General features: G+C 50.9%; 1 protein-coding gene across 1 annotated transcript; it reads right to left on the bottom strand.

The window, feature by feature from the left end:
• Nucleotides 1–20,084: 20,084 nt before the first annotated feature.
• Nucleotides 20,085–66,693, bottom strand: VWA5B1 (von Willebrand factor A domain containing 5B1). Its single transcript, XM_066375278.1, has 22 exons — nucleotides 66,593–66,693; nucleotides 65,450–65,614; nucleotides 63,467–63,619; nucleotides 61,939–62,209; nucleotides 59,616–59,761; nucleotides 58,618–58,749; nucleotides 57,879–58,003; nucleotides 53,955–54,131; nucleotides 49,162–49,272; nucleotides 46,883–47,085; nucleotides 46,362–46,476; nucleotides 44,451–44,636; nucleotides 43,033–43,216; nucleotides 42,085–42,275; nucleotides 38,056–38,257; nucleotides 37,276–37,599; nucleotides 34,158–34,295; nucleotides 31,635–31,748; nucleotides 29,003–29,077; nucleotides 28,325–28,394; nucleotides 27,236–27,353; nucleotides 20,085–25,834 (listed from the first exon to the last, which is right to left on the bottom strand). Exons 2-22 carry the CDS (start codon nucleotides 65,586–65,588, stop codon nucleotides 25,328–25,330), a joined length of 3,681 nt encoding a protein of 1,226 aa, XP_066231375.1. The 5' UTR covers nucleotides 65,589–65,614; nucleotides 66,593–66,693; the 3' UTR covers nucleotides 20,085–25,327.
• Between the last annotated feature and the right edge of the window lie 3,761 nt (nucleotides 66,694–70,454).

Genomic DNA, 70,454 nt, shown 5'->3' with positions numbered 1-70,454 from the left:
TTTCATGGAGCTTACTTTCCCTTTGGGAGACAGAGACAAAGACTGCAATGGGGGAGTTATGGAGCACACTGGAGGGGGCCGAGTGCCTCGGAGGAACAGAAAGGGGGTGATGGGGATGAAGAGGTTTTCTTTCGGGTGGGGTGAGAGAAGGTCACAGTTTTAATGGGATGGCCATGGTTATCCTCATGGAGGATGGGAAGCTCGAACAAAGACTTGAAGGAGGTGATGGGCTAAATTATCATGATAATGGGGAGAGAATGTAGCAGGAACAGGAAAGGTGCAAAAACCCTAAGGTGGGGACAGGCTTCCCTGGCCTGAGCTCAGTGAGGAGGCCAGGATGGCTGGAGCCAGTGGGCTGGGGGGAGAGAGAAGTGGGGGGAGACACAGTCAAAGGGGATGGGTGGAGTTAGATTGCTAGAGCCTGGTGGGCCATTTTGAGGATGTTGGCCTTTTCTCTGAATGGAACACTTGAACAGAGGACTTATCTGACTTGTATTTTTATATCTATACTCTGTCGATAGAGAAACAGTGGAGGTGGGGTTGGGGTGGGGTGTAAGGTATTTTCTGCATAGGAAGAAAGAAGGATGTAGCCACCAAATGTGGACAAGCAAAAGCTTAATTTAGAGCGCTCCTGGGCGAGCGAGATTCACTGGTCCACAAGGCAGGGGCCAGGGAAGTCGTGCAGCTTCTCCTGTGGTGGGGCGGGTGGGGGGGGAAAGGGGGTAATTTATAGCGTTGGTAGGGTGGTGGTGGATGGTGAAATTTCATTGGCTGACAGACCGTTGTTCTTTTTCAAAATGCTCCTGGGCCATTTCTTTTGGTGGTCATGGGTATGGGTGGGTGGTTCCTCATGTGACCTTCCCTCATTGCCAACCGACCTCACATTCTGACCTTTTATGTTAGATAGGGGTGCCGCTATTCATATGGCTACTTCCTGCTGGTTAGGGGCTTCGTGGGTAAGGGAGGTTGGAAGGTGGTGGCTCTGAGGAGAGTTGCATATATGGGTGTAGGAGCATCTGGTTGACCATGATACGAGAAACCTCATGGATGCAGCCCTGTGAGAATCTAAGAAAAAGAGGAGCAAACATGAGTAATATGCTGATAATTAGAAGAGGACCTAGGAGAAGGGCAGCCCAGGTGAGGATGGGTGACTGTGAGGAGCCACTGAGCCATTTCACCCGCAGGTGTTGTAAAGTACCAAAAGCTACAGAATTAATATTAATATTTTAGGAGGCTTGGAGAACATTTTATTAATTTGGGTTAAGGTGTGCAGAGAAATTGTGAGAAATAGTCTCTGTGCTGTGTGATTGGCATAACCAGGATGGCCCTTGGCATTGTATTGTAAATGCAAGGGGAGGAAAACATGGATTCCCAGACATTCCACCAATGCCTGTGGGGAAAAGGGTGAATGGCTAGCCAGGTACAGGGAGAGAAAAGCCAAAATAAACCTTTTCTTATAGCAATGAGCCATTTGCAGGCATTTGTCCCCACGGAAACTACCTCTCCTATGTAAATGCGTGTGTGACTCTGGACAGAGAGATAGCAGATAAACACTAGATAATATAGGAAAGCCTTTAATATGTAAAGAGACATCTTTCTACCATTGTGTTGACTTGTAAATTTTGTTTTCTCCAAAATGATGTGTGGTTTGTAAATTGAATGTGGTCCTATCATGTTAAAGGACATATGACTATAACCAATAGCGGTAAGGGGCTCCTAATTGCAATTTTTGCTTCTGTACTTCCCACTTACAAAACTATAAAAACTAAGTAGAACAAAGGGCCGGCGCGCTCTCCGTCAGATTTCTGTCGGAGTTCCCGACGCTTGGCCAAGATAGACAATAAAGCTTTAATGTGTAAACGATGGACCTTGTTCCTGTCTTCCATATTTCGGGTCCCTCCGAATTTGGATTAACAACTGCCACCAGGAGTTAAGCGGGTTGTAGGAAGAGAGATTCTTGCGCAATTTCTCTCGCAGACGGTTGAGGACATTGATGTTTTCTTCCACCAGGCTGGTCTCATTGATATAGTAACAGCATTGCTCCCTGCTTTAATTCACTCTGGCGGCAGGTTCCTGGTGGAAGGGACAGGAGCAACAGGAGGATCTGCAGGGCCCAACCTTTTGGTGAGTCAAAGACAGGTGGGACCCAGTGGTTCCGACTGCTAGTGGTCCTGTACGGGGGTAAGCTTGAGATGGGTAATTATGGGTTTAAGGCCCTGTTGATGATTCATCAAAATGGGGAATTGGGGGGTCTAGATGGGAATTGGGAAAGATTCTTCAAGCAGATGTGAACGGGTGGGTGGTGGGTTGCTACCTCTGGGGTTGAGGTGTCCCAAATTTGGGGGTTGACAACGTCTGGTGGAATAGGAGGTGTGATCAAGTTAGAGTGATCTGTAGTAGTGGGAGAGCCTTCAGCCAGGAGTGGTAGGAGTAAGTGGGAAGATGTTATCAGCTGGATAGTGGCTCCAAGACTGTAGAATGTCCCGACCCAGGAGGGGTACAGGGCATGATGGCATAATTTAGAAGGAGTGTGAAAAGGGGAATCCGTCCAAACTGCATGTCAGGAGTGGTGTGCTAAGAGGAAAAGAAGGGGTCCCATCCACTCCCATAACTGAGACCTGTGAGGGAACGAGAGGTCCAGAGTGTGATGGTAAAACAGAGAAGGTAGCCCCTGTGTCCACAAGAAATGAGATGGACTTTCCCACTACCTGCAGCATTACCCTGCACTAGGTGAGGGTGATGGGGGTCTTTGAGTCCGGGCCGCGTCAGTCGTCCATGAGGCTGAGAAGTTTGAACAATGGGCCTGCCTGGCTGGCTTGGCCTCCCAATTGGGTGGCTTGTCCACTGTGTGGGACACCGAGAAAGAGCCTCTTACCCAAAGGGGACAGTCACTCTGCCAGTGACCAGGCTGCTTGCAGTCAGGGCAGGGCTTAGTGGGTGGCCTCGGGCAGGGGCACTGTTGGGCCCAGTGATCCTCTTTGCCACATTTAAAGCAAGCTCCTGGTGGGGTTCCTCTTTGCCACCCGGACTTGGGTCAGGTACCTCCTATGCCTTGCCCCTGTTGATCTGCCGGCCTCAGGGCTGCCGCAAGAGCCTGGGTTTGGAGCGTTACCTTTTGCTGCAGGCAGGCCTGGTGAGAAGCCTCGGCCTTTTCCTCCAGACCATTAAAAACTTTAAATGCCATGTTCATCAGGTCTCGGATAGGGGTTTGGGGGCCCTCTTCCACCTTTCTAAGTTTCTTCCGAATGTCCAGGGCTGATTGGGAAATAAAGTGAGTAGCTAATACAGTGGCCCCGGCATCGGAGGCAGGGTCTAGACGGATATGGAGGACCATAGTGTCTGTGAAGCGGTTTAAGAAGAGGGCCAGATTTTCCTCAGGTCCTTGAGTGATTTTCCTTAATTTATCATAGTTAACTACCTTTTGTGTCGCGTTCTGCATGCCAGCTATGAGGCATTCAACCATTTGGTCTTGTTACCTCCTACCTATATGTCTTGTCTGATAATCCCAGTTGGGGTTCGTGTTGGGGACCGCCTATACCCCAACTGGCATTTGGTTGTTTGTGAGGTGAACCTGATTGGCATGAATCCGTGCCGCCATCTGGATCCGGTCCCGTTCGTCAGGGGTAAGGGTAGAAGACATGATAACATAGAGATCATGCCAAATGAGGTCACATGCCTGAGTGAGATATTGGAATTCCTTCATATGGGTGGTAGGATTAGAAGAGTAGGAGCCTAAACGCTTTTCGATTGCAGACAGATCAGAGAGGGAAAAAGGAATATGAACTCGAACAATTGCTTCCATTCTGGCCACCTGGCGGAGAGGGTAGAGAAGGTTGTCTCCCTCTTGTGGCTCAGAGCAAGATCTGGTGCGAGCACTGACAGGGGAGGAGAGAGAGAGAGACTGGTATCTGCAGGCAGATGAGAAACAGGATCTGGCAAAGGGAGAGGAGGACCCTGATAGCATGGAGGGGGTCGTGTAGGAGGGGGAGGAAGGATCAGGAGCGGAGGGTTTAGCTGAGGTTTCTCTGGCTGAAAGGACCTGTGCCGCAGAGCAGGCGGCACAGAGATTAGGACGGGAGCGCAAATACCAGAAACCCTGAATATAAGGGATCTCCAACAATTTCCCAGTTCTCTGGCAATAGTTCTGTAAATCGGTGAGGGTGTTAAAGTCGGAAGTCCCTTTAGGAGGCCACCTGGTCGGGTTATCCAGTGGGTATTGTGGCTAGGTCACAGTGGAGAAGAAGATCAGTTTCTTCTTCTTTAGGGAGGGATCTCTGTTTGAGAAATTCCAGATAAGGCATCCTAAGGGTGTTTTTGAGTCAGGTTTAGATTCCTGTGCTGCCATGGCTGCCCTCAGCCTTGGTGTGAACAGAGATGAGAATTGGCATCCCGCAACTCCATCTCTGGCCACCAGACATTCAGGCAGAGTGGGAGTGTCTGGGACATCTCCACGGGCACACACGCACTTAGAAAGGATAGGAGGTTCCTGATGCAGCTGCGATTATGGACAGGGAGTCTCAGAGTTGGAAAGAATTGAGGGGAGGCCGGAGGCAGGGGACTTAACCGTACCACGTGCCGAAGTGGGTGGGAGGTCGGAGGTCCTGGTCTTCCTCGGAAGGGAAGGGGAGAGGAGCGGCCCTTGCAAGCTCAAGCTCCTCCCGGGTTTCGGCACCAAATGTAAGGTATTTTCCACTGAGGAAGAAAGAAGGACATAGCCACCAAGTGTGGACAAGCAAAAGCTTTATTTAGAGAACTCCTAGGCAAGGTTCACTGGTCCGCAAGACAGGGGCCAGGGAAGTCGCACAGCTTCTCCCGCCCAGGGCGGGGGCTAATTTATAGCGTTGGTAGTGTGGTGGTGGGTGGCAAAATTTTATTGGCTGACAGAGTTGTTCTTTTTCAAAATGCTCCTGGGCCATTTCTTTTGGTGGGCATGGGTGTGGCCGTTTCTTTTGGCGGGCATGGGTGTGGGTAGTTCATCATGTGACCTTCCCCCATTGCCAACCGACCTCACATGGGGGAGCCCAATGAGGAGGAGCTGCCCAGCAATCCAGGTGACAAATGATGGCGGCTTAGGTTAATGTGGCAGCTGTGAAGCTGGGAGGAATGGAAGGGTTCCAGAAACATTTTCAGGGTAGAGACAGGATGTATGGCCAGTAGCCATGGCCACCATCACAGTCGCCTGGCCCGTGCAGGTTCGCATTAGATTTGGACAGACGGTAATGAAACAACAGAGCCAAGAACTGGTGGGCCATTAGCTTTAATCCTAGCTTGCACCCGGCGGGCAAGTAATACACACAGTGGGAAAACACTTCCCTTTCCATTCAGGGCTCCCAAAGCCACTGACTTATCCGAATTTCCTAGAATCAAAGGTTTCTAGCTCACAGCCTTATTCACCTCTGTTCCCCATCTCCTTCTCCCTGCACAAACTCTGCACAAACTGGCTTCTCCTTTAGCGCTCCGCCATCTTGGCTGCTTCTCCTATGCCAGCGGTTCTCAACCTGTGGGTCGCGACCCTGGCGGGGGTTGAATGACCAAAACACAGGGGTCGCCTAAAGCCATTGGAAAATACATATTTCTGATGGCTTTAGCCGCTGAGGAGCCACGCTACCGTCTGCAGCAGTGCTATTCAGCTTGAACGCATGCCGTTATGGACGTGCGTTCCAAACTGAATGCCTGCAGTCATGCGCAGATGTGATTGTATCATTCGTCAGGGGCCTAAGGGGTGGGGGAAGCGGCAGGTGTGGTGGGGGACGCTCCACAGTCCATAGCAGCACGGCTGCTGGTCCATAGCAGCGCATTTCGTGTGTCCGGCGCTTGCTGACGTCATCAGTGGGCGGGCGCAGCAAGAAGGTCAGAAGCCTAGGAGGTGGAGAGGCAAGAGGCGGAGAGCCAAGAGAGCCTGCATGACAGCCTGCTGGTGTAAAAAAGGTTAATAATGTAAAAACAGTACACACACCATACACACAATACTGTGTAAGTGTAAGGTGCTTTGTGTGTAATCATTACACAGTACACAAAGCAGCTTACACTTACACAAAGCACCATACATTTACACAGTGTGAACTACATTGGTCTTATACTAGAAGAGACCACTATAAAATGTAGTTTACACTGTTCCCCAATGTATAATTATCTCCCATATCTCCCACTATTTTCCCATATTCTGAATGAGGAAACTGCTGAAATCAGCGGTTTCTGGCATTGAATCCACCTCCTATTGATTTCATTGGGAGTGCTGCGGATTTTGTGGAAGAGAGCTCCTGAGAAATCTCAGGTTACCACACAATCCACCTCAGCCTCCTTTTGATTTCAATAAGAGGCGGGGAAATGACAGTTTCCGACACATTTCTTCCTCTCCTATTCAAGTCAATGGGAGGCCGCAGCAGATTCCGCTCAAATATAGAGCATGTTGCTTAATTTTTTTCACACTAGAACTTTTCCTAGAGCAGAAAAATTCCAAAGGTGGAATCCAATAGACTTCTATAGGAGGCAGATCTTTTACACTGCAGAATCCGCACAGCAGATTCCTCAGTGTGAGGCCTCTTTCAGTCTATTGGAGGTGGCGGATTCCTTAGCCCCAATACACTAGGTAAGGAGGTCCATTAGTAATAAATATTTCTCAATATATAATTAAATATTGTTTTTGTGATTAATCAAATTATGTTTGATTTGTAGCAATGAGAATACATAATGCATATCAGGTATTTGCATTCCGAATCATAACTGTAGCAAAATTACAGTTATGAAGTAGCCACCAAAATTATTTTTTGGTTTGGGGTCAACATGAGGAACTGTATTACAGGGTCACGGCATTAGAAAGGTTGGGAACCACTGTCCTATGCAATGCTAATTTCAAGAACTGAGAGAGAGAGTTAGCTCCCCCCCCCCCCCCACTCTGCCCCATTTTATAGTGTAGAAATCAAAACCTTTAAGCCAATATACAAACAAGGAAGTCTCTGATACAAAGCCACTTATCTGAGGCATAAATGGGATTCCTCATGAGAGTGCACCACCCCACATCATGCAACAGTCAAGGGTGTGGGGAAAAGCTTAGTGTTGAGAAGATCTTAGTATTAAAAGGGTGGGAAAGGCTTAGTGTTAAAACTAAACCTTAGGCCTGACCAGGCGGTGGCGCAGTGGATAGAGCATTGGACTGGGATGCGGAAGACCCAGGTTCGAGACCCCGAGTCACCAGCTTGAGCATGGGCTCATCTGGTTTGAGCAAAAAAAATTCACCAGCTTGGATTCAAGGTCGCTAGCTCAAGCAAGGGGTTACTCGGTCTGCTGAAGGCCCACGGTCAAGGCACATATGAGAAAGCAATCAATGAACAACTAAGTTGTTGCAATGCGCAACGAAGAACTAATGATTGATGCTTCTCATTTCTCCATTCCTGTCTGTCTGTCCCAGTCTGTCCCTCACTCTGACTCTCTCTCTGGTTTAATAATAAAACTAAACCTTAGGCTATAACGGCTCTGCCTGCTTACAGTCTGTCCTCCACACCCAATGCAAACTATAAGCGAGCAAACATACATATCATATTTGCAAACTTATTTGACGGACACAGGATCTTTCTGGTGGGTAGATAGGAAGTATGAGAGGAAGGCAGCAAGAAGGACTGTAGGGTTTCTGGCTTGAATAATTGGAGGGAGGCAGCTGCTGACCCTTTCTGAACTGCGAAGATTGGGTAAAGCAGGCTTCGGTGGGGGATGGGGGGCTAGGTGTTTAGTTAGGGCTCCTTAAGGTGGTCTCAGACCTCCAAGAAAGGTGTTAGTTGTTGGTCAAATAAGTTTGTAAATATGATATCTATATTTGCTCACTTATAGTTTGTATTGGGTCTGGGGGACAGGCTGTAAGCAGGTCGGGTCATTATAGCCTAAGGCTTAGTTTTAAGACTAAGCTTTTCCCCACACCCTTGACTGTTGCATGATGTGGGATGGTGCACTCTCATGAGGAATCCCATTATGGCTCAGATAAGTGACTTTGTATCAGAGACTTCCTTGTTTGTATATTGGATCAAAGGTTTTGATTTCTATACTCTAAAGTGGGGCAGACTGGGAACTTGCTTTCTCTTGGTTCCTGAGATTAGCATTAGAGAAGAGAGCATATAAAGGCCACATAGAGGAGAGGAGAAGCAGCCAAGATGGCAGAATGCTGAAAGAGAAGCCAGTTTGTGCAGAGGAGTTTGTGCAGAGAGAAGGAGATGGGGAACAGAGGTGAATAAGGCTAATGAGCTAGAAACCTTTGATTCTAGGAAACTTGAATAAGTCAGTAGCTTTGTGAGCACTGAATGAGTGGGTTTTGGAGCCCAGTGTGTGTTTTTACTTGCCCGCTGGGTGCAAGCTAGGATTAAAAATGATAGCCCATCAGTTCTTGGCTCCATTGTTTCATTACCATCTGTCTGAATCTAATGCGAACCTGCATGGGCCAGGCGGCTGTGATGGTGGCTCTGATGGTGGCTGATGTAAAGCTACTGGCTTTACATTAGTCCATGCCCAGAGGAGACAGGTCTGGCTGGAGTGTGCATATGCCAGTCCTCTAGACATGGATGACATTTAAAGCATCCAGATTGGACGTGCTCATCCAGTGGGTGAGGATAGGTGAGAAGAGGCCCAGGGTCTGGGCTGGGGGGTGGGGGAGGGCAGGAGGAGAAGCCTGCAGGAAGACTGAGAAGGCAGTCAGGGAGGCGGGAGAACCGAGGGCAATGGCTTGCACCTGTTCCCCTCTGCCCCCTTCCTCCTGTCCTGGCTCCCCTCTGATGGTTTATTCCCTCCCCTCCTCCTTTCCACCTCTCTTTTTCATCCTTTCCCTCTGGCTTCCGTTTCTTTTTTTTTCTGTGTATCTCCCTCCCTTTGTGTTGGGCAGATAAAATGTATTATGCTCACTTTGTTAAAGATAACACGAGGAGGCCATCGCCCAGGTGATATTAATGTGTGTTGGGGTGGGCTAAAGGTAGGCAGAACCCTTGTAGCCTGGGGGCTTGGTTTTGGGATTAAGCCTTTCCTACCCTTTTTGATGTAGGGTGGTACAATCCTATCATGCCTCAGAGGGTGACTTTGTATTAGACTTCCCTGTTTTGTATATTGGATTAAGGGTTTGGATTTCTACACTATAAAATGGGGACGGAATGAGAGTTTGTGCTCTTGGTTCCTGAGGTTAGCATGAGAGAGCGGAGAGAGTAGAGCCAACAGCGGAAGGAGGCCACATGGAGGAGGCCAGGAAAAGCAGCCAAGATGGCGGAGTGCTGAGTGAGATGCCAGTGTGTGTAGAGTTTGTATTTGGGATAAGGAAGGAGATGGGGAACAGAGGAGCATAAGTCTGGTGAGCTAGAAACCTTTGATTCTAGGAAACTCGGATAAGTCAGTGGCTTTGTGAGCACTGAATGTGACTGGGTTTTGGAGCCCAGTGTGTATTTTTACTTGCCCGCCAGGTGCAAGCTAGGATTAAAGACTATGGCCCATCAGTTTTTGGCTCCGCTGTTTCTTTACCGACTGTCCGAATCCAATGCGAACCTGCATGGGCTGGGCTGCTCTGATGGTGGCCCTGGCCTTGGCTTCTGGCTTTACACTTTGTGATAAGGTGCCAAGGAATTACAAAAATTGTTAGCAACGCCATTTTAAAGAGGAAAAGTCAGGCGTCTTACTCCCTCCTTTCTTTAGAGAATGCAGGAGCTTCCTGGCTTACAAGGACAACTGGGTCATCTAGGCATAGTTTTTGGGTTTTTTTGTTTGTTTGTTTTCAGGGACAGAGAGAGAGAGTCAGAGAGAGGAATAGACAGGAACAGACAGACAGGAATGGAGAGAGATGAGAAGCATCAATCATCAGTTTTTCATTGTGACACCTTAGTTGTTCATTGATTGCTTTCTCATATGTGCCTTGACCACGGGCCTTCAGCAGACCAAGTGACCCCTTGCTCGAGCCAGCGAGCTTGGGTCCAAGCTGGTGAGCTTTTGCTCAAAACAGATGAGCCCACACTCAAGCTGGCAACCTCAGGGTCTTGAACCTGGGTCCTCGGCATTCCAGTCTGACGCTCTACCCACTGCGCCACCGCCTGGTCTGGCTCATCTAGTCATAGTTTAACTATAGTTCTCTGGAAGGACTGAGGCTACTACTTGCAAGTTAACAAAGAAAATAAAACTCATCTGGAAACTTCCTCTTCCCCTTCCTTAAGATCCTTTAGGAGAAAAAAAAAAATAGATCCTTTAGGAGACAATGTTTACATATCTTAATTAAAATTCCTACACTGATGGTAACTCTTCCTCTCCTCCAGGAGTCCTGAGAGTGATTTATACCTCTAGACAAAGGGATCACAAGACTACTCCCCTTGCTTGGAAAACCTGCATTCTGTAATATTTTATATGCTTTCTAACAATCATCCCTCTTGAAACCCTTTATATGTATAAAAACTTGTAAACTAAACAAGCAGGGACTAATAAGCTAGCCCCAACATTTTTAGCAAACACTTTTAGGTATTTTCATTTAGCCTCTCTCCTTATCCTAAGCTAACCATTTCCTTGTGGCAACAGGGATGGGGGGTAGACACTAGAAGATTTGGGAATGTCTTTGTCAGGTATGTAAAACAATTATCATTACTGTGTTATCTTGTAGTCTTGATGTGTAAGAAAGCTTTTTTTCTTTTAATAGATCCTATAGATAGATGTTGTAAGCTTGTTAGTAATTGATTATTGTACCATGCTCCCTCCTTACCCACCCCAACCAGTACTTGATTTTGTATAAAAGAAGGTCTAGAACTGTAAGAGGGTCTACACGATTTGGGATTGTGCTCCATGTAGCTAGCCGGCTAATGAACAAACTCCTGTAAAGCCAGTATCCATGGCCACCATCACAGCCACCTGGCCCATGCAGGTTCGCATTTGATTCAGACAGATGATAATGAAACAATGGAGCCAAGAACTGGTGGGCCATTAGCTTTAATCCTAGCTTGCACCCGGCGGGCAAGAAATACACACAGTGGGAAAACACTTCCCTTTCCATTCAGGGCTCCCAAAGCCACTGACTTACCCGAGTTTCCTGGAATCAAAGGTTTCTAGCTCACCAGCCTTATTCACCTCTGTTCCCCATCTCCTTCTCTCTGCACAAACTCTGCTTACATTGGCTTCTCCTTCAGCACTCTGCCATCTTGGCTGCTTCTCCTCTCCTCCATCTGGCCTTTCTCTGCTCTCCTCCAGCATGGGTTCCTCTGCCCCATTTTATAGTGTAGAAATCAAAACCTTTAAGCCAATATACAAACAAGAAAGTCTCTGATACAAAGTCACTTATCTGAGGCATAATGGGATTCCTCATGAGAGTGCACCACCCCACATCATTCAACAGTCAAGGGTGTGGGGAAAAGCTTAGTGTTGAAAAGATCTTAGTATTAAAAGGATGAGAAAGGCTTAGTCTTAAAAACTAAACCTTAGGCTATAACGACCCTGCCTGCTTACAGCCTGCCCCCCACACCCAATGTAAACTATAAGCGAGCAAACATACATATCATATTTACAAACTTATTTGACCAACGACTCCTCAAAAATTCGTTTGGATTTGATGTCTCTATGTAACCCAGGGATTTAATTGCAGTACTTAATTGCAGCCCAGTACCCTGGGCTCCTTCTCTGGGCTCCCCCCCCCCCCATCTCAGCCCCTGGGGTGTGGGGAATCTCCCGGTGGCTGCCAGCACCTGCCAGTCTCCTGGCATCTACAACTAGCTTGGCCCCTGCTGCCACTCTTGCCCACACAATGCGCTCTAATATTTATTTACATCCGTTTCAGACTATTATTTATTAAGGTATCACTGCCAACTGTGCGCCAGCTAATTGCTCTTAAATACCCACTCCTGGTTCCCACTGCGCCGCTTTAGTCTGGGGGTGGGGTGGGGGGTGGGGAGAGACCGAAGAGGAACGAGTGCATGCGGCCTGACAGTGGAGGCATGGGGTGGGGGGAGTGTGCGGTGGAGGCGCAGAGGGTGCTGGGAGCGCACAGTTGTCGAGGTGGGGCTGCAGGGAGCGTGGGATGGGGGTCGCCAAGCTAAGTGCTGGAAAGGCGTATCAAGAGCTTAGTTTGGAGTCTTGGAGGCGGAGTGAGTCCCCCATTGCGAGGGGCAGTGCTAAGAAGCCTGGGGGAGGGGAGGTGTCTCGGAACAGAGGGGAACCTGAGCTGGAGGAGTGATGCCTGGAGCGCAATTTGGAATCTCGGTTAGAGGCGGGGCTACCCGACGGAGAGGTCAGTGCAGGGGGACCAAGGTGAGGGTCTTTGAGCAGGTGAGGGACTCCAAGCGCAAAACGGGCGGGACTAAGGTTTGGACCCACCACGCTGGGGCCTCGAGCGCATCTCGAGGGCTGTAGGCAGACAGACGGAACCGCCTGGCCCTGGGAGGGGCCTGTCACCTCTCCCCAGCGGCGTAAAGGTGCTCGCCTGCTCTCCCGAAGTCAGCAGCAGCCCAGCAGCCGCTGGAGCCAGAGGGAGCGGTTTAATTGGCAGGATATAGGGTTAGGACAGATGTGGATTCGCTGGGTTTAGAGGCAGGGAGGCAAGGGAGGCAAAGAAAGGTGCTGGTCTGAATGGAGAGAGGAGCAAGGAGACCGACAGAGACCTCGGCTAGGTGCCCCTGGAGAGAGAATACAAGGGCAGGGGTGGGGAACATTGGGAGAGAGAAGCAGATTTGGAGGGACAGCTGTCCAATACAATACAGCTGGGCAAAAACAGGGGGAGGGAGGCTGGAGAGTTCGTTGGGAGAGGGGTCCTGCCAAGAGGGCTCTGCCCACTGCCAGGTCAGGGGCACTGCCCACTCCCCGCGGGGCACTAGCACAGCCCCATCCTGGGCAGCAGTCTTGGTTTCCAGAGGGATTAACTTCCCCAAGTTCATCTAATTTTATTACTGGTACTGTGTGTACCAGTGTCTGCCAACTCCCAGGCCTTGTTGGTGTTGCCCTGAAAGTTCTCCCTCAACTGGGAATCACAGCTTAATAAAACCCAAGGAATTCTGCCCTGCCCCTCCCACCCCACAATAAAGACTGATTGACAGCTGGGCGGTGCAGGGGCCTTTTTGGATCCCTCTTCTGAGCTGCCTGGGCCAAGTGCATTGCTAACTGTGAGCACCTCTGAGGTAGGCATGGTGATTTTCCAGATGGGCAAACCCGGGGTTCAGAGAGGTGAAGTGACTCACCCAGCTAGTGACAGGCAGGCGCTGGATGGTGAGGCCAACCCAGAAACTCACACTTTTTCCACTACCCGGGGCCAAACCTCTGATTGATGGTGGCTGTAATTTCATCAGGCCTCTGGCCCCAGGGGACATTGTTGTGGTGGCCTGGGAGCTTTCTGGAACTGAATCCTGCCCATCTGCCTGGTCGGTGGTTGCTGGCGGCTCCAGGCTCGCTGTCGGCGCTGCTCTGCGCATTCATGGGTCCCGAGCTCATTTACCCATCCTGGATCACACGCGGCCGTGCTGGAGTCTGCCGTCCCAATGCTGGGGCCTGGGGCCCAAGGGAAAGCCCCTGTCTCTGGGAGAGCTAGCACCCCTCATGGGGCGGATGGTGGGGTGGGAGCAATCTGAATTCACCCTGGAATGTTCTGGAATCAAGTTGTTAAACTTTCTAGCCTCAGAGCTGGAGGGAACCTTGGCCGTTATCCAGGCCCCCACCCCCATTTAGCACGTGGGGAAAGAAGAGGCCCGGAGAGGGGAAAGGTCTTGCCAGACAGCACACAGTCTGTGCACCTGCGATGACCCGTCTACTGAACGAGTGTTGGGAGGGAGGTGTGGAGGTCTCCCCTGCCCTGTCTTCCCATCTCAGCATCGGGGAATCTTGGTTTCACTACAAAAAGGGGAGGGCAGTGAGCTTGTTTCCGGTTGCCCCAGTCTTCCTTCCGGCTCTTGCTCCTAGTGCACTCTGCTGCCCTAGGACCCAGCTGCCGGCAGACTAAGTATCTAGGGGGTCTCCAAACTTTTTACACAGGGGGCCAGTTCACTGTCCCTCAGACCATTGGAGGGCTGCCAAATACAGTGGTCCTCTCACTGACCACCAATGAAAGAGGTGCCCCTTCTAGAAGTGCAGTGGGGGCTGGATAAATGGCCTCAGGGGGCCGCATTCTGGCCCGCGGGCCGTAGTTTGGGGACGCCTGATTCTAGCTTGTGGGTACTGCCCCTCTGAAGTCCCCTGCCCTAACCCTCACCCACACGCGTGTATGTCCATAGGGACCTTTCTGAAGACATTACCTTCGAGTAGCTCTAACATGGGATCTTCGGACTCAATGAGGGCGGATTTTGGGACCTGTGTGACTTTGGTCCAGGCCCTATGCCTCCCTGGGCCTAGTATCCCTATCTGTCACATAGGGGCGGGGTGGACATTTGGAGGTTTCTAAGCACCCTTTCCAGCCCTGACATCTTGAGGCTGTCCGCAGCACCAGCAGCTGGGACCTGGCTCCCCAGGCCAGGGCCACTGCTGCTTTTCCTCCGCAGGGTGGGAGTCTGAGCAGGTTGGTACTGGGGAAGACAGCGGAGAAAATGCAAACACCTGTGGGCCCCATGGAGCGGCATGTGATGAACAGGGGCCGGCAGGAGGATTTGTCACAGATTCTTCTGTCTTTAGCCCCTGGCTGTCTTCCTGGGGAAGGACACAAAGAGTTGGGCTGTATTTTCCTTCTGGGGATGGTGTGGTGAGGAGGAGACTTAGTGCGTAGGGGGACAGTGAACCAGCTGTCCCACAGCTGAGCATGGCAACGCTGTTCTTTCTCTAACAGGGAAGGAAATGGAAAGCTCAAGAACAAATTCTTTCTGCCTTCTCCTCCTCTCCCTCCTCTCCCCTCCTCTCCCCTGCCCTCCTGCCCTCCCCTGCCCTCTCCTTCTCTACCCTCTGTTTACTTGGTCCAGTTGCCTGGCCTGGGTGCCCATACCCAGTAGATGTCAGGTGAATTCACAGATGGAATGAATGAATGAACGAACAAATGAATGAATGTCTTGAAGTTAAGAGACCTGGCCACCAGTTTCTGGCTGGGGGACCTTGAACAGATTACTCAATACCTCTGACCTTCAGTTTCCTCGTCTGTAACACTGAAATAATACTTCATAGAGTTGTGAGGAACAAGTGAGGTGAATCAATGGAAAGATCTTAGAATCATGTCTGATATTTAGGACTCCCTAAATTGTCACTTCTGCTTATTTGCACTAAAGATAGAATGATTGGGTCACCCTCTAACCTTGCACTTTGGCATACATTTACTGAGTATCCAGATGTTCCAAGCACTGCTGAGGGCCAGTCTCTGCTCTCAGGTTGGTTTGATTTGATGGCCATATAGCCTTTAAATACCACCGAAAGTGCTCCTAACAGCCATTATCGAGAGCACAAAGGGCTGTGGGAGAGGTCCAGTCTGCCCTGCCCTGGGCTGCAGGTCAGGGAAGGCTTCCTGGAGGAGGTGGGCTCCACACTAAACTCTGAAGAAGTTTGTGCTTGGTAAACATCCATCATGGGCAGAGAAAACATAGCAAAGACATGAATGGCTTGCTTGGGGAACAGTCAGAATCCAGTCTTTGTTCCCATATCACTTTGTCGGGTGGTCTTCCCTACTGGGATAAATAGCATCCTCTCATCCTGGTACCCCCTTTCCCTGTGACATTGCTTCAATTTTCTGCCGTATCACCTCCTGTCCTAATATATTATATATGTGCTTGATTTTGTGTTTCTCGTCTATTTCTTTCTACTGGAACATCAGCCCCATGAGTGCAGTGTTATAGGTTTGAGTCTCCTGCCAAATTCATTTGTTGAGGGTTAACTCTTAATACCTCAGAATGTGACCATTTTGGTAAATAAGATCTTTATAGAGATAATCAAATTAAAATGAGGTCATTTTAACCTGATCTGGTGTCCTTATAATCAATGATTGGTATCCTTACAAAAAGATGAAATTTGAAGACAAAGATATTGGGAAAATGCCATGTGAAGATTTCAGTTACGCTGTCATAAGCCAAGGGACCACCTGATGCTGGGTGAGTGGCCTGGCACAGACCCGCCCTCACAGCCCTCAGAAGGAACTGACCCTGCCCACTTCCTAATCTTGGACTTTCAACCTCCACAGCTGTGAGATAGTACGTTTCTGTTTAAGCTCCTGGTCTGCGGTACCTTGTTATGTGGCAGCCCTAGCAAGCTAAGATAGGCACAGGCCTTTCTTTCTTTCTTTCTTTCTTTCTTTCTTTCTTTCTTTCTTTCTTTCTTTCTTTCTTTCTTTCTTTCTTTCTTTCCTTCCTTCCTTCCTTCCTTCCTTCCTTCCTTCCTTCCTTCCTTCCTTCCTTCCTTCCCTCCTTCCTTCCTTCCTTCTTTCTCTTTCTCTTTCTCTCTTTCTCTCTCTCTCTTTCCTTCTACCCTCCCTCCCTCCCTCCCTCCCTCCCTCCCTTCCTTCCTTCCTTCCTTCCTTCCTTCCTTCCTTCCTTCCTTCCTTCCTTCCTTCCTTCCTTCCCTCCTTCCTTCCTTCCTTCTTTCTCTTTCTCTTTCTCTCTTTCTCTCTCTCTCTTTCCTTCTACCCTCCCTCCCTCCCTCCCTCCCTCCCTCCCTCCCTCCCTCCCTCCCTCCCTCCCTCCCTCCCTTCCTTCCTTCCTTCCTTCCTTCCTTCCTTCCTTCCTTCCTTCCTTCCTTCCTTCCTTCCTTCCTTCCCAGTCTAGAACAGGGCCCAGCATTTAGTAGGAAGCACAATGCACAGTTCTTAAATGAATGAACCTTAGCTGTGACATGTAGGAAGTGAAGAAATGAGACCAGAAGCAATGTGAGCAAGATGGCGAAGGGTCTTGAGTGTCAGGGTGAGGGCTTGAACTTTCCCTCCACAGGCAGTGGGGAGCCACAGAAGGTGTTTCAGACGCTTCCTCTGGCTTCATTGCGCAGGTTGGACTCAAAGGGGCCAAGTTGGAGGCAGGGAGAACAGGGCAGGGTTGAAGTATTGTTCAGGTGAGCAGTGATGAGGGCTACCTCTTGGGTGACAGTGCAGATGGAGAGGGCGCGCAGAGGGGAGCAAAGGTGTACAGACGTGGGGGTCCGGTAGCTTCAATCTCTTACAGGTCTCACCTGCTACCTTCATGTTTTCCTTGCCCAAAAATCTGTTGCCTGAACCTTTGATCTTTTGCCTGATTAAATACCATCTTTCCCTTTCCCAGTGTGCAAAGCTCACGAGACTTTGGGGAGCACCTGAGACCTTCCCCTTGGGGGAGTGGGGAAGAGGGCTGTCCCCAAACTGATCACTCTCTGTGGACAGAGTCCTAAAACAGGTGTTAATGGAGCAGCTACCTAGCACAGTGGGATGGAGGAGACAGAGCCCTCTTTGGGAACCCCTGCTCTGATGGAGGTGATAGGATCTCTGCCCTGGGAGAGAGCTCCACATATGATTGGGGGCCCCAGTAAGAAGCTGCTGCTGAGAGGAGGCCGGGGAAGTCTTCCTGGAAGAAGTGGGCTTGCACAAAGTTTAGAGAAGGAGGGGGCACTAATACGATGGAGAGGAGGGGTGGGCAGAGCAGGAAAGGGCCAAGTAGTAGTCACCTTCTCCTTTCCAGTCCCAGATGAGCTAGCCTGGTGTCTGGACACACAGGTGAATACATGCCCAGCACCGCCTTTTGGTGGGCTAACTAGCCATCATGAATCACCCACTTTTAGCAGGGAAAAAAGACTGTTGACAGGGGACAGGAATAGCTTCTAAAACCTCCCTTCATTCCTGCTGCTCTTTCCCCAAATGTCTTAGCAGGTCCTCTGCCTGGAAGGCAAGCATACCCACAGCTCCATCTGCTGGAAAATATCAGAACAGCACTGCAGGCTCTGAGGGCATTTGTGCAAACAGCCCCTGGTTTTTGGTTCTAGGGAAGCCCCAGATGTTGAAGCCAGGATGGAAGGATAGACAGGAATGGGGTTAATGCCTGGGGAAGATCCGTATATGCAGCCTGGAGGATTTTGGAGCTTATGAGTAGTGTAGGGGTAGTTAGTTCTGCTTGGGGTGGCTAAGGGAGCCATCATAGACAACTCTCCACCAGATATCGAGGCTTAGGAGCTGGAGTGACACCATCCTGAGTATCCGGCCCACTCCACCCCTAGTTTAGGAGAGGACACTTCCCAGAAGATTAGCTATGCCTCATTATGTTAATCAGCTTAACAATAACCCACCACCTTCGGACCAACTCTATGCCTCATTATATCATGGAGGACGTGTCCCTTTCTTCCTCCAACCCTGGATCTGGGGTGGCTGGACTTTGGGCGGGTGGTCAGGCAGTCATGGTTGGGAGATTTCCGGAGGTGCTCAGACGGGGATGAGGACAACTGTTTATAGACGCGGGAGAGCTGCGGAGCTGGGCCGGGCTCAGCTTCACACGTCTCCCCATTTCTGGCCAGGATAGAGGTTCACTGAACCAAAGGAGCCCAGGTTTCCTGGGGGCCTGCAGTGGCTAGGAGGGGACTGGCAACCACAGGACAGAGGGTCCAGGAGACCCTGAGACCCAAACCACTGGGCCCACCTCTTCTCTCCTAGAGAGTTCGCAGAAAGAACCCAAGGGCTCTGAGTTTCTGAGCAAGTTTTTCATAGTGTGAGGGGGCTAGGAGACCCTTGTCATCCGATGGGAAGAATCTTACAAAGGTGGAGGTGTGCCTGGCTCACAGAAGTCAGGGAGGTGCTTAAAGGGACTTCATGTTTCCCAACAACCTAGAACTGTGGTGGGGGTCAGAGAAAGGGCTTGTCTATCTCAGTGGAAGCCCATTACCCAGCAAAGATCATCCAGGAGGGCCATGCCTGTGGTCTTTCTTTCTTTCTTTTTTTTTTTTTATTCAGTGAGAGAAGGGGAGGCAGAGACAGACTCCTGCATGCGCCCCGACTGGGATACACCCGGCAAGCTCACTAGGGGGGCGATACTCTGCCTATCTGGGGGTTGTTCCATTGCTCAGGAATGGAGCTCTTCTTAGCGCCTGAGGCAGAGGTCATGGAGCCATCTTCAGCACTTGGGGCCAACTCTGTCCAATTGAGCCAAGGCTTTAAGAAGGGAAGAGAGAGAGAGAAGCAAGAGGGAGAGGAGTGGAGCAGATGAGTGCTTCTCCTGTGTGTCCTAACTGGGAATCGAACCTGAGACATCCACACACTGGGCCAATGCTGTACCACTGAGCCAACTGGCCAGGGCTGTGAACAATATTTCACTGTGACCTTTTCAGCCGCAGCCTGTTGGCTCCCTGAATGATTCCTGTAAGGGGTTGGTAACACATTGCGGCAATGGTTTTGGCCTGTGAGGAATTCCTATTTTAGTCAACTGTTCTCCCTGAAGGGTGCAAAGCGATGATTGATTTTGCAGAAACAAGGTAAGCTGCTAAAGGATTTCCAAATGAGCCTTGTGTGTGATTTTGGGATCAGTGCGTGGTGGTTCCAAGACAAAGTGGTGACTGGTGATGATTTTCACACAAATCTGTTTTGCGATCACTAATGGCTTCTGATAAAATTTGGCAATGTGCAAAGCAGCTCTGCAAAGACATTGCAGCAGGTGCTCTCAGGGCCTCGCCGCGTCCCCTCCGCTCATTTCTCCACTGTGCCCACGGACTGGACACCTGCCAGTACGTGCATGTCTGCCTGGCGGCTTTCTTTAACTGCAGAGGTCAGCTCGGCCGGTGCTTGTGGCAGGCCGGAAGTGCCAGGGAATGAATGGCGCTGGGGTGACCCTCACCCAGTGACTGAGTAGAGCTGGTGCACCCCCATCGCTTCCCAGAGTTCCCAGTGGGATGAAGGTCCACACCCATGTAGTGACCCGCTTTACTGTTGTCATTCCTGTCCCTATTCTACTTCCTCACTCGCCTGTGAGCGTTTCCTGGGGTCACACAAATCCACAATTTGCACTGAAGCCTTATCTCAGGCTCTGCTTCTGGGGGAACTACTGGAACCAACTTGTCCCAATTTCTCCCTGGCTTGCCCTAGTTTTGACACTGGAAAGTCCCTACCTGCCTCAGCCCCAGGTGAACTGGGATAGCCGGTCGCCCTGGGGAATCCCAAACCAAGTCAGAAGTGACCACACCGCAGCAAGCAGGTCATTGGACCACTAGTTGGAATGACAGCTACTAGCTTCGAGAACAAAAGAGCAGACACAAATATAATTTTGTCATATCATCAGGTTCAACAGATTTTATGAGCTAAAAGCCTATAAAAGAACAGTAGCCACCATTTACAAATAAGTTATTCCTTTGAGGATACACACACATCCCCCTGGGGGCATGGTTTGCTAATTATTGGTGGACATTAGACGGTGGATGTCCAGGACTTCCATGATGTCTACCTAACTGGCTACCAGGCAAAAAGGCGATGTGTATTCCAAGAACAAGAAGTGTCACAGGCACCATGGGGACGTTACGGGGGGAGCAGGTGAGGGGACGGGGCAGCGCATTGTAGGCACTTGAGGCTCCAAGGGGGGCAAGCACCAGCCATGCCACTTGAGCCAAAGCCACCTGGGCAAAGAGTGAAACTACACGGCGTGTGTCACCACAGTCGACCACATTGAGACAAGGCGCTTTGCTTTGGGAAGCGGCCGTAAGCTCAAGACCACTGGCTTGTGGCCAAGGAGGTTTGCAGCATGAACAGGAGAAATTCCACTCTGTCAGGTAACTTGGGAGACAGTGCTGTTGAGAGACTAAGGTCACCAGGCTGGGGGCTGGGCAAGCATGGGGGCTCAGGGGGCCCCATCACAGGGGCCAGGGTTGCCGCTGAGCTCCTGATCTGAGGACAGGTCTCTGCTCATCAGATTCTCCAGCTGCAAAATGCTGCCCACACCCTGTCCAGGTTGTTTTAACAGCGGCCCCGTGGAGCGTGCACGGCTCACGACCGCACCCATTCCCTTTTTGTTGATTTCTCTAGTCCCTGCTAGGGTGGGGAGTGGGGAAAGATCTCCCATACGCCAGGCAATGAACACACAGCTCATTCCCGGGGTAGCAGTGCCCCTCTCGCCCCCTTCCCAGTGCACTAAGGATGTGGAATGCACTTGTGTCTGGGGATCACTCGGAGACGCTCCCAAATGCAAATCGTGAGAGGCAGCATTTGGACCTGGCAATGGCAGGCGCTGGAGTGTCCACGGCTTCCGGCCAGGATGGGGTGCAGGACGGCCCGTTGCCAGGGGTGGGCCACACACAGATTGGGGTGACCCCTCTCCCCCTTTCCTCTCAATGGGAGTCCCTGCCAAGGAAGAGAAGGGGAACGGTAGCCAAGAGAGGAAGACACTGCCTTCAAGTAAGGGTAGGGACCAACAGGGGCAAGTCAGGATTGAGAAGAAACTTCCAGAAGCCTTTTCTGACAGCTGTCCCCAGGGAACCGGCTGGAAAGAGGAGGGACCCTTGCTTTCTCAACAGCCGAGGAACAGGTGAAAACCCACCAGCAGCTGGTCTGGAACCACTATCCCGTTCACCAGTCACAGCAGTGGAGGACAGCAGACATCATTCCCTCTGTCCACAGGCAGGGGCAGCCGGGAAGACACAGGTGCCGCCCAAACCAGTGCTGCTGCTTCCCAAGCCCGGTGTCGGTCTGACGACGTGTGGGCCCCGTTCTCCTCGGATCTGGAGCTGGCCTCCTCAGCAGAGGGCCCTCAGAGAGAGGACGCCGCCTTTGTGTGCTGTGGGAAGTTGGGCCCTTGAAGGATTTGTTGTAGGGACGCCCCTGCTCCACCTGGACTAACAGGCCCCCAGCAGAAGCTCCCGCCCCGGTGCCACACTGCCGTCACTCTGGCTGCACAGTACCGCGCACTGCTGTGGTCAGCCTTACTCACCCCATCGCTGTCAGGGAGCTCGGGGGCCGGCCTTTAGTGTGAATGGCGCCTCAACAGTGCTGGTCTGAGGCCACACGCACAGGTGGCGAGACCACACGTTGGTGATCTGGCCGGTGGAATGCCAGGGGATGTGGAAGTACAATAGTTCGTGGAGCAGACGTTCCTCAAATGCTCCTCGTCAGGCTGCACAAGGATCGAACGCCACCTGAGAAGGTCACCAGGCTACCCTGGTGTGCCTGGCACACAGTAGGCTCTCAACAGAAGCTTTTTGAATGTCATGGCCTGAAGAACCCTAAGGGAGGTCTAGACCTGCATTTTCTAGACTGAATAACCTGGGAAGAGCAACCTTCTGAGTCACCTCATTAGAGACAGACAATTACATATAATTGGGACCAGGTCATCCTGACCTAAAGAAACCTGTTTTCCCCAACATACTTGCCTGCAAGGCATTTTCTTATGAATTGCTAGTTCACATATCAATCAAGGAACAGTGTTGGAAATGCTGATCTAGTGTAACCTCAGTCTATGAAAGATGAACCGGGGCCCAGAGAAAGCAAGCAACTTGCCGAAAGTCACACAGCACCCTGGTGGTGGAGTTTGGATCAATTCTTAAGCCCCCTAGCTCTCTGATCACTGTTTTTCCCCACTGAAGGCCAGCTTTGTTGGACAGCATCCTTAGGCATTTGTACTCTCCTGTGTCATTGGCCAGCAAGGTGTGAAGTCCCCTGTGCATGATTGGAAAGTAAGGCCTGGTTTAACAAAGAATCCAGATTAAGCCAAATTAATCTCAGTCACAGGAGCAATGAATGGTTCATCTACTTGAGAACCTTTGGAACCATTTTAGTTTGAATGTGGGCACCAATTACCCAAGATGCTTATCTTTTCTTTAAAGCTGGTCCCTTCCGTCCTCTGTTTGGCAATCCTGGGGGCACATTCCTGAGACTGTTTGCCATTGCAATGCCTCTGAAGCTTTTTGTTTTTAAAAAATGTCTCTTGTTCAGACATCCTTGGGTCACTTGAAATCAAGGAAGATTTGTTCCTCTGCACCTTTGGGTGTTGGGCAAGGCCAGCCAGGGAGTGCGGAGGTCAACAATTTGCTTGTGCATCAAAGTTGTCCAGAGTTCCAGCCGCTGCTACTGGGTCAGGGTCTGAGCTGTTTCTTGCAGAAGCGGGGTGGTGTGCCCACAGCCTTGTTGGGCTTCTTGGATACTACTTCCAGATGTCTTGTTCCACAAGGGGCAGATGCTGGGCCTCCTTGATCCTCACTCTGTTCCCCCCTCCCCCCATTCCCTCTTGTCATTGTCCATACTGAGCCTGGAGACCTAGAATCAAGTTAATTGGGAGGCTGGACAGCCCAGTCCAATCTGGTTGTGTTAGAAGAAGAAAGAGGCCCAGAAAGCACATGTGACTTGTTCAAGGTCCCCAGATAATTAGAGCAAATCCATGGTCACTAATATGAAAACAGCTCAGAGACACAGAATCTGGGAAAGTCATAGTGGGGGGAAACCCCCAGCTCCAGGACACCCAGAGAGGGGATGCCATTTGCTTAAACAAGTTGGAGGTGTTTTAACTGTCAGCCTGACAATCTTTCCATTAATGGTGGACCATAAAGGTTATGCCATGCCCCTCCCTCCTTACTCCAGAGCCAGAGCCCCAGCGCTGCTGGCTGCACAGCTGCAGAAGTGTTACTTGGCAAGTGTGTGTGTGTAGGGAGATGACAAGGCTGTCCTCACACCTGCTCAAGGCCTTGAGCAAGAGAGCCTAGAGACCTTATCCCTGCTGATGATACTGACTTTGAGCCAACACCCCCACTGGTATCCTGTCCCATCTGGGGTGTTGGTGGCCACTCTGTTGGTGACTGCCTGGCGGGCTCCTGCTCAGAGGGTGACAACAGAAACAGTCAGCCAAGCAGCTGAAGGGATTTTATATTAAGTCTCCAGCCCCGTCCCCTCCCTTGGGGGTGGGTCCCCCTTTCTGTGAGACCCTCAGAAGGACTGGTACAGAGGGAGGCCCTGAGGTGATGTCATAGCTCAGGAGGAGGTCAGGGAGGGCTCTGCAGGGGGGTCCTCACGGGGGCAGCGTACACATCCCGTGGGGGCTGCCTTTCCTCCAGACCCGGAGGCTGTGCTGCAGGCCCCTTTTCTTCCTAAACTCCTGCTGAAGACTGGGCATTTCTTGAGTCTTCCAGGCTGAGACTTGTGCTGGGGTCCACAGGTCCTCCACGGGCCAGTTTGATCTATGGGGCCCTCCAGATTTCTTGGAAGGGGGAAGTTAGTGCCAGGGCCGTGGGGCCTGATGGGACCACTGAATGAGACGAAATTAAGGCCTGGAGAGGGGCACGGTTGCGGGCTGTGCAGGTTCAGCATAGGATCCCAAGCCAGTGGGCTGCCTTGGTGAGGTCCAGACCTACCTCCAGGGGAGTGTGTGGGGCACAGGTTACTGGGCAGCAGCCAGGAGGGAATCTGCGTCTGCAACCTAGATGTCACCACACAGCATCATGAGGTGGGCCTGAGAGAGGGAAGTCCCCAGGGCCTCTCTTCCTGAAGCTTCTTCCAAGAGTCTTTCATTTCATTGAATAAATCACATCTCCTGACGTTGCTGCCCCAAACGCACTGCAGCCAAGCATACTTCTCTGTTGCAAAGAAGGCCCCTCTCCCACACAGTGTGACCTGACTAGGCAGCACCCCACTGTCCCAGAATGCAGCTGACATAGGGTGCCTCCCTAGCCCCTCAGCACAAGTCGATAGAGTTTGCATTATGCAACTCCTGAAAATGTGTAAATTATTCAAGATGTCGTCTGATTTCTCCACTGACTTCCTTGACTACATCTATTCTTTTGGGACTATTTTTGCACAGACGGCCGCTTAATTCTAACACCTCAGCTTGCAGGGTGGCTCTCCCTTGTCCTGGTCACCTCCTCTTAGCTAGGAAGTCACAAATAATCTGCAAACCAATACTAAAATATATGAAGGGCTTCCAAGCCACAAGAAAAGGCCCTGGGTGACACTTTTGTAAAGGGTTGGGAAGGGTGGTTCTCTCCTCAGTTTGTAAGCGGGATTTAGGGGTCTTGGGCTGTCACCATGGAGACAAGTGCCTATCCCACAATGCAACAGGCAGAAGTGGTTGTACCACGTGCCTAGCTGCAAAGCATGCAGGTCTGGTTACTCGCAGTTTGGGGATTGGCTCATCCACCCTCTTATTGGAGGGGGGCATTGCCCACGTGACCCTCCCCCAGAGGGAGCCCAGGTTTAAGTTGTATTCCGTCTCTACCCCCAGGGGCAGTAAACTCCACAGCATCCCCCCATTTCCAGGCAGAAGGACCCTGTGAACCTTCTAGATACCTTAGTCCAACTCTCTCCCCTCACCCACTGGTCTTACAGGTTGGGAAACTGAGGTCCAGACCAGGGCCATGGTCTCTCTGGCCTTAAGTTGCACAGCTAGCAAAGTTGGGATTGAATTCAGGCCTCCTGACTGCCAGTCCGGAGCTCTTCCTAGCAACTGATATATTGGCTACAGCTTCAAGTGCTCCCCCTGCCAGGTCGGAACTGGCCCGTCCCCTCCTCCCTGCGCAGCCAGCTTCCTTCCCCCTACACGTAGTTGGGGTTATAGCAGAGCATGTTGAACTCCAGGCTCTCATCCCAGTGCCGCAGCAGCACGAACAGCTGCAGGGCGGTGGCCGTGAGCGCGCCCAGCGAGCGGCCCTCGGGCACCTCCTGCTGCTCCAGCCACAAGCTGGCCTTGGCGGCCACCAGCTCCCACTCCACGAAGTAGGACGCCGAGCTGTGCTCCAGCCACGCCAGCGCCACCACCGTGGCCCACAGCTTCCCTGTGTGTTCTACCCTAGCCGCGAGCTCGTCGCCCAGCTTGTCCTCTGCCACAGGTTCCTCCGAGAAGGTGTCACCGGGCAGGTGCCGCAGTGAGGGGCTGGTGCCGGGCTGGGGACTGGGCGTCTTAGACTCGGCCTGGCGGGCTGTGAGGGACACTCGGTGGCAGGCGAAGGGCGAGGTCCACTTCAGCTTGTCCATAGGGATGTGGATGGCCTCACAGAAGGCTTGGTTAAACAGGAAGGCTCCGGAGGCCAGCTGCAGAGACACCTGTGTGGGGGGAGCCCCTCAGTGGGCCTGTGGAGCCGCAAACGTTTTAGCCCGTGGAGCCCCGGACTGCACAAAGGTCTGGGTCCTCATGGGCCACCATTCATCTCCCCCGGCTCTCCCCTCCTTCCTGGGGGGTCTGCGGGCCGCCCAGCCTGGCTGAGCCCATCCGTCCTTTATCCGACGGGCACTTCAGACTGACCACTCTCCAAGCCCAGCGGAGCACCTTCACTCCCAGCCTGCCTCTCATTCCGGGCAGGTGGGGCTCCTCGGCCGCTGGGACCACCCTCTGCCATCAGGCAGGCTCTGGGCCGCTCACCTCCCTCTTCCACCCTCCACGCCAGTGAGTTTCCAAGTCCCAGCAGGTCTGCTCTCTAACGTCCCTGCATTCCACCCTCAGCCTCCTCGTGTTGTCCCTGCTTCTACTTTCCTCCCCCTCCATCTTTCCTACAGCCTGAGGGGCCTTGGTGGGGCATAGATCTTTGGAGACCATCAGTTCAGTGGCTTCAATTTTTCCTTAGAGTAAGAACTGCAGTCTCTAGCTCCCGCTCCCTCTCTCCGCTCTCTAGGCTGTCGGCCAGCACGCCTCACCCTTCAGGTCTCCGCTTAACCATCCCAGTCTTTAGGAAGCCATGCTTCATTCCCCCTGACCGCAAGCTGGGGCGGGGGTTGGGGGGGGGGGAGGCTCCAGCCGCCTCAGTGCCCCAGCACACCCGACCTCTCCTGTTACAACATCTTGGAGCAGAACAGCCTGGCTCTTGTCTGTGCCCCCACTAGACACTTAGTGCCATGAGCTCAGGACTATGCTTATCTAGTTCAAGGTTGTCTCCCAGGGTCCAGATCTGCAACTACTGCACCTGGCTCAACTAGGCCTTGTTGAATGCACAGGGGCACAGTGCTCCGTTGCCCTGATGTTGGAAAGGCACCATGCACTTGGGCGTGCAGGGACCGGAGCTATGTGGGGAAGCTCAGACCCATGTCCCTCCTTCTAGTATCCTCTGCTCCCTTTGACCCGTTGGCCCCAGATGTGGCAGGGCCACACTCCCTTGTTCCTCAGAGCCACTTGCTAAACCCGGTGCATGTCCCTGGGGTGTGAATTTTACTCACCTGAGATCATTTCAAAGCTTATTTTTATGTTTAGAAAAACAGACATAGATGGTGGAGCAGAATGTAAAATTCCCATAAAGTTTTAAAAAGGTTGCAGATTGCAAAGAGTTGTCACGATGCTGGCGCTGCTTCTAGCAACACTCCTAGACCCCGACGGGAGGGGGCAGACTCATGCAACCCCCTCTGCCCTGCTGACTGTGGGCGGGAAGCTCTAGGCCTTCCCTTCCCCGAGATGGAGCAGGGCAGGGGGCTCACAGGAAGGCCCCTGGGTGGCGTGGCAGGGTCTGGGGTACTCACCAGTGGGATGTAGTCCAAGCTCTGGCTCCCTGGGACTGACTCTGGAGCCCTGGTCAGCGGCTTCTTCAGGAAGCCCTTGGCCGCTTGAGTCAGCAGCCTGGACTTTTTGAGGTTCAGCCTGTGCGGGTGGAGCCAGGGAAAAGTGGCCACAGCCACTCTGGGGGTGACCCTGATCAGCCCTCCCACCCAGCGCTCACTCAGCAACCTCTGCAAGTCAGGCCAGAAGAGACCTGACAGGTGGTTTCTCTCATCTCCTCCTTTGCCAGCTGGGGAAACTGAGGCCCAGTGGGTGCATTTCCCCTGAGTCCCTCAGGGAGTTAGTAGCAGCCTAGACAAGGACCAGGCTAGTGTTCTTTTTATGAGTCTCTTTGGATAGCATGTTTTTTTTTTTTTTTTGTATTTTTCTGAAGCTGGAAACGGGGAGAGACAGTCAGACAAACTCCCGCATGCGCCCGACCAGGATCCACCCGGCACGCCCACCAGGGGCTACACTCTGCCCACCAGGGGGCGATGCTCTGCCCCTCCGAGGCGTCGCTCTGCCGCGACCAGAGCCACTCTAGCGCCTGGGGCAGAGGCCAAGGAGCCATCCCCAGCGCCCGGGCCATCTTTGCTCCAATGGAGCCTTGGCTGCGGGAGGGGAAGAGAGAGACAGAGAGGAAGGAGGGGGAGAGGGGTGGAGAAGCAAATGGGCGCTTCTCCTATGTGCCCTGGCCGGGAATCGAGCCCGGGTCCCCCGCACGCCAGGCCGACGCTCTACCGCTGAGCCAACCGGCCAGAGCCTGGATAGCATGTTTTTGTTCAGCCTAGAGGCCAGGGTGTCTCATGCTGGCCCTCCCGGGGGGTCGCATTTGCAAAGGGACCACATTGTGGGAGATGAACCACACGGGGGTGGGGGAGGAGAGTTTCTCTGCAGTGGGTTACCTAGAAGACAGTGACATCTCTGGATTGGGGGGGGGGGGGTTTGGCATAGTTTGGATTGTTCATTTCCGTCTAAATGTCAGGCTGGGCCTGCCTTTGGCCTTCCAAGCCAGGGATGGCCCCTGCAAAATGTGTGGCAGTAGAGTGGACCCCAATGGAAACCCCACGTACCTGGTTCCAAACAGGGTCTCAGAGGGCTTCAAGGAAGAAAGGGTGCTGGTGGCCAGGCTCAGCAGGGGACCTGCAGAGCCACAGAATGACAGCTGTTGCCTGACAGGACTTTGTCCAACTGCTCGTTGCCCAGCTGGGGAAACGAGGTCCAGAGGGGGCCAGGGATCTGAGATGCACCCCTAGGATCTGAGATGAACATTAGGCTGCAGGGCTTTCTGACCCGGTCAGTATGGGAGGGGTGAAGTATATGGCTCTATGTGTAAGAAACGGGCCTCCAAGTTTCCTTGGCTGGTGACCCCCGTGGGGGTAGTGAGGGCTTTATATCAACAACCCCCCTTGGCCCTGAGTGGGGACATTGATTTCCTTCCTGGCACATTGCTAGAAGATTCTTGGCACAGTAAGGTAGTGGAATGACCTCTCAGCTAGGAGTTGGGAGACCCGATTCTAGGCCTGGCTCTGTTACTGACTTGCTATGTGACCTTGGGCAAGTCACCTTACCTCTCTGAGTCTCAGTTTTCTTGTCTTTAAATTGGGGGTATTCCTATTTATCTTGCACAGGGAGCTTAGAGGAATAAATGACTGACTGAGGACTGTTAGGCTAAGACACTCTCCGGGCCCAAGGCTTAGTCATTGTCACATATATTCATTAAGGAGGGAGCCAGCTGACTGTCCACTTACCTTCCGAAGCAGTGTGCTTCTCACGGCCTGGGGACATGGTCTCTCTGCAGGGCGCAGCGGGGCTCTCCTCCACATCTACAACGGAGGGAAGCCAGTGAGGCCTGGGCTCCCCTGGCTCTCGCTTTCTCACCTTCCACCCCCTCCCCAAAGAGTGATGGCTAAATTCACAGAACCTGGGGATGGGTGGGCTGGGAGAGCAAGGTCAGGGGTTCCATCCCTACCTGGATGGACCTTCATCTTGCAAAGTTAACACCATTGCTCCACCATAAGAGTCAGAATGCCTGGGTCCCGGCCCCAGCTCCCACACTGACTAGCTGTATGGCTCTGGCAAAGTTACTTCCTTCATAAGTTTTGATTGTGAATTAGGGATAACAGTATCTAGCTCACAGTGTTGTAACGATTCAGTGAGATAATACACAGATAGTGCTTAGTGCTTGGCTCGTAGTAAGTGCTCAATAAAATCCTGAGCTACAGATCCATCAGGGAAACAGGAGCAGGTCAGGGGCTGAGGGTGGGAGTTGGCGGTGGGGGAGAGGTGGGCATGAGGCACCAGGTCTGTGCCTCATTGTGGAGGGGCTTGTGCCAGCTCTCTAGGAGGCACCAGAACATGGAACTGACTTGTCAGAGGGCTCTGAGCCTCAGTTTTCCCGTCTGAAAAATGGGGGTAATAATTTACCCCCATAGTTTGTTCAAAATGTATAATTGGAGTGATTATTCTTGGATTATCATTTCAAGAGATGGAGAGTGATGGGCAATATACTATAAAAGAGTAAAACAGGCCCTGGCCAGTTGGCTCAGTGATAAAGCATCGGCCTGGCATGCAGGAGTCCCGGGTTTGATTCCCAGCCAGGGCACACAGGAGAAGTGCCCATCTGCTTCTCCACCCCTCCCCCTCTCCTTTCTCTCTCTCTCTTCCCCTCCCGCAGCTGAGGCTCCATTGGAGCAAAGTTGGCCCGGGCGCTGAGGATGGCTCTGTGGCCTCTGCCTCAGGTGCTAGAATGGCTCTGGTTGCAACAGAGCAATGCCCCAGATGGGCGGAGCATCGCCCCCCGGTGGGTGTGCCAGGTGGATCCCGGTTGGGCGCATGCGGGGGTCTGTCTGACTGCCTCCCCATTTCCAACTTCAGAAAAATACAAACAACAACAACAACAACAAAAAGAGAGTAAAACAAATTATGGAAAAATCTTCGTGCACAAATATGTCATCTAAGCCTCTGGTCCACTAGGAGACCATCATGAGCTCCAAGGGGGCTAAGAAGCTCTGTCTATCGTTGGGTGTTCAGGGAAGCATGGGAGAGAACTAATGGCCGAATGCCTGAGGCAGCCAGGAGGAAAATAGCATGGTGGTTAACCTCCTGGGCTCTGGAGCCAGACACTGCGGGTTCAAGTCTTGGCTCTACCATGTATCAGCTGTGTGATCTTGAGCAAGTCACTTAACCTCTCTGAGCCTCAGTTTTCTCCTCTCTTGATGTGGACAATAAAAGAAACCACCTTGGATAAGTGTCAAGAGTCATGGGTAATTGGGACAGTGCCTAGCACCCAGGAAACTCTCAGTACGTATCAGCTATTTTCACCCTTGGGGAGGGAAAGGGCTTGGGATAGAATAGTAGCCTAGAAATCATAGACACTTGGGTCTGAATCAGAGGACAATTGGAAAGAAGAGCTCTGTGACTTTGATGGAAGCCGTGGCCCACCAGGAGCTGTGCTATGAAGAAAGGAAAGGAATTTTCTCTAGCTTGGAGGCTCAGCGAGGCTCGGGGTAGAGCAGATTCTCCAGTTCTGGAGGCTTTGAAGGACCCAAAGGGTTGGCAGAACTCTTTAATTCTAAAGAGCTTCTCTACCCCCTCACACACTGTTCCTTTTTAACCCATCAGTGCCTGTGAGACCTTTCTAGTCCCTCAGATTAAAAAATTTCTTTATGATCTGGGTATCTGGGCTTGTGGCCAGGTGGGACCTCTAATGTCCTTCCTCTCTGTGCCCAGAAGAAGATAGGAGGTCTCCACTGTACACAGGAGGGCACAAAGAAAGGGGTTAGGACTAGTGCAGCAGTTAGACTGTCTTTAGAGGGACAGAAAGATGTGCAGACACTCAGGACGCAGAGAGTGAAAGCCATCCAGTGAATAATTGCAAAGTCACAAAACGGTCAAATCACGGATCTTCTAGGACCCACGCTGCAGGCACGATGAAATCAGGTGAAGGCGGAAAGGAAGCTTTTGGGGACCCTAAACAAAGCAGATGGTTGGACCCCAAACAGGCAGGCCTGCCTCTTTGCTCTTCACTCTCCCCCTATTTATTAGGTTTGCAGACATTTGGTGCCTGGGAGGACTCAGAGGCTGGAGGCAGGGAGCAGCCACTGGGGTCGGCGGGCCTTCAAAGGGGAGAGGTGAAGGGATGGTGTGGGCACGCGGGCAGGGAGCCCGTGGCGGCTCGCTTAGTCCCGCTGTGTTAGGGATCTAAGAGTGGCATGCTCGAGCCATGCACCCCTCTTCCTGGCCCCTCCCTGGCCCTGCAAGGACCCAGGGTCCAGACCTAGAGCGAGGCCCCCAGGCCCTTGGACACAAGGATGCCATGCCTCAGGACCTCAGGCTCCAGGGCACGCCCCAAGTGGCTCTTACTTAGGTTCTGAAATGTGCCAGGTCCTGCTGCTGAGTCCTCCCCGAACATGGTCTGGGGCCGTCCGAAGCCAGCAGCGCTGCTCCTCCACTGCTGGGTCAGGACCCGAGAGCTGACCATCCGCAATGCAGTGCCTTCATGAAGACAGGAGAGGGGGTCAGGTGGGCACGACTGTGCCCGTCCTTTGCCTCCTCTGCAAGGCCAGCAGGAATGATTCTGGCTTCAGTTTATCAATGATCCAAAGACAGGGAGGCACTCTACAAGGTGAGGCCATAAGCTTTGGAGCCAGAATGACCTGGGTTTGAACCCCAGACCCATCTTTTAGAGGGGTGCTGACCACTCTGAGCCTCAGTTTCTGTATCTGGAAAATGGGGACAAGAATACCTACCTTGCCAGGTAACTACTACTGCTGAGTTAATATTCAGAATGCCGCAATGTTTTCTACTTTCTTAAAAGGCTGGTTTTCTCAAGGAACACCCCATTTCCCTTCTTTCCCAGTTTGCTGTCTCAGAGACCCAGGTCCCACTTCCTCCTGCCACAGGCGGGTCCCTGAAGTCCCAGGGCACCACCAGTGGGAGATGGATGGAAGAGAGATGAAACTACAGCACCCAAGTGTGTTCAGGGGAACCCCACTCTAGGAGAACACTAGTCTGTAAGTTATTCTTTAAAGGGCAAAGAGTTCTATTGGGGAATAAACTCTGAAGCCGCTGCATACTAGAGTCTGTTCTCTGATCCTCCTGATGTGTATGAATATCCTAAGGCTCGGAGAAGTTCTGCTGCAAAGAAAGCAGAAAGCTTCTGAGCTTTATGTAGTTCAGTGGTTCCTAAATGTTTCCTCCAGATCTGGTATTTCCTAGTTTTGTGCTGAATGGCCATTAATGGGACAGGGAACTAGGGCTCTAGTTTTCCGGAACATACTTTGGAAAGTGCCAACTCATGCCTGAGGGGACGATGGGACTTGGGTTAAGATAGATGCCAGGTCCCTGACCCTCCCAGATTGTGGCTACAGAAGCTGGGGGGGGGGGACTGTCAGAGATGGGTGGGAGGGGTGGACATCCTGAATAAGCATGTCACGCAGGATGGTGATGCACTGTGAACAGGAATGGCCTGTGGTGCAGCAGCCTGGCTGCTGGCCAGACCCTGAAGAGAGGACAATGATGATCATGAACAAAAGATGCATGGCAGGGTGGGGGTGGGGAGGAGGGTACAGGGCAGGGGCGGGGGGATAAGGAGGGCACATTGTGTTTTCCAATGCATTTTTTTCAGGAGATCTGCTAAAAAAAAAAAAAAGGAACTATAAAGGACAAGAAATATAATCCAGGAAATGAAAAGTACATATAGTTCACAGACATGAAAAACATCTGACAAAAAGACTAAAAACTCAAGAAATTCTCCAAAGAGATTTTTTCCTTACCTGCCAGCCCGGCAGGGTTTAGAAAGATAAACACGGGTCCCTGTTGGTTAGGGCGGGCGGGCATCGGAACCACCTTTGGGGCGGGGCCAGTTTGGTAACACACAGCACAGTTTCAGTGGGCAATCTTGATGTGTAATCTTACTTCCCAGAGTTAATTAACCCTGAACAGACAATCAGACAGGTGCGCAAAGATCTTCTTTGCAGCATCATTCACCGTAATCAGAAAGAGAATAAATTGAAGGTCTTATTAGGGGAGGCTGGTTCAGTAGGTTCTGATAAACCTTAAGAGGCCATGGTGAGGAGGGGGGGGGGTTTAGCAGACTCTGAAGCTAGGTCCCTTGAGTTCAAAGCCTGTCTCTACCCCTTACTACTATGTGACCTTGGACAAGTTACTTAACCTCCTCTGCCTCTGTTTGCCCATCCTTAAAATGGTAATAGTATCTATAGAGTTCTTTTGAGGATTAAATGATTTTATAGATATATGTGTGTGTATGTGTGTATGTGTGTGTGTGTGTGTGTGTGTGTGCATACACACACATACATATATACATAAAATGCCTTGGAACGCTGTAATTGACTACTATGATGATGGTATTTCTCTTCAGTGGAGGAGATGCTGCAGCTGTTAAAATGGTACAAGTTTGCCTTCAGGGAAAGACAGTTTGCGCACCCACGTTTTAGTAAGATACAGCATACATTGGTATGATACAGTTCAGGCCAAATTATGCTTTTTGATTTCTCTGCATGTAAATATCCATAGAGAGAAGTCTGGCAGGATGATCACACCAAGGAGGTAATTAGTCATTTCTAGATGACTGCCACTTCTAGTCACTTTTATTTATCTTATGTCTTTCTATATTGTGGAATTTTCTACAGTGAGCACATATCATTGTCCTAATTAGAAAAATTCCATGAAGTCATATTTATTTGGTGGGAATAAGGGAGTGGGATGGTTTCACAGCCTTCTGCAGTAAATGGGGCTCAGTATCCCGTGGTGGCTATACCATCCCTCCACAGGGGGCCTTTTTGCTTCTAGGCCCTTGCTGTCCCCTTCCCTGCAGCTCTGGGCTCCTTCATATCCCAGCCCAGGGGGTGCTCAGGAGTGCCCCCCATCGCCCACCTGCCTTACCAGAGCTGGGGTACGCTACCACGGTGGGCAGGTACCGCCTCCTGCTCAGGTCCACAGGCACGTAGGCGGTGTACTTGCTGATGATGTTGCAGGCCTTGCTGGTGTGCACGGCGTTCACCTGGTAACGGCGACTGGACCCTGTGGAGGGAGAAGCTGCAGTCGTTGTGTGGACGAGAAAGTTCTCTCTCTGATGTGGAAGATGTGGAAGCTAAAAGGAAGGCTAGACCAGTGGTCCCCATTTTTAGGATCAAATAAGTGCTTCACATCAGGGGGTTGCCAACTTGCCAATTAAGGATACCCCCCCAGATTATTATCCTCCATTATCATTTCACAAAATAAGAACATTTTAATGTAAAAAAGGTAAGAATTTTAATGTAAAATAGGTAAGACATTTAAGAATAAAAAAGAGTGTTACTTCCCTTAAATAACTAGTGTTATTTTATTCCACTTTGGTTCTGGGAGGTAGATGTTGGTACGTCCGCCTACTCCAGCGCCATCTTGTCTCCGGCCACTACTGTTATTTTAAAAAATCAAAACCCCCTGTGTGGTCTGTATTGTCTACTTCCAGTTTATAGCTGTCTGATGCCACTTCTGCTGCAGGACTCCATAGCACTCCTGGCTGAGTGGGGACCACTGGTCTCGCCCACTGGGACAATTTTGCAGAGAAGGTAGAAAAACCAGAGAGGGAGAGTGGCGAACACAGGGTCACACAGCGAGTTAGTAATGGACCTGAGATTAGGACTCTGGATGGTCTGTCCCCAGAGCCCAAGCTCTTCCCACTCAACAGGCTAGCAGTCTCCGTGACTTGGCCCCTCCCCAGGGTTGTGAAAGGAGCCAAGGACAGGAAGAAAGGACACATTTTGTAAACTGTAAGGTGAAGTGCTCATGGGGAAAAAATAACGTATTATACAATGTCAAAACAAAAGCCAAACAGAGATCATCAGCTTTGAAAATTCCCTGAGCTGACAAAACCAGTAGAGTTATACAAACAAAGTTTAATTTAGCTCATTTGGCAAGACTAACTTGACCTGGGTCATTTCTTGCTTCTGCCTCTGGAACTTGAACCGGTTCCCAAGGTTAATAACAGAAGGTAACCACTGACAATTCCACAACCAATCACCGTGAAGAATGAACTGTCACTGCTTCCTCATTGGATAAGCTGCTTTATAACAACATACCCCTGAGCCTCATTCTGTGTTTTGGTTTGGGTGCTCTCGGTTTGCAAACTCTTTTTGGAGTGGGCGCACTGAACTTTTACCAATTACTACTTCAGTGATTCATTGGGTTTACTCCTGTTATTTCTGGAATAGTCATAACAAAAATACAAATAATATAAAATATAAACCATATAATACTACATAAGTAAAGCATCATCTATCACAAATAATAGAAATATTCTCTATTTATATCTGTATCTATCTATTCTTTAAGTGAACTCCATCAGGATCCCAGGAGTCCTCTTTTTTTTTTTTTTTTTTTTTGTATTTTTCTGAAGCTGGAAATGGGGAGGCAGTCAGACAGACTCCCGCATGCGCCCGACCGGGATCCACCCGGCACGCCCACCAGGGGGCGATGCTCTGCCCATCCGGGGCGTCGCTCTGTCACGACTAGAGCCACTCTAGTGCCTGGGGCAGAGGCCAAGGAGCCATCCCCAGCACCCGGGCCATCTTTGCTCCAATGGAGCCTTGGCTGTGGGAGGGGAAGAGAGAGACAGAGAGAAAGGAGAGGGGGAGGGGTGGAGAAGCAGATGGGTGCTTCTCCTGTGTGCCCTGGCCGGGAATCGAACCTGGGATCTCCGCACGCCAGGCCGATGCTCTACCACCGAGCCAACCGGCCAGGGCCCCCAGGAGTCACTTTTTAAGAAAAGTTTACCCCAATTATTGAACTATACAGTTCACAGAAATTAGGGGATATTTCAAAATGGATATGAAGCAATGAAATATCTCCTAAATTTTCCTGACCAGGCTGTGACGCAGTGGATAGAGCGTCGGAGTGGGATGCGGAAGACCCAGATTCAAGACCTGAGGTCGCCAGCTTGAGCGCCGGCCCATCTGGTTTGAGCAAAGCTCACCAGCTTGGACCCAAGGTCTCTGGCTCGAGCAAGGGGTTATTCGGTCTGCTGAAGGCCCACGGTCAAGGCACATATGAGAAATCAATGAACAACTAAGATGTCGCAACAAAAAACTGATGATTGATGCTTCTCATCTCTCTCTGTTCCTGTCTGTCTATCCCTCTCTCTGACTCTGTCTCTGTAAAAACAACAACAAAAAAACCCTCCTAATTTTTGTGAGCAGTGTAAATCAACTTCCCCACCACCTTGTTACAGTGTCTTGTATCCTTGTATTTCTTAATAGTACTTAGGACAAATGCAGTCAATTAATTGTTCATATACTTATTTGATGAATGTCGGCTTTCCTGCTAGTCTGTGTCAAGCATGGGTGAGGGCAGGGATGTGGTGGTCACTGCCTCAGCCTGAAGCGGTCCCCTCCCCCCCAAGCTAGTCCGCACTCAGTAAGTGGCATTTATGAGTGAGTGGAACAACTAGGTCTAGGGAGTTCTGTGGGAAGGTAGGTGTGGTCCCAGAGGAGCAGGGCAGCTGGAAGAGGGCTGTCTCCAATGTTCTATCTGAGAGGGCGCTGTAGGAAGAAGCCTTGGAAAGGGAGGAGGGGCAGAGGACTGGTAGCATAGCAGAGGGGAAGGAAGGAGGAGAGGAGAGGACAGATCACTGGGTGGGGGAGGGAGAATTACAGGAGCCCAGGGCTTGTGGGGGAAGACGGGTTCCTGGAAGCAGGAGATGGGGTCAGATTAAGGAAGGGATGGAATCCCAGGCCGTGTGTGTGTGTGTGTGTGTGTGTGTGTGTGTGTGTGTGTGTGTGTGTGTGTATGTGTGTATTGGAGGAAGGAGGTGCTGGGAGTGAGGACAAGCACCTGGAGGCCACGATGCTTTGAGAGATGGGCATTGGGTGGTGGCAGGGCTGTGGTGAGAAGGGAGGGGCTGGAGAGGGGGAGGATAGCTGATCATGGGTGTGGGGTTAGTGGGATGGGGCATTGGGTGGGACTTGTGAAGGGGCGAGGCTCAGAGGCTGGGGTGGAGGAGGGCGCAGGCCACGGAGCTCACCTTGCTCTATCTCATCCTCGCGCTCCGCCAGCTGTTCGAAGTCGCGGATGATGGCGCGGGCCGCCAGGTGGTGGAAGGTCTCACTCCACAGGTCGGCGTCGCGCGTGCCACTCCGCTTCGGGCTCGGAGGCTCCAGCTCGAAGCTCACCTCCCATTGCAAACGTTGGTTGTCGCGCAGGCCCTTGACCACGGCCTTGCCCAGCACGTGGTCTGGAGTGGCTGGCTTGCTGGGTCTGGCCTGCTCCTCGGATTCGGACTCGGCCAGAGGCTCCCAGTCTGAGGACGTCTCGGTCTCAAAGGCGTAGGGGTAATGGTGGGACGGCTCTATAGGTAGAGGGACAAGCAGGCGGTGCTCTGAGCTGGGGGACAGAGGGCCCACCCCAGGGGACATCACCCCCTCCCAGGGCGCAGACACCCCTAAGCAAGTACAGTAAACACTCCACCCCTATTTCCACGGAACATGAAACTCCTTCCCTAGAACAGTTGGGGTGGCATAGGCTTGTCCTCAAGAGTGAGACAGACCCATCTCTCCGGAAGCCAGTACCTGAGGGGTCAGGTAGAATGGGGTAGGGGCACTCCTCAGGGAGAATGCTGCTGCTGGGAGGACATCTGGGGGGGGTGGGGCGGGCACAGACCAGGTAGCTTGGGAAAGAGTGGGGTTGGTGACGTCCTCCGGGAAGGAAGGGGCCACAGCAGACTCCCCCCACAGCCCCCAAAGGGCATCAGGGCCAAGGAGTCCTCCCTGTCCCAGGTCAGGTGCTGGATCCTGAGGACACTTACCCAGGTCCCCAGGGCTGCGGCTGTCTGAGGCAGGTTTCAGGCTAGCCCCAAGATCCAGCTCTCTCACAGGGCTCCAGGTCTGGGTCTCCTGGCCGGAGGGCAGGAAGGGCTGGCAGCCTTGGGGCAGCAGCGAGGGCCTGCGGGCCCCTGGGCCCCGGAGTCTGGGGCCCTGGCACCGGTCCAGGCCACTGTTCAGGAAGCGCTAGGAGGGCAAGAGGAAGAAGAGGAGGCTGGCCGCTTTCCCTCCACCCCAGTCACAGCTCTTTCCCTGGGCAGCCAGCTGCTCCTGGGGCCTGCCCCTGTAATACCCAAGGACAAAGGACCTACTCTCCACTACCCGTGAGAAACATCAACATGAATAATCCCAAACCATGGATTAAGTCCAGACCATGGAACACCATGGAAAATCACATACCATGGATAATTTTCTAAACTCACTTATTTTTGCTATAAAGTTTAAAACTTTTTGTGTCTTTAACCATTTCCTTATGTCTTCTCACAGGTCATGCTTAAAAAGGGCTTTCCTACTAAAAAGAAATTCACATAGAATTTTTGTGATTTTTGTTTATTTGTTTAAATCTTTTGATTCACATGAAATCTATTCTCATGTAAGGAAATAGGAACCAGCCTTTTCTTTGGTTATTCCTAAAAGTACAAGTTCCAGCACCATTTATTGAATATGGTTCACTTATTGAGTTGCTAGAGTTTATCAGTTCCCCACCTCTGTGCCAACAAAGCTCTTGTGCACATTTGGTTTTATTTCTGGATGTCCTGTTCCGTTTTGTGGATTTAATCTGTCTATTCTTGTGCTGGTACAAAAAAGAAAAAAAAAAACATCAAAGGAAAGGGATAAACTGGGAGATATATTTGCAACATGCATGACCAAGATCATTTTCAAGAAAATGCTCTTATAAATCATTGGTGAGAGTGGAGATAAACTCAATAAAATAATGAGTTAAGGGAATTTGCAGGCAGTTTATAGAAAAAGTATCCAATAAACCCATAAAGATATGCTTAGCTTCTTGAGTGTTGCTCTCCATTAAAATGAATTATAATTTTTTTTTTATTTTCCAGACTGGCAAATAGATAAATGTTTAATGATGCCCAGTGTGGTCAGTGGGGACACAGGGTCTGTCATGGACTAATAGTTGTGAGAGAGCAATGTAGCCATGTGCTATTTGTCAATATTAAGTACATTTTATAATAAAATCTTTAAATTTAAATAAAAGGCACAAGCTCCTTTGATTCAGCGTTTCCACTTTTAGGAATTGTATTCTGCGAAAATACACAAGGATGTAAATATCTATGTACACAGACTGTATATTTGCTGCAAGATTGTTAAAAAAAAGGTTTTGTGAAAATCCGGAAATTATCTCAATGACCTTCAATAAGGGTTGGCAACTAAGTTATGATACATCCATATGCACAATACCACACAACACTGCCCTGAAAGGGGCAGTTTTTAAAAACTAACATGGAAAGATGCCCAAGATAAAATTTATTGAAAAAAATTGCAACTGTTCTGTATTTTGATTGTGGAAATAGTTACATGACTATTCATTTGTCAAAACTCGTGGTGCTATTCACCAACAAGAGTAATTTTACTGTAGATAAAAAAGTGAATTAAGAAGACATCAAAAAGTAACTTGGAAAGAAATTTGTATATATGATTATTTAAAACATCTGTGCATGTTGCTTGTGTGTGTGTGTGTGTGTGTGTGTGTGTGTGTGTGTGTGTGTAGTGTTTCTGGAAGGAAATACTCAAAACCGAGTGGGTCTGGGCCCTGGGAAGGGGTACTTTTCTTTTTACTTTATACTCAGCTGAACTGTTGAGTTGTTACAACCTCTGAATATATATTACCTTTGTAATTGAAGAATGTTAAATTAGCTAAAAATGGATTTTGTGTCTCTGGCAACATACGCATGGCCTGGTAAGAGGTGGGGCACAAGGGCGCTTACTGAGAGAGAAGTGTTTCTCAGTCTTTTAGGCCAACAGTTAACCGTGGGGTCTTTTTCATCTCCATCAAGTATTTATTGGGAAGGAGACAGTACCTCCCCATTAAATGGGGGCTCCTTCCTGTCTCCTCTGGGCCTGAGGGGTAGGGATGGTCCAAGGGTGTGGGAGAGATAGGGACTGGTCCCTCTTAGGATGGCCTCAGTGAAAGCTGGTACCCAGTCAGGGCCACTGCATCCCAGGGGATCCTTGACCCCTTCTCCTTCATCAGAGACTGGGTTTCCCCCCACCTTCGCCCCGCCATCACCACCACACGGAGAAACAGAAGCTGCTACAGTTTCCATGGCGATAGATTAGTCTCAGGCTCAGCCCTTCAGCCAGAGGCTGTAGGGAAAGAGTGCAGGGAAAGGATATGAGCATCTGCGTGTAGGTTTGTCCAAGTGGGCTGGGGAGAATCAGACTGGGAAAGAAGGCAAGCAGGGGATGGGGCAGAGCAAGTGGGAGAGAAGAGAAGCCAAGCTGCCCAGAGCTCTCACCAAGTAGAGCTGCATTTATAGAACACCTACTGCAGGGGTCCCCAAACTACGGCCCGCGGGCCACATGCGGCCCCCTGAGGCCATTTATCCGGCCCCCGCTGCACTTCTGGAAGGGGCACCTCTTTCATTGGTGGTCAGTGAGAGGAGCTTAGTTCCCATTGAAATATTGGTCAGTTTGTTGATTTAAATTTACTTGTTCTTTATTTTAAATATTGTATTTGTTCCCGTTTTGTTTTTTTACTTTAAAATAAGATATGTGCAGTGTGCATAGGAATTTGTTCATAGTTTTTTATAGTCCAGCCCTCCAACGGTCTGAGGGACAGTGAACTGGCCCCCTGTGTAAAAAGTTTGGGGACCCCTGACCTACTGTGTGCCAGGTGCCGCAGCACTCGATGCGTGCAAGAGTCCTCCATTTACAGGTAGTTCCCAGTAAATATCTGTTGATGGCTGTTAGCTCAACCACCTGCATGAGCTATTTTTCCCATTCCATAGATGAAGACATTGGGGCTCACAGAGGTTAAGTAACATGTGTGAGTAGCAGACTCTGCCTGATTTCAAGGTAGTGTCTTCTAACTGCATCCCTCTAGCTAAGGACAGAGAAGGGCCAAGCTGGCAGTGTTTCTTCCCCTGGGCAGCAGAGAGGCTGTGTGTCTGTGGAGGTGGGGGCTGGGAGTGGGGAGTGAAAGTCTGCATCTACGGAAGCACGGACTCACCGTGACAAGGTTGCACAAAGCCCCCTCCTCAGAACATGGGATAAGGCCTGCAGATGATACCAGATACCAATCTGGTTTAGGCCAGTGTTTCTCAACCTGATGACTGTCTCTCTCCTCGGAGGACATTTGGCAATATCTGTAGACATTTGTAATTGTCGTGACTGGGGGTGGCAGTGTTACTGGCATTCATCTGAGAGAGGCCAGGGATTCTGTCACATTTTCTGCAATACACAAGATGGTCCCACAACAGAGAATGATCATGTCCATAATGCTGAGGCTGAGAAACTGCAGTTTTAGCTGGAAGTGGACTGGTCCTGCTGGGGCTCTAACTATGAGATGACCTCTGCCCTGGGGGAATGCACAACCCTTGGGATTTGCAGAAGGTGCTGTGTGATGGAGAGGGAAGCAAGGGCTTTGCAGGCAGTGAGTCCTGGGTTTTAATCTCCTGATAAGCTGTGTGACCCTGGATAAATCACTTCACCTCTCTGATCCTAATATCCACATCTGTACAGAGTCAGGGTGGCCAGCTTCCATGCTCCCTCTTCCCAGGAGTGCTATAAAATCAAATGAGAGAGTAGATGGGGGGTGCTTCTTGCCAACTGGGAAGTGCTGTGTGCAGAGAATAGGTGATGTCATTGACCAATGGTTATCGTTATTAGGAAGGTGTCATTGGTGGTCATGCAGATGATGGTAAGAAAAAGAAAGATACAGTGACTTAATTTTCTGTGTAAGTTATGAATAGGCTCTGTCCTTCTGGTTCAAGCAACAGATGCAGCTCACCCCCGCCCATGGCCTCCTCCAACTCCAACCTGCCCTGCGTGGGTACCTGCACGTCAACCTGCCACTGTGGGGCATCTGGGCTGGGCTGGTTGGTGAGGTCCTGCAGCTTAACTTTCCGCAGTGGGTATCTCCTGGCAGCCATGGTGGGGTCACTGGCCGTGGTGGCCCTTGGGGAGGGCTTGTGGTTGGTGATCTGGTTGGTGCTGTATGCCCGCCGTCTCGGAGAGAAGTCCAGCCCTGGACAGGGGTGGTGATAGGGGAGCCACCAGAGTGGAGGAGGAAGACAGCAGGGAAAGAGAGAGGGGCTTGCATACCCTTTCATGCTTGGAAACCTCGTGAGTTTTCCACTGCTCGCCTACTGAAATGCGTTTGGGTGCCTCCCCTCAGCGGGCATTCAGAGCCCTGCCTAACCTGGCCTTAACTGTCACCCAGTGCTCCCCTTTATAGGGTTCTAGGTGCTCGAAGCAGAGTAGATCAGTAACTCATCGTGGATGTATTTTCTAGGTGTCACACCGCCACACCTTTGCTCTGGCAGTGTCTGCTGCCTGGATTCTTCTGTGGCCCCTGTTACGCTGCCTCCTATAAGTATTCAGGCTGACTGCACCTCTCCCACTAGCTGGAGAGCTTGTGAAGAACAGGGGCCACATCTGAGCCGTCTTTGCTATCCACTCTGTGCTCAGTTCGTAGCCTTGGCAGGTGATCCGCAAATACCCTCCGGGTGGAAACTAACCCCGTACCCAGGCTTTGGAGGCAGACAGGGCTAGCCTCTTGATCTGCACTCCACCTTTTTCAAGTTCTGTGAGCTTAGCCAAGTTACTTAAATTCCCTGCCTCAGTTTCCTCATCTGTACAATAGGTAGAACCCACCTCCACCACGGCTAACTAGTCAGTGAGACGGTTTGTATAAAGCGCTTAGCTCACCGAGTGAGCGCTCAGTAAAATGTGGCGATTGAGGCATCTGGAGAAGCCAGTGGAGCTCAAGGCACGGCACTTACCGGGATTGGTGGTAGAGTCCCCGCTAGAGGGCCGGGCATCTTTGGCCCGTCTCAGGTTGTAGGATGCCCCCGAGCTCTTGGCACAATCTCCACTGTCTGGGCCGGGCCCCTCATCCTGTGAATGGTAGAAGACAGAGCTGCCGGACTCCTGAGAGTGCAGTATGCTGTATCGTCTCCTCTTGTCCTGGAGGAAGGGAGAGAAAAGAGGACCAGGGTGAGGTCAGGTGTCAGGAAGCATCCACAGAGCAGCAAGCTGTGTGAGAGGAGGTGGCGGAGATCCCATCCAGGAAGAGCTAGAATAGAAAAAAAGTGTTCTGCTTGCTTGGGGAATTTAGCAAACTTTTGTCGAAGAGGTGGTAAATGGAAATGACTTCATATCACTTATATTGTTTATATTTTTAATTATCTTCTTTATAAATTTTTTTAAATGTAATTCTAAATGCCACTGCTGTCTCCAAATAAGAAACTAAATGAACAGAATGAACTATATGTTCCTTCTATTCCATTCTCCATAATATAAACAGGTATATAAAACCTAGAGGTTTTTGGAGGTCATTTTGGTTTTATAAAAACTGGACTATGTTATTTACATTTGACAGCATCTTGAATTTTACACTTAAACATTTTGGACATTCTGCATGTCAACTATTCTTTTAAACATTTGACTGAACAATATCCTACCACCCTTTACTGTTAAGCATTCACTTTGTGGCCATATATATTTACATTTAATGTTTTATTGGTTAAAAAGTCAATGTGTCAAAATAAAAGTTTCTTGTTTTCTATCTGTCCGATCCGTCTAGGCATTGAGTTTGTGACTCCTGTTTGAAAACAAGACAAGTTGCTACGTCCTTCAAGGCAAAGGGGTGTGCAGAAACTCACTAAGAAGGGAAGATGAGTGAAGAAATAGCTTCTCAGGTAATCTCACACATTTTAGCATGAATTCCACCTCCCTTTGAGAAGTTCCCCCAATTTATCCCGCTTCTGCCACCACATAGAAGAAAAATGTCGGTGTGAACAAATAACACGCAAACTCATTTAAGGAGCCATGACCCGACTAGAGGGTTCGAGGAAAGAAACCTGAGTGTAGTTGTTCATCAGAATCACTTGGGGTTCCTGGGCCTTCTCCACAGAGCCTTTAATTCAGTAGACCTGGTTGGCACTAGGACTCTGCATTTTAAACATGTTCCCCCTGTTCTTTTGCTGCAGGGCACCTTGAGAACCACAGAGTGAGATGGTAGCATTTACCCAAGCAGCGTTCCCATGACCGAATGCCCATGGCCTGACAACCGTACCTCACAACCGTAAGCCCAGAGCTCATTCATTCCTACACGCCGTGAACAGTCTTTCCAGCTAGGGTGGCTTTGTGGGCAGGTTTCTAGACCCCCTGCGGCCCCTGGCATTTCTAAGGTACTTACCGATCTGGAATTGGAGGTGTATAAGGCGGCATCACACACAATGCCGTACCCCACCAGCCGTTCTCCAGGGAAGAGGGTGCTGGCGCTGACAGGTGAGATCAGCACTTCGGTGGTCTCAGGGAAGACCCACTCCACAGTCACGTCGCTCAGGGCCGGGGCCATGGCCTTCTTCAGGGATTTGACCATCTGTTGGGCAAGATTGAAATACGGTTAGGGCAAGCGTGTGAGCAGTGGTATGTCCAGATGAGAAGCACAAAGACCAGTGAGTGGGGCCATATGAGGATGTGAGCAGGGAAAAAGTGACAAGAGGCCCTGCGGTGACTTGCCCACCAGTGAACAAGCCAATTCTTAGGCTCTTAGAATGTCAGAGTTGGAGAAAATTTTTCATCATCTTCTCTAAGTTTAGCATTTTATAAATGAGAAAATCCAAGACTGAATGTAGGGTCATGACTAGCCCAGGGCATACGGAAAGTTTGCATCAAAACATGGCCTATATGAATCCATACATAGATGGGACATGAAAATGAGACTCAGAGACATGGACAAGAATGTGATGGTAACGGGGGGGGGGGGGGGGGACGATGAGGGAAAGAGAGGGGGTGGGGGAGGGGAGGGGCACAAAGAAAACCAGATAGAAGGTGACAGAAGACAATTTGACTTTGGGTGAGGGGTATGCTACATAATCAAATGTCAAAATAACCTGGAGATGTTTTCTCTGAACATATGTACCCTGGTTTATCAATGTCACTGCATTAAAATTAATAAAAACAAACAAACAAATAAAAAAACATGGCCTAGATACTGATCTTGAACAAGTCAGTTTGTTTTCCTGGGCCTCATTCTCCCCACTTCTTAAGTCTAGTTAGTAATTCTCAACTCTCAGTATAGTTGGGAGGAATATCTGAGATCCTGGATCAGAATTATCTGTTACTTGATGGGTGTTCAATAAGTGACAGCTATGGTTTGGCAGCATGTGGGCTGGTTTCCTCAAATGTACTGCAAGGCATGAGAAAAGTGATCTGGGGATTGTTGGAGCCAAAGAAGTGCACTCTCAAATCTCGCTTCAGGAGCGACTGTTAGGTGACAGTCTCCAGATGCAAAGCCCTGGTTTAGGATCCAAGACCATGCCTCTCCCTCTCCCTGGAAGCCCCTGGGCGCTGACTGAGCATGGCAGGGAGTCCAGTGCCTGGCATCTCAGCCCAACGCAGACTACCTGGTGGGCTGAGTGGGGGGGGGCGGGGGGGGGCGGGGGGGAGCAGTCTTTGCTCCCACTGGGTTGGCTGCGACCTTGCCAGACCTGCGCCGCAATCTGGGGCTCGCCTGCCAGGAGCTGCTCCCGTCTTTCCTTTCTCATATTCACATCTGCATCACAGACTGAGAATTCTCCTTCCCGTCTCCTCCTCTTTTCCCCAGAGGCATCCTCCAGCCAACTTCTTGCACTCTTAACTCCAACTCTGTCTCTGGTTCCTGGGCTGACCCAGGGATTTTCTAGGAGATGGATTATTTGTGCCAAGTGTGTAGGAAATGGAGAGAAGATGAAATCGCCTTGAGTTCTGATCCCTTTACATCCCTCTGAGCCACCACGTGTCACCATCAGGAACATGGCCAGAAATGGCCCCAAATACAACTCCATCTGCATAAAGGCAGGACTCCACCAGGAGCCCCAATGCTGCCCAGCCAGGGGTGGAGCATGTGCCCCAGGGGCTGGAGACCAGGGGAGCCGGTGTCCTGTGCTAGCTTCTTGAGTGGCCCGCTCTGTGGCTTCCCCTTCTCTGACTCTCACTGGGCAGCAGTACGGCCCGGTGGAGAGCTCAGATTCGAGGTGAAATCCTAGCTCCATCACTGAGTTGTGTATGACCAGTCTGGGCCTCTGAGGTTCCAGGACCAGAGGGATGGGGTCCGTCTACCTACCTTGGGTTGCAGCCGCTCCCCCTCTGCCAGGAACTCAGCACTGCCCTTGGACACAGTCGCCAGCCCCTTCACCAGCCTGTGGCAGACGTTGGGTCCAATTCCAAAGCTGTAGCACCTGGGAGAAGGGGAGGAGAGAGGTTGCTGCTTCCCATCCTCTCTGCCATCTTTGTCCCCTGATGGGGAAAGGAACAGAGCATGACATGGGAGAGCTAGTTTACTGCTGGCCCCAGCTTTGGGCCGAGGGTGGGGAAAGAGGGCCACCAATAGCCATTGACAGCGGAAAGACCTTTCTCTGCCAAGGCTGCTCCTCAGGGGCTGTATGCGGAGGTGTGGGCATGGCATCCCTCCCGAACATTTGAGGGGAAAAGGTAAACTGTGAAGTCAGCCACACCACCCTGGAAGCAAAGCACTCTAGGGTTCTTTCCTCTCCTTCTGTCATTTTCCATGTTGTCTGGTTCCTGGAAACCCAAGCCCAGGGCAGCCCAGGACAACCAAGTCCTAGACCTTCAGCCTATGCGTACCTGGTGGAGAAGGCATGGTTGCGCACCAGCTCCAGCACCTGCCCGGTGTTGCTGACTGTGCCGTCAGTGATCACGAAGAGGAGCCGCGGGTGACCGCGGTGCACGGGCTGCCGGATGACCCACTTGAGCGGGGAGAGGATATTGGTGCCACCCATGTCAGCCTGCATTCTCTGAACGTTGTCACAGGCCACCGCCAAGGTCTCCTGCAGGAAGGGCACATGGGCAGGGGAGACAGTTCCCAGGGTCACCGTCCGGCGCAGAGACGCTAAGCCCCTTGGGGGATGAGTCCTTTTGTTTCCCAAGATCAGTGATTTTTCAACCTTTTTCATCTTATGGCACACATAAACTAATTACTACAATTCTGCAGCACACCAAAAAAATATATTTTTTGCCAATTTGAAAAAAAGTAGGTATAATTTTGATTCATTCACACAGGCCAGCTATTGTTGTGTTGGCTGTTGTCTTTTTTTTTTATTTGACAGTCTAAGGGAAAAGAAGTCAGTGTATTTAGAATACCTAAATAGTCAGGTATTGCATGTTTTAAAAATTCTTGTGGTACATTGGTTGAAAACTGGATGATAGTTCAGCCTCGCTAGATTTGAGTCCTGTTCCCAAATTAACCTCTGTCCAACAGAAGAATCAGTGGCCACATTTTTGGCATGGCTCTGCCCAGTTACACCCCTACCAATGTCTGACACGCTACCATTCATGGTGTATTAACTTATCATTGTCTCTTCTGGCCGAAGATTATGGGCATTGGACAGCTGTCACTTCAGCAAGGACACATTCTCACTGGGCATCCTTCTGCTCCTGCCTCAGGAAGATGCTGTTCCAACATCTGTGCTTGAGTGACAGCCTGTGTTAAAAGCCTTCCACTGTGTATGAATCTCTGAACCAGCAAGACTAGAAACTTATCCCAAGGGAGCCATGAAGGATATAGTGAAGTCTTTGACACAAAGATGATAAGTAGCAAAAAAAACCCAAAAAACCGGAAACAACTTCAGTGCCCAACTGTAGAGGTTAAATAAGCCACCATCTATCCGTGCAGTAAAATACTAGGCGGCCATAAAATTATGTTGCAGATTTACATCATACTTAATGGCATGAAAATATGCTCATGATAGGCTGTTGTGTTAGGAAAGTAATTTCTGGAAGACCTAACCCTATCTTTACTGAAAATGTGCATAACTGTATAGAACAGGGTCTGGAGGGATTTATTCTAAGCTCTTAACATTGTTTTTCCTTTATTTACTTATTTTTTTCTGACTAGTGGAATCATGTGAGATTTAAAATTTTACTTTCTGCCTGACCTGTGGTGGCGCAGTGGATAAAGCGTCAACCTGGAAATGCTGAGGTCGCCGGTTTGAAACCCTGGGCTTGCCTGGTCAAAGCACATATGGGAGTTGATGCTTCCAGCTCCTCCCCCCTGTCTCTCTCTCTCTGTCTCTCTCTCTCTCCCTCTCTCTCTCTTCTCTAAAATGAATAAATAAAATAAAAATTAAAAAAAAATTTTTACTTTCTGATGATCTAGCTTTAAAAATTGTGGGATAATCAACACATATGATTTTTGTATTTTAAAAACTCATAAGCTATTTTTAATTGAAAAGTGGCCCCTAAATCCATCCTTCCTTCCTTCCTTCCTTCCTTCCTTCCTTCCTTCCTTCCTTCCTTCCTTCCTTCCTTCCTTCCTTCCTTCCTTCCTTCCTCCCTGCCTCCCTTCCTTCCTTCCTTCCTTCCTTCCTTCCTTCCTTCCTTCCTTCCTTCCTTCCTTCCTTCCATCCTTCCTTCCTTCCATTCGCAGACCTGGGTAAGATGCTGCAATTTTGAACATGCTGCCGGGGCCATAGTCCTGCTGTTTAAAGTCATAGCTTGAGCCCTGTGAGTCCGTTCTCTGCCTACTTACCCATCCACTCACTCTTACCCCTAATGTTCATGTCTGTAGTTCAACTTGCCTGAATCCATTGTCCTCAGAAGACAGAGGCTTCAGTGAGCGGCAGGCCTATGATCTGTACCCTCTTTCTACCCTCCCTGTACCCCCTCTCTGTACACACCCATACTGTGCCCAACATGTTCTTTATTTTTAAAGAGGAAGATGTCAGAAGACTGAGATGTCACAAAACTGCCTAAACAGGCCTCTCTGCAGTTCTTTGCTCCCGGGTATCATCTCAGTCCTGTCTGGGCAGACCACTTCTGAGCAGGCCTCCTCTTTCCTTCCCCCCTCCCCTTTCCTCTGCTCCTTACCACCCACCCGCTCCAGTCCCAGCCTTGTCCCACCTTACCTCATTGTAGGTCTGGCTGGAAGGGAAGAGGGTCTTAAATGTGGATCCAAACCCAATGACATTGAAGAGGCAGACTGGCATGAGGCTCTTCAGAGCCACCAGCACGGCATCCTGGCAGGCGAGAAAGGAATTTTCAGGATTCGGGAAGGAGTTACGATTTCTGCCACCACACACCGGTATTATTACCCCAGCACAGAATCTGTCTCCAAACAGGTCTTTCACCCCCCTCCCCCTATCTGAACCCAACATTGCCTTTTCCTCCAGGTCAAGAAATTTGCTGATGCTGAGCTGAGGTTGGACCGAAGCCATCCTCATAGAATTTCTCACCCAGGTAGCAAGTCTGACTTTTCAAAGTCTTTTTTCTTATGGCTTGCCAGCTCTAGATTACTTCCTCCTGACCCTGAGAGGTAGGGAGAGCAGAGAGCACCCACTCCTTCCTTCCACAACAAAACTGATGTCTAAGGGAGGCATGCCACTTAGTCCAGGTCACACTGGTGGTGGGACAGGCTTCTGGCTCTCATCCAGGGTGTTTTGCAGCAGAATCACCCTGATTATCATTAACTAGGAACACATTCCTTTGGGACAGTCTCTTTAGATGCTATTTGTTGAGTGCTCAGGATGTCCTTTGCCTGCATTACCTTATATAGTCTTCACAGTGACCCTTGAAGCAGGCACAATATTACTGCCTTTTCATACAAGAGAACATTGAGGCACAGAGAGGTGAATGATCTGTTGGTGAGCATTCAGATAGTAAATAGTGGAGCCAGGACTCAGACACATGTCACTTTACCTTCAAAATCTGTGATTTTTTTTTGAGAGGAGGGGAGATAGAGAGACAGACTCGCATGCACCCCAACTGAGATCTACCCAGCAATCCCTGTCTAGGGCTGATGCTTGAGTACTGAGCTATTTTTAGTACCTGAGGCAGATGCACTTGGGCCAATAGAGCTATCCTCAGCATCTGGCATGCTCAAACCAATCAAGCCACTGGCTGTGAGAGGGGAAGAGGGAAAGAAAGGCGGGGGGAGAGAAGCAGATGGCCACTTCTGCTGTGTGCCCTGACTGGGAATTGAACTCGGGATGTCCATACACTGGGCCAACGCTTTATCCACTGAGCTACCACCCAGGGCCAAGTCTGTGAACGTTATCTTATTTAATTATGTAACATCAGGAGACCTTACTAAAGGTATACTGGAAAAAATAATGACCAAGAAGAAAAGTGGAGGAGATGACAGGAGGGAAAATGATGATATTATGATGATACAATGCAGTGATAAATATCTAGTGATTACTTTGTATCAAACACTGTGATAAACACTTTGTATTAATTGCCTCATTTAATCTCTATAACAGTAGTTAAGAAGATTCACTTTAACATTAAACATAGCTGGGTTTAAATCTTCCTTTTACCATTACTAACTTGACCTTGGACTAATTATGCTACTCCTCTGATCCTCTGCCTGCTACACAGTAAACATTCAGTAAGTGGTTACTATTACCTACCCAATGAGATACATATTAATATTAATACCTTTATTTTACAGATAAGGAAACTGAGACTCAGAGGATTAAGGAATTGTGCTGGGTCACAAGAATAGGACTGAGGCTTTCAAAACATAGCACTGAGATCTTATTTATGTTGGCTGTGCCTTGGCACAGAACTCAGGCATGGGGGGAGCTCTCTCTCATTCCCATACAGTTTGCTGATGGCAGCCCAGAGATCTCAGCATGGCTTCGGGGAAACAAACTGTTATACTCCAGAATCTAGAAGTAAACAGTTGTGAGTGTATCCTGGCAACTTCCACACCATAAGGACTGGCAGCCCCTGTCCCACCCCCTCTGTAAACATTAAGATAAAACATTGATATTAACATTCTCTTCATTTCTCTCTGTTGCTTGTGTCGATACATACATTTTGTTTCTCTATGAAGGAAGTCCATACCTGCTTATTTTTCTATTACTCTCTAATGTATAGATATATTCCTGCTAGCAGGAGAAGGTTGATCCATACAGATTGTATCTGTTCACACCTATTTGAATTTGCAAAACCCTGCTTTTGGCAGCTTGGCAGCAAGTGGCAGCCGAAGAATGAGACCAGCTGCAGAAAATTAAATTGGTTGACCTTTCCCCTTCAGCATGGCTGTTTGGATTTCTATTCTCTCCTACCTCCCTGGGCCCAGTTTTCCCTAAAACTTCAACCTAATGGGCTGCAATTAATGACGTAAGCAACCTCCCCATGGCCTCATTGTTAGTGGGGGGTGGGGTTCGTGGCCTGAGTAATTTCTGTGCCTTTTTTCTGAAAGGGGCACATGTCGCAGGATGAATTGTGCCGATGCACAGCCATTTGTGAAAGGACGGCCTTGAGGTCGGTGAGCTTGAACTGGAAAAGAGATAAAGAGAGGCGCCAAGGCGAAAGGGCCCGTGAGAGGAGCCCCGGAGAAAGGTGTCGTCAGAGAATTCTGGAATATCAAGGCTGGAAAGTTCTTTAGCTGAGGAAATAGATTTACATTCATAAACCAACTCCATTCAATGCGTAGTAATGGCCTGGACCAATCAGATGAGAAGAATATAGAGACAGAGTCCAGACTCAGCACGAAATAAAATGTCACGGTCAATTATTGATGTCTGCCTGGGCTTCCGAGAAGGGAACAGAGGGACATAAGACATATGTTTGCTCTTCCTGTATTAATCCTCCCTTCTCACTTTACAGAAAGTATGAATGAAGCCTAGAGTCGAGAATCGATTTGTCTAAAGCCACAGAGCCAGTCTGTGGCAGAACCGATCCTGAAGCCCAGGCATTTCTTTTTTATTAAAGCCATGCGGCAGAAATGACATAACCACAAGAGAAAACTTGTCTTAGAGGAAGAGTGTGTGTAATTTTCTATCAGCAGTGTAAGGAAAATGAGCACTGAACCAGGATATGGAGGGCTTAGGCTCCTTCACTAGCACTGTGACGTTGGGAAAGACAGCTTCAGAGACTCAGTTTCCCAACCTGGAAAATGGCAGAGAAATGGACTAAATGCTCTCTAGGGGATGTTTAATGATCCCATGACACTTACAGTAACTGTGGAGACATCTTACACACTGGTGCAGCTGCGGAATGGAATGTACGTGGACGCTGGACTGTGCTTCAGCACTCCAGCACTGTGGACAGCTCCACATCCCACTATTTGTCTTTGATGGCCGGCGGGGGTGGGAAGAAGGTACCAACCAGTCCTACATCCCAGTGTCAAGAAGCATCAAACAGTCATAGCCAGCCTGAGGAGTTAGCTGGCATCGTAGATCCCACCTAACTGCCCCCCTTCTTGCTGATCCTGTTGCTCTGGAAACAAGAGTTTGCTCCAGGCACAGACTGGGGAAGGGGTAAAATTTCGCATGACAACGGAGCCCTCTACTTTCTTTTCTCTCATCCCTTGTTTTCTTGAACTATGATTCCTTATGCCAGGGGTCCCCAAACTACGCCCCGTGGGCTGCATGTGGCCCTCTGAGGCCATTTATCCGGCCCTCGCTGCATTTCCGGAAGGGGCACCTCTTTCATTGGTGGTCAGTGAGAGGAGCATAGTTCCCATTGAAATACTGGTCAGTTTCTTGATTTAAATTTACTTGTTCTTTATTTTAAATATTGTATTTATTCCCGTTTTGTTTTTTTACTTTGAAATAAGATATGTGCAGTGTGCATAGGATTTGTTCATATGTTTTTTTATAGTCCAGCTCTCCAATGGTCTGAGGGACAGTGAACTGGCCCCCTGTGTAAAAAGTTTGGGGACCCCTGCCTTACACAGTGCAACAAACCATGACTGAGGGCTTTTTGTAATTAAACAGAGGGCTAGGTCCCATGGGGAAAGATAGATGAAAACGATCTAGTCCTTTCCCTTAATAAATTCATAATTCCAGAGGAAGAGACAGGCATCTGCAAAACTAAAAATATAAGGGAGTGTTGGGTAATGCTGAAGTTGAGGCCAATAATCTCCTAAAACAGATGAAATGCTTCTGGATGTTTTTATGGCAGAAGGTTCCACTACTCTGTCTTCTGAGTTCATCAGAACTCCCCATAGCGGCGAGACCATAGGCATGACTGGTTAGCAGGGCTGTGCGCCTCACCTGACTGCAAGTTCCTTCAGGGCAGGAACTGTATTTACAATCTGCTATCTTTCCAAATGGCCAAGCACAGAATTTTGCACATATTAGGCATTTTGGGAAAAAGAAACATGAACCAAATCTTTTCTCCGCATTCTTTGATGGCAGGGGCCATGTCCAGTGAATCTCTGATGTCAGGTCATAGGGACAGCCAGACAGACATGGGTTTACTCTCATACCACACTAGCTGTGTGACCTTGAGTAGGTTACTGAAACTCTCAGGGTGGGTTTTCCCCTTTGGAAAATGGTGACAGTAGGACCAACTTTCTAGGATTATTGTTTAGATTCAACATCCAGCTGTAAACCTCTCCACTCAGTACCTACTGGGCTGTTTTGGCTAGAGCAGGGACTCCACAAAGGTCATAGAGTGCTAAGGAAAGATGTTGGTAACTTCATCCCTTGTAAGTGGACAATAGCTCTACCTCTGCTCACATTCCTTCAGGGTTTTATTTTGGGAGCATGTTGAGCTTGGGTTCTCTGTTCAAACTGATTTTAAGAAGTTGTTGCTCCTTTTAGTCACGGATAGCCATGTAGGAAAGTGGTTCAGGTGTAGAAGGGGTGCTTCTTGGAACTGAAAATGTTGCTGAAGCTGGTTTGGGGAAGCAGCTGACTTACCCTGGAGCACTAGACCGGGGGAGGGGCCCTTTAACAGGTACCTTGACAGAGTGCATGTTGGTTCCACTCATGCTGCTGCTCCTGTCGATGAGGAAGATAAACTCGCCATGGGACTTTCTCAGGTTCGGCTGGACTGACTGCAGGTCAGGACAGAAGTTAAGCATGATGACAGAATGGTGGGGAATGTCCTTGTGGAGGCGTTTCCGGATGATTTCTGTCTGGAGGGGAAAGAAAAACTCTCACTTGGGCATTCAAGGGATCAGTGCTATTCACATGGTCTCCAATTACCATATTTTTCACTTCATAAGATGCATTCTCCCCCCGCCCCCCCCCCCCAAAAAAAAAGTGGAGGGGAAATGCCCATGCAGCTTATGGAGCAAAAAATACAGTATTTTATTAAATATTTTAACACACCATTTGGTTCAGAATACTTTTTTTCTAATTTTCCTCCTTTAAACCCTAGGTGTGTCTTATGGTGAGGTGTGTCTTATGGAGTGAAAAATATGGTACTTACAAAGTACTGTCAATCCCAGTCAGACTCTGCATGAGACTTCCAGGTTGATTGTACCTGGCTCCTCTGTTTGCTAGACTATCACAGGTTGCAACCACAAACATGGCTTTGGAGGCAGAAGACCCAGTTTCCAATCCCAGAGCTGCTACTGTCCAGTTGTGTGATCTTAAACAAATCCTCCTGTGGGCCTATTTCTTCATTTGTAAAAAGAGGCTAATAATGTTCCCTTCTCAGGGTAGTGATGAGGATGACCTGGGCTGGCTCACAGCTGGGCCCTGGCACGTGAACAGGCCCTCAGTGAAATAGTGGTTTCTTTCTCTTTCACACGCAGCATATGAGCTACTCACTGGTTTATCTTGGCTGTGACCTTGGTTTCCCTGGTTTACTGATTCTCTCCCACTGATAACATCCTATTCATTCTTCGGAAATTTATGTCTCTGGAAAACCTGCCCCAATTTTCCAGATGGACTCAATTAGTTTCTTCATCCATGAAATAAGGACAAGATGATGTGCCTCACCAAGTTGTATGGAATCCATGCAATGCCTGGGAAGCCCACTGCCGGCAGTCATTGTCCCTAAACAGTAGCCGTAGGCACGTTGCTGTTCCTTGTGGGGCCCAGGCATTCTCACCCTGCATTTTGGCGAGTATCTTGCCTCCCCTCTAGCTTGTGTGGTGCTTGAAGGTAGGTTGTGCCTGAGCCTCTTTTGAATCTCTAGGGCTTAACACAGAGCCTGGTGCAGAGAGGGGCTCAGTAAACAAATTTCTTTCACTTTTATGTGTTCTCTTGGCTGACATGATGCTGAACCCTCCTTCTTGACTCTTCCACTCACTTCGTGTCAAATCTCAGTTCCTCCCTCTCTTCATCCCAACTCTCCCTCTCTGTCTCTTTCTCTCTCTCTGGATGGACATGTCTGTTTTTCAGTTTCTGTCTATTTCAGACCCTTCTCCAACTCAATAGATGACATCAGACCCACCCAGGTGTTCAAACCAGAGACGGAGGAGTTGTCCTTGCTTCTTCTCTTTTTCTTGCCCTACACATCTACTCCGTCAGCCGAGGATTGCCAGTTCTGCAGCTAAATAACATCCAAAACTTGTCCTCTTTCCTGTCTCCACTGCCACCACCCGAGTCCAGGCCACTATCAGCTCTTGCCTGGACCCTTGCAACAGCCTCTTGTTGACCTCTTCCCTCCACTTTGACGTCCCCGTGGTCCAGTCTGTGTAGAGCAGGCAGTGCGACCATCCTCGTCATTCCCTCGTGGAAGCACCAGCTTCCCCACAAACCTTGCGCCTTCGCCTACTCTGCTCCCTACATGGCAACCACACTGGCTACCTCTCTGTTTTCCAAACACGTCACCATCGTTCTGCCTCCAGCGCTTCACCATCCACCAGGTCTCATTCTCAGACAGGGTTTCTGTAGACACCTGCCTAAACGGCACCTGGTGCTTGTCACTCACGACCACATCATCCTGCTGGATTTCTTTCATGGTCCCCAGCCAGCCCTCTCCACACTGACCCTGCTCATTTGTTTACTTCTTTTCTGTTTCCCTATAAGCTGCGTGAGGATAAGGGTGTGTCATTTTTAGTGTGGCCTCCCCAGTGCCAAGAACACAGCCTGACATCTACTGGGCAGGTCGTGTTTGTTGAATGAATACATGAGAGAATGGACCTGTGGGTCTGTCTAATGAAACATGCACCGGCCTGTGTGTTGTGTGCATGTTTTATTTTTTTCCAGTCTCTCCGCCTCTGTTTGTCTCTGCTTCTCACCACAGCGTCACCTCTCCTACATGATATCTTTCTCTGTGTCATTTGCTTCCTCTTTGCTAAATCAACCGTTTTTGACAGCTTGTCCCACCCACTCTTCCTGATTGATGTTGACCCTCTGGCTGTCCGCCTCCCTCCCTGGTGAAGGATCGTGCTCTCTGTCCCCCAGAGAGCTCCAGTGCCCAGCCTGGCTCTTTTGAAGACAGAGCCAAAGGCAGTAACAGCCACATCTGCCAGGAAAAAGAGCCATCTCCGGGAACCTGATGTTTGCTTCTTAGAGATGGGGGCCCTGGCTCAGGATTCTCTAATGGCTCCTCAAGCTGCCGTTATCTAATTATAATAAACTTGTCACTACTTAGCAGCTTCGGGTTGATCGCTAGCTGCCATCCCTGGAGCTCCTGCGCGTACAGGGTGTTTGCATAATCAACCCAAGGTGGCAAATGAATTCTCATTTGCTTCCGTGGTCCCAGAGCTAATTGATTTAAGGCTTTGTAGGCAGGGGACCCGCCCCAGGCCTGGGAGGTCCATTGCAGCCCATCCCCCCATGTTGTCCACACGCTGTTGTGCTCAGAGCTCAGTAGCACAGCTGGCATTGCTACCCCCACTCTGAGAACCTGGCTCCAGCCTCTTCTCCTAACTGACTTACTCACCTGGGTGAGGGGGCACATCTGCGAGAGCAGGTATGTCCTGTGGGGTCTCTAACGTGGTGATGACGTATGATGGTCATTGAGCCATCTATGCCTACCCGCTGTCATCCCCCCAGTGGGATCTCTAATCACCGAGTGAGTGGTAAGCTGTCTACACGTCCCTGTACACTGCTCAGCTGCCCCGTCCTCCGCCGGTCAGGTCAGCAGGAATGGGAAGGGCTCTTAATACCAGGGTAACTGTTCCACTGATGGAGTCTAAGTTCTTAGCTTTGTTACCACCAAAGCCAACTCCCAGCGGAACGGTCTTCCCCTTCCCCCAGCTCACCAGTTATTTTTGGATGCTAAACTTCAATTTTCTCACCCACAAAGGGGAGACAGTAAAAAGAAGTGGGCCATCATCCTGACACCTATCTTGGCATTCAGGACCCGGCATGGCAATGGTGTGCAGGGTCGTAAGCAGGAGAGAGACTGCTGGTACAGGTTGAAGATGTCAGCTCAGAGTGAAGGATCCTTGTCAGGCTTTCCCTGCCCTGCCTCTACTGAGTGTGAAATCACCCACGAGGACCCAGAGGAAGGAAGGGTGAGGGACCCATTCAACAGGTGGGAAAATAGAGGCTCAGAAGTAAAGAAGGAGCTTGGGAGCACACCCGGCTGTAGGTTCCTGGCTGTGGGTGCCACTTGGGGGTCAAGTACTCTGGAGAAGACCAAGGTTGTTTCTGCCATCAGCCCAGAATTTTGCCTGGCCTAGGTACCTTGGAACCATAGGCACCTGGCTTGGGCACTAGAAGGTGACCTGGCAGGAAGTTTGAGGACAGCATCAGGGTGACTGCTGTATCTCTGGAACTCCATCTGCCTCTGCCCCGCAGTGCCCCAGCCCTCCAAGGGAAACATGGATGAGGGTCTGCCACCAACTTGCTGTGTGACCTTAGAGATGTCTCCCCCACAGCCCGCCACCAGGCTCAGTCTCCTCATTGGTCCAGTGTAGACCAAGTCCCAATGCCACCCCAGTTCCGCCACCCTGGCTCTGTCCATCCGTCACCCTCACCTTTCGCTCGACACTGCTGTCCTTCTTCATCCCTTTAATGAAGTCTGTTCTTCCCCTCAAGTGCTGCTCGAATTCTCCCACTGTCATGTCCCCTTTCTCCATCAGGACATGTGGCAGGTGGGGCTCTGCAGGGATGAGATCAACTCCTGACACTTGTCCGAGCATGAGGGTGATGCCTGGCCTTGGTTTAGGGGTGGGATCCTTGTAGTGGGGAGGACTCCCAGTAGGAAGAAGGGTACAGAGCCCTGGTTGCTGAGTGGGGTGCCAGTGAAGGACCCCTCAGCTGGGAAGCAGAAGTGCCTAGGGGCCATGGCAGGCCCACTGCCCTAATCTGGAACTAAGTTTATCTTCCTATAAAATTGGAGTGGGTGATCTGATCTTTTCACTTGCCGACTGTCTATGAACCCTTAAAGAGACAAAGGAGTTGCTCCCTGGGTTCAGAGCTGCCTGGGTCTCACTGAGCCTTGGTTTCAAAGATCCTCTGCCCAGCTGGCTTGGGGGCAAAGTGCCCTGGTGGGTGGACAAGATCTCAGAGCCTCTGGAGCTAGAACTGGGGCAGGGGACACTCAGTTCCACCAGCTTGAGCCAAGTTTCCTAGGATACTGGCCTCTCCTCTGCCATGCTCCCCTCCCTTCCCTTTCCCTCTCTTCCCCTATCCCTGACTGACCACTGGGGGTGCCCTGGGGGCTCAGCACCCCTCCCTCCCCAGCACCCAGGGCTCCCCCGAAGTGCACGATACCGCTGGGGTGAATGAGGATCTCCACGGGCCGGTCGAAGGTGTGCCTGTTGGCCAAGGTGATAATGATGCTCTTGGCCGAGCATGCGGAGGGCGCAGCGTCGGCCCGGATCTCGTGGGTGGGACTCTCTACCCCTGAGTGGCACAGAAAGGCGGGGTAGGCTCAGGAGCCCTGAGAGAGATAGGGCCTAGGTGGGCAGGACACCGAGATGCAGGCCAGAGATGACACTCCGGCTCCATCAGGGGCTCCTGAGCTGCCCTATAACCATGGAAGGTCTCCTCAATTTCCCCATCTGCAAAATAGGGATTGCGTGGAGGGGCGTCAAAGGAACTGCTTCCCCATAGAAGCACATAGAGAGAGGAGGAGCTCAGCTCCTGGTTGGCGGGCACGCCACGAACGCCTCTGAGGTTGGAATGCCATGCAGCTCTGATGAAATGCTCACCAACAGGAAACCACATCCTAGTGTCCTTTTGCAACCTGGGGTGGGTCGGGGAGGGGTGCCACTGGAGCAATGGCTCCCAACTCTGGCTGCACAGTAGAATCACCTGGGGCTGTTTAAATATCCAACGCCCAGGACGTATCCCAGAGCCAGGGCCCCAGGAGCTCTGGGGTGGAGCTAGAGGGAAGCCTCTGGGAGACCCCTGCTGAGGCTGATGGGCAAGGTGAGAACCAACCGGAAGCACACTGTGGCTGCAGCCTCTGGCGGAGGACCAGGAACCACCAGCCCCGGGGACATTTCCCCACCGCAGCCATTGAGGTGGGGCAGGACAGCCTTGAAACCTGTCCTTGGGAGGCTCATCCTGGGGCTGCATGTTGGGGAGCAGGACGTAGGGATCCATTCAGCTCCCCGTGCTTCCGGAGGTCCTCCCTCTGGGCTTGTCACACTCCCCGCTCCTCTTCCTCTCTATCCCTGGCAGCTTTGGGCCTGGAGCCCTCCCCGCCCCACCCTGGGGCCTCCGGTCTTTTTGGCCCCTCTCTGGGTCCAGGCGGTGCCTCTCACCTGCGAGCAGGCACGGCCCACGGATCTCCAGCTGGAAGCTGAACTCGTACTCCATGGGGTTGGACACATCCGTGTCCAGGAGAGTCGCCAGGCACAACTTGTTCCAGGAGTCCAGGGCCCTGGTGCCGAAGCAATGCCTGTCTCTGCTGGGAAGGGGGCCGAGAGGAGGGGGTGGCGGGCAGCCAGGGCCGGCGTGAGAGGGCAGCGAGAGGATGGTGAGCCCCAGGCGGCCCTGGCGCCCCTGCAGCCCAGCCCGAAAGGGGGCTGAGGAGCTCCCCCGCTGCTCCCCTGCCACAGACCCTTCCTCTCCCTTTCCACCTGACCTGAGGGAGAGCCCAGACTCAGACACAGGTGCAGCTACTTGGAGGGCTGGCCAGGGGCCATGCTCGGTGACCCACAGCTGTTGTGCAACTGTTCTCACCAGGCCTCCAGAAGGCGGCAGGAGGGCCCCCATCTCCCCATCTCCCACACGGGGAAACTGAGGCTCAGCGAGATGAGGCAACGATCCTAGGTTCCGACAAGCAAGACTTGGCAGAGTGTTATCCACGCCCAGTCTGCCTGGCTCCTGTTTGACAGCATCACAGCCCTTCTCGAATGCCTGCTCTGTCTCTGGGAGCTGGGAGCCCTTGCACAAACCACAGGTCCTCTAAGTCTTGGTTTTCTCATCCATTGAATGGGGATAATAAGGACAGATGTTTTTGAATGAGTGCTTAGCAAGGTGTCCCCTGCTGAGCACTCAAGTTTCCGGCTCACTCTCTGTGTGGTCCCCCCACCCTGTCTGTGATCCTGCTCCCCCCCCCCCCAGGGGCACACCCTCTAAGGTCTTTGGTGTATGTCCTTAATACGCACAGATCTATAGTGGCATGTGGCTGTGAATGCATTTTAAACTGAACAGATTATATTCTATTGTGACTCTCATTCATCACTTCCTTTTTTTCACTCAACACTGTGTTTTAAAGCTCTGTTCATGTGGCTGTCTGTGAACCAGAGCATTTTCTGCTGAGATGGTACCTGCTACGTATTCCGGGACACTGGTTATATTGTACAAATATTTTATATTGTACTTATTTGTTCCTGACTCCACCCTCTGTGTCTATGGGTACCATCACCATGATGATCCTCCTCCGTGTCCCCTTTTTGAACTTATAAAAGAATTTCTCTGGGGTCCTGAGTAGTGCCAGATTGCTTTCCAGGGTGGCTGTCCCAGGTCCACTTTCACTAGCACCGAACAAGTGTCCTTCTCTCCCCATCCTCATTACACTTGGTCTGATCTACTTTTCTTATTTTTATCTCATGTCACTGTCTCTGAGCAACTTTGAGGTTCATAGGGATTGGACGATGGCTTCTCCCATGAGGACGTCTGCTAACTCTACCTACTGGGGTGGGCAGGAATAAGCTTCCTGGGGTCACCTCCAGGGCATCAGGGCCCCCTGGGCCTCTTCTTTCTTGATCTGCCACAGTCTTGAATGTCCCCAGCTCTGCTAGGCTCCGCCTCTCAAATGCACCAGGCTTGGTGCCTATGGCAGTACTTATAAAGGTAACACACCAGCTGGTGTCCCCTGGTCTGAGATCGGCAGTGCTTCTAGCCTCTCTGTTGTGGCAACATGTGTCCTCACCCCAGGCTTCAAGGTTCTCCCTGGTCGGACTCCACACCAGCCCTCTGCTCTCTCTCCTTCACTCTTCCACCTGCTGCTACTCTGCACACACACCAAACCTGCTGCCTCAGGGCCTTTGCTTCTGCTCTTCTCACTGACAGGAAAGCTCTGCTCTGCGCCTGTGTCCTCTCTCCACTCAGCTCCCAGCTGAAATATCACTCTGCCAAGAAGCCTGGCCCAGCCTCAGCACCCCCATTTGGGTCCCTCTTTTATACTCTTAGCTCAGTGAATGTCTCCTGCATTGTACTTTTCACATAATTATGATGCATGCAAGGACTCAGACAGTGCCACAGTAGTGGTGTCATTGAGTGGATAACAGTCTCTCCCACAAAGTTCTAAAAAGGCAGGAACAGTGATGATTTTGGATCCCTGACACTCAACTCAGTGTCTGAAGTGCATTAAAGAATAAAGCCTTGGAAATTCTAATCCCAAACTGTCCAGATTCCAGGACTCCTGGCCTGTCCCATCCAAGGCATTTCAGGGAGAGCCGAAGTGCTCCAAAGGGAGCAGGGGAGGAGCAGCTGATGGGGTGGTGGCCTCTGGAACCCCACCTTCCACTCTCTATCTCCACCGCCCTGCACACCCCGGGCGTCACCTGACGGACACCCTGCTGCCCACCTGAGACTCTGACCCTTGTCCCCTTGTCTGGGCAGGGAGGGGCTCCTTACCCTTGGGCCTGTTGGTTGGAGGGGCCAGCACTCTCTGTGCAGAACTGGGGCACCGTTGGGGCGCAGACGGCAGGCAGCAGGACCCGCACTGCCCCGCTGGGCAGCGTCGGCAGCTCTGAGGAGGTGCTGATGAAGACCGTGACGTTCTCCATAGGGGCGATGGTCCCCAGGTTGACCACGAACAGGCTCCGCTCCAAATCCTCATCCAAAGCCATGTTTTCCAGTGTGCAGGAATGAGGGACGATGGAGCCCCCCTCTTGTAGAACGTTTCCTAAGTGCCAGGCCTGGAGTCAGCAGCTGTGCATGTATTAGCTCCCATCCCCTCTAAGCTTGCTGCAGTGAGATAGGTCTAAGTAGCCAATTTTGCTGATGGGAAAACAGGCTCGGCCTAGGGGTGTGACTTGGCCAAGTTCCTCAGCAAATAACTAACTCATTAAATCAGGATCTGAACCTGCATGGGTCTGATGCCAGGCCTGTGTACTCGTACCTTGCTGGATTGGGAGACTTGGACCCACAAAACCCCAATAGAGGGTCACATCTCCATCCGCAGACTGTATATCCTCACAAGAATCACATTCAAGCATCCTCCTCTTTTGGGATCATATTTTGCTCTTGTTCTGTCTTTTTATTTGAGAGGCCCACTTCCCCATCCCTACTTAGCCAGCCTTACCTACCCATCCTGGCCCCCAATCTGTACCGCTCTCCCCCCCCTCTGACATTCCCCAGACCCCCTTTGGCACAGTCACTTCCCACCTGCTATCATGATTACTTCTAGGCACATCCTAGCTATTCTTCTAGCTGTGAGCGGTCATAACAACTTGAGGGTGACTCTGCATCTTACACATGCTGAATGCTTAGTAAAATATTCTCGAATGTCTTAATGATCCGATGAACAAATGCCACTTCGATTATAGAACCAATGGTAAGAATCTCTTACGTCCTATAATACTTGGTCTGAATTCAAGCCCTGGCTCTGCCACTAACATGCTGTGTGACCTTGGGCCAGTCACTCACCCGCTCTGAGCCTCAGCATCATCAAGAGCAGGCATCAATAGCCACAATTTGAGTACTTAGTTTGTAGGGACTGTGATGAGGGCTTTGCATACATCCTCTCCGTTGAGCTTTGGGTGTGTATAATTATTTGCTTCATTTTATGGATAATTTTAATTTCTTATCTAAGCTCACACCACTTGCAAGCACCAGGATGGGGAGTCAAACCCTGGTGTGACTCATTCCACAACCTCTGAGCTTAAATGACATGCTATTCTGTTCTGTAGAAATATCTTTAAAATGCTTTTGTTGCTTTCTTTGATCCTCACCATGCTTTCAAGATGAGAACCGGAGAGATTATCTCTATTTTACTGATAGTCAGGTGAGGTTCAGAGAGGTTGATCATTGGCCCAGAGGCACACAGGATTCCTGACTCCTAGTTTAGTGCTCTCTCTACTTTATCCCATTGCTGCCCTTTCCGTCTGCCTGTGACTTCAGCCAGGCCCAGGCCCTGCCACAACCCTTCTGGCCCCCTTACCTGGGAGAGTGGCAGCTCGAAGGCGGGTGGCACTGAGGTGGCTGCTCTCCATCTTTGCTTTGTCCTTGATCTGTACCGTTACAACCCGGTCAGCAATGACTGCCTCAAAGCCGACCACCGTGGTATTCTCATCCAGTGGGTACACAAAGAGGCCTGCCGGAGCAGGGCTCAGCATTATGGGGTGCTGAGCGCCCCACCCTGCATGCCCCACCCTGGGGAGGAACCCACGCCTTTGGTCTATTGGGCAGAAGGGTCCTACTCACTGCCACTTAAGAGAATACCAGAGAGGACTCAGGCGGGGACCTCGTTGCTCTCAGCCAGTGTCAGAGCGCAGTGGCAGACACTCTGTGAGCAAGGGGGCTACTGGCCAAGGGATAGCTGCTCCCCGGTCCCAGCCAGCTCTGACTCCGCAGGCCTGGGAGGCCAGTGTGGCAGGGCTTCTGACTTTTCAAGAGGGAGTAGAAACCTGGATTTTATGTGACCTGTTGTGTGGGCAGAATAAAACACATCTGTGTGGCAGATTTGCTACCTGTGGCTCCCGGGAGCTGGGGCGATGGAGGAAGTAAACTAAGGTTCGTACCCGGGTTCTGCCACCTCTCCTAGCCTGGTGACCCTGGATAAGGCATTTAGCTTCCCTAAGCCTCACAGGTCCATCTGTAAAATGGGGATAATAGAGCCCAACTCAAACGGTCACCATGAAAAAAAAAAACCCTGAAAAAATAGCCATCATTCATTAAGCTATGTGCCCCACATTTTTATATCTAGTGCTTCTCAAACTTTAAGAGCACAGGAATCACCTGGGGGTGGGGCTTGTTAAAGGCCAACTCTGATTGAGTAGTTCTGGGGCAGGGCCTAGATATGCTTTTCTAACCAGCTCCTGAGTGATGCCAATTGCTTGAGGACCCCAAAGGATCAAGGCTGTATCTCATTTAGTCTGCCCACCAACACGAGGACAGCGTGATGCTGGGCCCATAGCAAGCAAGCCCTCTGCTTCCCGTCCCCTTGTGTCTCAGTTTTCCCTACTATAAAATGGGGGCACTGGTTCTCTCTGCAGGTAGAAAGCCAAGGCACTATCCCAAAGTTATTCAGTAATTTAGTCTCCTGGGATCCCAATGGGTCCCATTTTAAGCCATCTTCTTTAGGCTTTTTTAAACAGAGGAACAGGGTCCTTTGCTCTGCCCAGGACACTTCAAAGGGGAAGAAGTTTTCCTGCAGATTCCTTTTGGGAATGGATACGGTTTCAGAACCTCAGGTCAGGCTGGAGGGTGGTCCCCATGACATGAAGCTTGGGGGTTAGAAGGCCTTGATCGACTGTGGATGAGAGAGAATCCTGACCCCAGCCAGCACCTTCCTGCAGCCTCCCTGTAACTCCCTTCCTTAAGTGCAAAGAGAGGAGTTTGATTCACAAACGACTCCTACAGGCAAACATCAGTCCGCAGCCCGACTGCCTTGCCCAGCGGTTCATAATTGCGGACTGTTTTTGTTCCACACCGCTCCTCCTCACAATGACCTCATCTGCTCCACTGTAAACCTCATCTGCTCCACTGGCGTCCAGGTGGGCAGGGGCGCATCCTGATTTTGAGAAGGACAATGGCTTCTTCCCCCAAAGTCACAGGGACAAGAGCCACAGCGGGGACTGGAAACTCCTGGCTTCCACTGAGTCCCGAAGCCTCTCTCACTGTGAGGCTCCCTGGAGAAAGGGGAGGACTGGCCATTTGACACAGGTGGGTGTGCCCTGTGGAACCTAAGTAGTGCTGGGACGATTGGCAAGGCTGAGCTCAAGCCTGAGCTAGGATTCTGATCTGACCTGCTACCAGCTTTGAGGCCTGCTGGGCAGAAATGGTAACCCCATTTTACAGGTGAGGAAACTGAGACTCTGAGAAGTTACAGGACTTGCCCAACGTCAATCAGCTTGTCCCTTCGAGGCGAGGATTCAGTATGGAGAAAGGGGTGACCCTGGGGAAGCCCCAGTGGGGTCCTTACCCTGGAAAGCCTGGGCTTCCAGGTTGCCATAGGTGAGGGCAGCAGTCAGGCCCAGAGCATAACCGCTGACGCAGGAGGTGACATCAGAAGCGGTGAGGGGCAGAGCTGCCCCTGTGACCTGGTTCAGCAGACCTGGCATCCCGCTGGCGGCTCGGCCTTCAGGACCTGCAAGAGGCCGGAGGGGCAGAAAGTGAGGAGAGTTCCCCCCATTCCTCCCCAGCCCAGTTCCCTCACTTCCGACCACACGGATGGTCAGAGTGGCATTCCTTTCCTTTTCCCCAAGCCCTTCCCAGTCAGTGACCCGCGAAGAGGAGGAGTGGTCATTCCATTTCTTCCCACTTCACAGTAGGGAAACAGTAGGATCCGCTTGGACGCACACAGTGGACCGGTGCACAGTCAGGGCTAGAGCCACACATCTCTGAGCTGTAGATGCTTCCTTTGCAGAAGGAGGGGGTCGGAACAGCGCATTCAGTTCCTCCTTCTCTGACTCAGTGAAACTACTCACTATAGTCAACACTTGGGGTACCAGGGGAGTGAGGATGCCCCCAAAAGATGCCAAAGTGAAAGGAGCCACGATCCCGCCAGGTGTGTTTTAGCCTGCACATGATTCTTTGCGCCTCTCCCCCCCACCCCCCACCCCCACCCCCAGCCTCTCCCTAAGGTTTGTGATTTACCTCTGGAAAAGCCCTGGCATCTATCCACATCTTTCCTTTTCTGCCCTCGGCATCCTTGTTCAAACCGCTGCCATCTCTACCTGGACTGCAGCTTCTCACTGGACTCTTGAATCTTCCCCTCCCCCTCCCCCCAACTGAGTAATCCACTCTCCACTCAGCGGGCGGCTGGAACGAACACAGCCACACAGACTGCACGGGTGTCCTTCACCCCCGCCATCCTCTCACTCACCAGCTGCCCCTAGGACAGAGACCAACATCCCTACGGTGGCCCTGTGTGGTCTGGCCCTGCTGTCCCCTCCAGCTCACCAGTCACCACGTTCTCAAACATGTCTCCCCAGCTTCCATTCCATCCCTCAATGTGTCCTGCTCCCCCTCTTTTGCGAGATCAGACGAGATCGGGCGCTTTCAGGGTGGTATGGCCGTAGATTCCCCCTCTTTTGAACGTGTTGTGCGTACCTGGAAAGCTCACCCCCACGAAACTGGTAACCTCCTCCTCCTCCTTGAGGGTCATGCAGGGCGCCGTGGCAGGGAAGCCAGACCACCTGAGCCAGCGTCCTTTGCCCCTCCAGAGCCAGGTCTCTCTCCACCAGGGCTTTGCTATCAGCTTGTTGGGAAGCATTTGTTTCCATGAGATTGTTTTGTTACTGTCTGTGGCCCCCTTTAGAATACGTGCTCCCAGGGGGGCATGGCTATGCCTATTTTTGTTCCCTGCTGTGTCCTCAGTGCCAGTTAAATGAATAAAAGAGTGGATGCTCATCATCATTCCAAAATGAAAGACTTAAGAGCACTTGCTAGGGCCAGGTATGGATTCTCTGCTGGGCTCCTGAGACCCACCCAGGTAATCCCTGTGGTTGAGGGGTGGGATGGAAGTGAGAGGTGACGTCAGACAAAGGGTGTAGAGTATAAATTTGAGGGCGGGCTCTCTCTGGGTTTTCTTTGAGCCCAGCGAAGCTGCCTGCTGTGGGCTGGTAGCCAGCTCCCATGTATTCGCAAGGCTGTTCAATGTGTGCTGCTACTCCGCCTTTTCTCGAGGCAGGGAATTCTCCCCCTCCAGGTCCTCCTCATCATGTCCCCGTCAGGGTCCTCTGGGCTCCTGTCCTCTCCGCCAGGCCGGCAGTGCCTTTTAATTATGTCCTCCTTTGTGACTCTGGCCCAGACAGCCCTCAGCCCCGCTTGTCTCTGTAGGCTGACTGACAGGAGACTGCAGATAAGCAGCCAAAGGGAGCAGCTGCATCCTCAGCTGCCTTCTCTCGGAGTTCTCCGTCCTGGTAGCCCCAGCAGAGCCTGGTTACTCGCAGGGGTCAGAACAAGAGGGCGGGGTTCATTTCCTGCGCCCTGTCTCCGGCCACCCACCCTCACTGCCTCCCTGTCTCATCCTGGTTCAGCGCTGGCCAGAATGCTGATTGGGGAAGGCAGCGTCAGGCAAACAGCGCCCAGATGTGGGGCGGACTTAGACGTAAGGTTCAGTCCATCTTGGTTTGGAGTCTTGCCAACGGCATGTTATCCAACCCAGTCTCCTCTTCCTGAGACTCCCCTCACCTGGGAAGTGGTGCTTGGATGAGCGATGTTGCTAATGTGGGGCGAACTCACTCAGAACTGACCCTTTCACAACATCAGCCCTCTTGGGAAGAGTAAACTTGAAGTTCTTTGGGGCCTAATTAATTAATGCATGTTTCTATCAACTCATCCAGCATTGATAAGCACTGACTGCATTCCAAGCCTTAAATTTGCCACTTGGGGATGCAAAGATAAGACACAACTTTGGCCTGACCTGTGGTGGCGCAGTGGGATAAAGCGTTGACCTGGAACTCTGAGGTCGCCTGTTCGAAACCCTGGCTTGCCTGGTCAAGACACATATGGGAGTTGATGCTTCCTGCTCCTCCCCTTTCTCTCTCTCTCTCTCTCTCCTTTCTGAAAATTGAATAAATAAAATCTTAAAAAAAACACACAAAAACTTCCTAAAATATTAAAAAAAAAAAGACACAACTTTGTCTGTAAGGAGCACACAGTCTAGCTGCAGAGGAGAATGGGGAGCGCAGGGAAAATTGTCAGAGCAGCTGAAATGTATTGAACATCGAAAAAGTGCCAGGTGCATATATTATCTCACTTAATCCCCACAACAATCTTAGCAGGTATGTTATTATTTTGAAGATAGGATACTGAGGCCTTAAAGGAGATGTGTTTGGTTTACACATGAGTTTGGGGTGTCTGAAGGGCATATGGGTACAGCGAGCGCTTGTTCAGGGCTTTCTCCAGTTTTTACAAATTAGGCTGCATTTAATATTTTTTAAGAGTCACAAAGATTTGAATGATGTGGGGCGTCGGACTGTGTTTCTTTGAATGAGATGTTGTGCTGACTCTGAACACTGAGAGTGCAATATACGTTATTTAACCTCTTTGTACCTTAGCTTCTGCATCCATAAAATGGGACCACGATGGTGCCCATCTCCTAGGAAACTGAGAGGATACAGGAGAGAAGGCCTGTCAAGTGGGTGGGCAGGAACTGGGCAGATCCTGATGGGTTGGGGGCTTCTCTGCCTTCTTCCTTAGGCCCTCCTTGCAAGAGCCACCTCCCGGGCTGAGTGACCCCTGTGCAGGTCGCCAAGCCAGCAGAGCCGGGAAAGCCCTTTGGTCTCCACCAAAGTGCTTATGTCGGTAACCCCTCTGATTCTGCCCTTGGGGATGGGATCTGTCCTATCCTCTTTCATGCCCAGGTCAGTGTCGTCCCAGAGATAGTATGACTCTAGATCTCTACTTGGAGAGCATTCTTGAGGCCTCTTATCCTAACCTGCCCAGATAGCCCCCCACTAGGTTGTGTCTACAGAGTTGGAGGGCCAGGCAGGCTCAGCCAGGCACGGGTCAGATGCAGACTGTGAGCCACCAGGCGACTCTGGCGCACTTACTCAGCTCCTCTGCCCACTTACCTTGGGCTGGGGGTCCTCATCGTTTGCCCTGACACTACCTGGCTAGAAGTCCATGCTGTCGTGCCCCCACTGGGAGCCTGTTCTCTAAGGACCATTCACTCACAGACACACACCGACACCTCCATCAAAGTGGGGGCAGGACCTCTGGATCTAGTCTGATAGTCTGATGTTCTAAGCTTCTAGAATTCTGGGATTCTCACATTCTAGTCTCTTCTAAAGCTTTTCACCTTGGGCCCATACCCAGCTGATACAGCTAACAAGTTTATGCTCCTGACACCGCCCTCATCCACCCCACCTCCAGTCAGTCAAGACCGCTTGCTCTTTCTCCAGACAAGCCTGACTTTCCCTGCATCCATATCTCTATTGATGCTACTCGCTCTGCCAGGAATGCCACCCCCACCCCAAAACCCCTCCTCAGAGGAGTGCTTACCCATCCTTCAAGGCCCAGTCAAGTCACCAACTCCATGGAGCCCTCTCAGAGTCCTGTGCTGGATACGATCATCCCTGACTACTGGAGTCGGCACCTCTCAGGTCAGCTCTCTCATTACTGATACAGTGTGTGTCCATTCAACAGATCTATATGGAGTACCTGCTACGTGCCAGACACTGTACTAGGCCTGGACTGCAGAGGAGACCAAGATAGGCAAGGATCTTGCCCTGAGGCCTTGTGCTGGTCCTATTCCCCACCCACCCCAATAGGAGCCTGTCAGCTCCTAGAACTCCAGACCAGAACTCTGTTTTTCCCCAGTCTCTGGTTCATAGTTGATGCTCAACGATGAATTGAAAAGATGAATGGCATGTGCTTGTTTGTTGAATGAATGACTGAGTGGGTGAATGAAGGAATGAATAGGATAGAATGTGTCAGGGATGGGACTTGGCCTTGGCTATGGGTTCAGTTAAAGAATCTCGTGGGGGAACTCCCTCTGTTTCAGCCCAAAACCTGTAGGATTCCATCCCAGAGACAGCTGTCATCTCCTTTTGGGTGGGGCACTGGGAATACAGTCGGGACAGAAAACGTCCAGGCCCCTCAGTGCTTAGTATGCCCACATAGCCCGGGAGACCTGGAGGCTGGCCAGCAGGGATGTCCAGGACAGTCAGCTCTGCGGGGGGCAGGGAGGCCCAAGCCACCCACGGCTGAGGCTTCCAGCTGAGAGGCTGTGTCCGGACCTCCTGAAGCAGGGAGAAGGGGCACACCCAAACTTGAAACTCCGGATCAGTAAGGGCTGTCTGTAGGGTTCTGGAAAGAGCCTGTCTTGTATAACATTAAGGAGAAAGTAGTTGAAATCCATGTAAATGGTGCTGGCTGACAGGTGGATGAATGAGGGTCCCCTGGGGGGCCATGTGGTTCCGGCGCTGGCGTCATCGCCCACTGATGGTCCCTCAGAAATGAGCCCGTCGCAATCGCTA

This window comes from Saccopteryx leptura, chromosome 3, assembly GCF_036850995.1.
Source record: "Saccopteryx leptura isolate mSacLep1 chromosome 3, mSacLep1_pri_phased_curated, whole genome shotgun sequence".
NCBI classification, from domain to species: domain Eukaryota; kingdom Metazoa; phylum Chordata; class Mammalia; order Chiroptera; family Emballonuridae; genus Saccopteryx; species Saccopteryx leptura.
Note: the sequence above shows the minus strand (reverse complement) of the source record. Positions and strands in the feature narration are given on the sequence as shown.

Excerpts from the sequence above, each read along its gene's own strand:
- VWA5B1 (XM_066375278.1), bottom strand. The coding sequence starts at position 65,588 with ATGCCAGGTCTGCTGAACCAGGTCACAGGGGCAGCTCTGCCCCTCACC. Across the intron at positions 37,600-38,055 it reads CCGCAGCCCTGGGGACCTGG|AGCCGTCCCACCATTACCCC; the intron begins GTAAGTGTCCTC and ends CTCTACCTATAG. Across the intron at positions 27,354-28,324 it reads GAGACCCTGTTTGGAACCAG|GCTGAACCTCAAAAAGTCCA; the intron begins GTACGTGGGGTT and ends CCACCCGCACAG.